General features: G+C 44.7%; 1 protein-coding gene, 2 non-coding genes and 1 pseudogene across 3 annotated transcripts; 3 read left to right on the top strand and 1 right to left on the bottom strand.

Annotated features, from left to right (window-relative positions):
• The first annotated feature begins 9,117 nt into the window (after nt 1-9,117).
• On the top strand, nt 9,118-9,234 carry LOC142443961 (U5 spliceosomal RNA). Its single transcript, XR_012783658.1, has one exon. It is a non-coding gene; the product is annotated as a U5 spliceosomal RNA (small nuclear RNA).
• A 10,764-nt stretch (nt 9,235-19,998) lies between these two features.
• Nucleotides 19,999-48,501, top strand: OCIAD2 (OCIA domain containing 2). The gene is made up of 7 exons (XM_075544972.1): nt 19,999-20,110; nt 22,659-22,778; nt 30,798-30,894; nt 33,853-33,906; nt 37,306-37,353; nt 38,499-38,616; nt 46,578-48,501. Exons 2-7 carry the CDS (start codon nt 22,713-22,715, stop codon nt 46,657-46,659), a joined length of 465 nt encoding a protein of 154 aa, XP_075401087.1. The 5' UTR covers nt 19,999-20,110; nt 22,659-22,712; the 3' UTR covers nt 46,660-48,501.
• Nucleotides 22,528-22,634, bottom strand: LOC142443988 (U6 spliceosomal RNA). The gene has a single exon (XR_012783685.1). It is a non-coding gene; the product is annotated as a U6 spliceosomal RNA (small nuclear RNA).
• A 10,780-nt stretch (nt 48,502-59,281) lies between the features above and the next one.
• LOC142442463 (large ribosomal subunit protein eL19-like) lies at nt 59,282-61,879 on the top strand (annotated as a pseudogene).
• Nucleotides 61,880-72,089: the final 10,210 nt, after the last annotated feature.

The following is a 72,089-nucleotide window of genomic DNA, read 5'->3' on the forward strand; positions in this document are numbered from 1 at the left end:
TAGCATCATGATAAATGGAGAAAAGATGAAAGTTGTCAAGGATGTTGTCTTGCTTGGATCTACATTCAATGCTCATGGAAAAAGCAGTCAAGAGATCAAAAAATGAGTTGCATTAGGTAAATCTGATGCACAAGACCTATTCTAACTAAAGCTAATGATAAAGAAATAGAAGACTCTGTCAATGACTTTTATCTGACATTATTCAAACATGCAATCAAGATACACTGATAGTTACTGGTGACTGGAATGCAAAAGTTAGAAACAAAGAGGAAGCAACGGTTGTTGGAAAATATGGCCTTGGTGACAGGCTCAAAGCTGGAGATCGCATAGTAGAATTTTGTAATACTAATGATTTCATTGCAGATACCATTTTACAACAGCGGAAAAGGCTACCATACTTGTAGACTTTGTCAGAGAGAATACACAGCAATCCAATTGACTACATCTGTGGGAAGAGACAGTGGAGAAGCTCAATGTCATCGGCCAGCATGAGGTTAGGGGCTTACTGGAACAATCAATTGCTCATCTGTACGTTCAGGCTGAAGTTGAAGAAAATGAAAAGTCCATGAGTGTCAAAATATGATCATAAATGTATCCGACTTAAATTTTGAAACCATCTCAAGAATAGATTTGACTGAGCACAATTGTCAGGAGACCTGACAAGCTGTGGGATGACATCAAGAACACGAGACATGAAGAAAGCAAAAGTACATTAAAAGGACAAGAAAGAAAGGAAAGATCAAAGTGAATTTCAGAAGAGATTCTGGGATTTACTCTTGATCATAGAGTAACTTAAGCAAATGGAAGAAATGATGAGGTGAAAGCTGATAAGAAAATTTCAAAATCAGCTAAAGAAGATGAAGTACGATAAAGAAAATTTTTATAGTATTATAAAGAAATGAAAAAATACCTAGAGTTAGAAAGACAAAAAAAGAACAAAACACTTAGCATATGAGAAGCTGAAATAATTGAAGAAGAATTTTGAGTTACAATATAGAACCATGTGCTCAAAGAAGACAACTGTGAGCATGGTGCAGGACCAGGTAGTGCTTTGTTCTGTTGTATGAAGGGCTATGATTCTGAATGAATTCAGCAGCACCGACCAAGAACAATAACAACATTGATGTGTTCCAGAGAGTCCTAGTGGCTCAGTGGTTAAGTGTCTTCTAACTAGAAGGTTGGTGGGTTAAGTCTCCCCTGTGGCTCTCAGGGGAAATACCTGACTATCTGCTCCTGTGAAAATTTCAGCCTAGGAAACCCCATGGGTGAGTTCTCCTCTGTCATGTGGGGTCGCTATGTGTAGCAGCCAGTGAGATTTGAAGAGTAAGGAAGCGCTTGCCAGGCCTAGGACATAGGTGGGTAGCATGTGAGAGGGCCTGAGAGACCCCTCAATGGGCCCGCTATGGAGCGGGATGGTGGGTTGAACTTCCTAAGGGAACTAAAGCTCAGGCCCTAAGGATCTATCACTGGTAGCCACACAAATGCTGCCCCTTGTTGTTCGGAGGCCGAGTTATTCAAGCGAGGAGGGCCTACTAAGGTAACAAAGGTATATAAAATATAAAAAATATCCTCCAACTGTCTCTATCTGTTGGATTTCTATGACTATGCCTCTTTTTCAAAGTAAATGTGTTGGGTAAGGTGCCAAGTCAGCGGGTGCAGGGTATGTTTTTGTTGGCAGCTTGACACATGGCAACCCCAGGCAGAACGAACAAAAGGCTACCTAGTCTGCTACCATCCCCATAATCCGGTGGGGACAAGACCACTGTCTTCAGAGGATTTTCAATGGATGATTGTCCTTGCCTGTCTAGGCCAGAAGCTCCACTGACACCTATTCAGCTTCATAACTACACCCAGTTCGCTCATGGAGGAGTGGTGGCGGCCTGTGCCATACACTCGCCAGAAATCAAAGCAGGAAGGCGAGGATTGTACCGCTCAACCTGGAATGCTCTTCAGCCAGTTGCTCTTAACCCAGCTAACTGCAGTCCCTGGCTGCCCCAAGGGTGTCAGAGTAGAACTGCGCCCCATCCACAGAGTGTTTCAGGGCTACTTGGAGAGAAGTAGATCACCAGGCCTTTCTTCCAAGGCACTTCTAAGTGGACTCAAACTCCCACCGTCTCCATTAGCAACCCTGAGCTTTCACCATTTGCCCCCACCCACTTACTCCTATGTCATTTTAACCAGAAAATCAAATTTCATTTCTTCTACCCTCACCCTCACCCAGGTGGGGAAACTGCTTCAGCGAGTGGTTCCGGACAGACCCCAAGACTCACAAAGGCACAGCACACTGGGCGTGATGCTAAGAAACCTGCTGTAACACATTGCTACCCTGTCTCTCCACATGTTCTCTCAGCTGCAGCAAGAGCAGCCTGGTGTTTTCGTGTGTGTGTGTGTGTGTGTGTGTGTGTGTGTGTGTGTGTGTTTAAAATGTATATATCTCATTGCCATGTAATTCACATGTTATACAATTTAATCATTCAATCATAAGAAGAGTTATGCTATCATCGCCACACTCACGTTCAGAACATACTCACTGAAGTTAGCTCCCTGTTTCCCACCACCCTCCCTAACATGTCCCTAGGGATTATCAATACAGTTACTGTCTGTATAGATTTACCTATCCTGGATTTCACATACAGAAGATCATGCCAAACCCAAACAGGATGGCAACATATGTACAAATGTGCTTGACACGATGGATAGATGGATGGATTGGGATAAGAGTTGTACATTTTTTTTATAAAATGATTTTAAAAAACCAAACAGGGAAGGGCGATGCTGGGAGGGTAGAGGGTGAGTGGGTTGGAAAGAGGGAACCGATTACAGGGATCCACATGTGACCTGCTCCCTGGGGGACGGACAACAGAAAAGGGGGTGAAGGGAGATGTCGGACAGGGCAAGATATGACAAAATAATAATTTATAAATTATCAAGGGCTCTTGAGGGAGGGGGGAGCGGGAAGAGAGGGGGGAAAAAGAGGACCTGAACCAAAGGGCTTACGTGTAGAGCAAATGCTTTGAAACTGATGAGGGCAAAGAATGTACAGATGTGCTTTACACAATAGATGTATGTATGGATTGTGATAAGAGTTGTATGAGTCCCTAATAAAATGCTTTTTAAAAAAAACAAACAGGAAGAGAATAAAAAGAAAACAAACAATGACTAGAAAAAATAGAGAAATACTTCAAGTGAAAAAGAAGCAGAAAATTTTAAATACTTAAACAACGTTTAAAGGGTCAAAAGGGAGATAAGATGACATAGTGTCGCCTAACACATCTGCCATAATTGACTTTACATTGCTCTCACAAGCCTATTCACAGCCCTGCACTATGGTCAGAGGGGTCATGGGTGGGCCCTGGAAATGGATTTTGGGCTTCCACTGTCGTCCACCGCCTTCTGCAAACCAGGTGTTTGACCTTTAAACTCTGATACATTCCCCTTCAGATTTGGCTTTTTTTATTTTCAGTCCTTGGCTCACAAAGGTTGGTGTGTTACATACAAGTGGACTTAGTTGACACCTCCTTGAATGGCTGTGTTTGAAGTGAAGCCTTTATGATTTCAAATGTTATTCTTTCTGATAGCTGGGCACCGTTTGCTTTCTTCACCACGCTTTGCTCTGGCACCCAGTGGTCTCTTCTTGAGGTGAGTATAGAATAGGGCCATGTCACAAGCCTAAAAGCGTTCATACAAGCAGTGGTCTGGTTTTGTGTTTTGCAATGAAAGGACTTGGTGCGTCTGAAGTCATGGAAAGAAGTATTGAAATGTTACCATAGGAAATTTACTTTGGGGATGATTCCCAACAGCATTTGTGAATGAAATAAAGCAAAGGCCTGCTTCAGAGAAATTAGAGACAAAATCAAATTCCATGTCCACTTATGTTCCCAATTCAGACTTCCCACGAGGGCCTCATTCCTGCTCCTTGGGGCCTGCAGCCAGGACTGGTTTGTCTCACTGAACCCCCGCAGCCAGGACTGGGGGTGGACAGCCTGAAAGCTCACACTGGGCACCTGGCCGCATGCCCTGTGTGCCGGCTTTGCCAGTTCATAAACGGAAGCAGCACCACATTTGCTATCAACCCCAGTGCTCTGCTTTGGGGAGACTGTTCTTTCTTTCTCTGAGAGGGGTGAGTGAGTCACGAGATGCTGGGATTCTGAGTCTCTGGCAGCCTAGGCAGACGGCCAGGAGTGCAGTGGGGGGAGGCAAAGGGGCTTGGGGGAGCTCTTACTAGACGACCCTGTGGGTTGCCAAGACCCTCCCCGCCCAGGCACTCTCGCACACCAGGAAACCCCTCCCCAACAGGAAAGGAGAGCCCCTCAGCACATGGGGGAGGAGGTGGTTATTCTTGTGTCCCCAGCTCCCTGTGGCAAGGACCTAGGTTCCCACCTGCATTTTGCTCTCCATCCAGCCCCACCCTCTTCTGCAAGACCCTCCCTCCTGCCTCCCCCACAGCTCCTAGTTGGTTTCCCTCTCCCTTCCTTGCTCAGGAGCCCTGTCCTTATCTCTCTTTTGTTTCCCTGTTGATGTGGCTCATCTGACCAGTGACTCCCTATTGTGGAGGCACGGAGCCTTAGCCCTGGAGGCAGGCCACCTCAAGGAGTCCCAGCTATGTTACCTCCCAGCTGTGACCAGGACAGTGTTGCTCCCCTGTACCTCATTGTGCATTCCAGTTGGAATGATATTGACGTGGTTAAGTACTGTTGAGTCCGTTCCGACTCTCAGTGACCCAATGGATAACAGAAAGAAGCACTACCCGGTCCTTCGCCATGCTCACAGCATGTCCGAGCCCATTGTGACAGTCACTGTAGCGATCCATCTCATTAGGGATCTTCCTTTTTTTCTCATTGACCCTCTCCGTCAGCACACACGAAGTCCTTCTCCAGGGACTGCTCCCTCTTGATCCCACATCCATAGAAGATGAGATGACGTCTCACCACCCTCTCTTCTAAGGACTATTCTGGCTGTACTTCTTCCGACATAGATTTCCTTTTTGATTCTTCTGGAAGCCCGTGGTATCTATTCGGTCTTCTTTAAGGACACCATCTTCCAAATGTATCAGTTCTTCCACCTTTCTTTCTCCTGCTCCATCTTTCCCGTGCAGATGAGGTGCTTGGAAAGACCGTGGTTTGAGAACAGATGCATCTTAGTCTAAGCGACACCTTGCTCTCTGCCACGTTCAAGAGGTCTGTTAGAATCCACACAGTGAGAAGCTTTTCCCAGCCTTGCAATTTTTCTCACGAACCTTCACCTTAAACAAGGGTTTCTCAGCCCAAGCGCTTCTGAGACAAACCACCCCATCTCAGGGGATGGGGAGAAGATAGCAAAGAGGGTGAGAATGGCCTGTAAGACAAGAGACCGTCTCTAAAATGTATAGAAAACTTCAGCAGTCAACAAGAAAAAAAGATAAATAAGCCAACTTTTAAATGGGCAGAGGGCATAAATAAGCACTTGATCATGCCCGTAACCAACAAACATATGAAGAAATGCCCACGATTATTAGTCATTAAATGCAAATCAAAACAACAGAGATGTCATCTCACCCCAGCATTGATGCTAAAGTTTAAAAAGCAAAACCACAAGTGCTGTTCAGCGTGTGGGGAGACTGAGACGCTCACACATCGCTGGAGAAATGGTGCGGCCACTGTAGAAAACACTGTGGCATTTCCTCCCAAAGTTAGAAATGGAAATCCCTCCACTGAGGACATGCCCTAGAGGCGTTTCACGGAGAGAGCTGGCCACTCTCGCGTTCATTCCAGCGCTCTTCACGGTGGCAGAAAGATGGAAACAACCTAATCAATGCCCGCACTGGGAGAAGGGATAAGCACATTTTGTAAACACACAGCAGAATACTAGGCAACGGCAAAGAATAACGATGACTGTGGGTGAAGCTGGAGGACATTATCTGAGCGAGCATAATATTGTAACAGACGGAGGGGTTGTCAATGAACATGGCCCTTTAGCCATAACCCCTCCGGTAATGTATTGTAAATTCTAGCCTCTCGGCCTGTGGTGAACAGAGCCCTGGAGGGGTAGTGGGTTGAGCCTTGGGCTGCTGACCTCACGGGCAGCAGTTCAAAACACCAGTCACTCCATGGGAGAGAGAAGAGACTTGCTACTCTCAGAGAGTTACAGATTCAGAAACCTACAGGGACAGTTCTGCCCAGTCCTATTGGGTTGCTACAGAGAGCCCTGGTGGCATAGTGCTTACACATTAGGCATTGATCCAAAAGGTCAGCAGTTCAAACCACCAGCCTCTCCAAGGGAGAAAGACTGGGCTTTCTTCTCCCATAAGCACTTCCAGTCTCTGAAACTCATGAGGCAGTTGTACGCTGAGTCGGCCGTGAGCTTTTGTTTGGTGATAGTGTGGCTCTGCATGGGAATTGACTGGACGACAGTGCATTGTGCTCTATGCCTGTGGTAGTAATCTCATTTCGGAGGGACTTCTCTGGTATGCTAATGGACGAGATCAAAGTGGGTTGTTTTCTTAGTTCCCGTCTTACTAGAAGGGACCCCTGATAGGGCAGAGGTTATACCCTGGGCTGCTTGCACAACGAGGTCATAGTTTGAAACCACCAGCCGCTCCACTAGGGAAAGACTGGGCTTTCTACTCCCATAATGAGTCACAGGCTGAGAAACCCACGGGCGCAGTTTCACCCGGCCCTATGGGGTGGCTATGAGTCAGAATTGACTCGATGGCAGTGAGTTTGGTTTATCTTATTAGAGGGTGTGAACCACGTCGCCACCCTGTTTCCTAGAGAGTAGGGTCTGCTCAAAGACAAAAACCGCACCTCCCTGTAGGAGAGCTAGTTCAGAAATAGGAACGGAGAGAAGCAAGGGACCTCCGAGGTAGAAAAGCCATCCGCAGAGCACAGTGGGAAGTCGTGCCTGAAGTGGTAAAGGCAGCAGACCCCATGCCATGCTGCGGCCACAGTCTGAGGAAGGAGAGCATGAGACAGAGCAGAGGAGCAGCATGGAGACTCTGAATGTAAGGCAGAGCAGCAGGTGGACTTCCTGGACCATAGAGGTAGGGCCAAGCCCATGGCTGAGAGACTTGGTTGCTAGGAAGAAATGTTTTTACGAACCAGTGACCTACCCTCGTGCCTTGGCTTCCCCATGGCAACTGTACAGCGATAAGACATAAAGATCTTAGTAAAGTCATGGAAGATGGGAGAGAAGGTAAAATAAAGGAGTCAGACATACTTTATGGTAGCAAACTCACCTCCAGGACAGCCATACTCTCAGCAGCCAGGTCCACACAGAGAGAGGAGGAGGACCCAGAGTCTTTATTTCTGACCAAGGCCTATATATCCTTAGGTATGTGCAAGCCCCCTGATTACAGGTAACCACATACGTCATAGGAAGGGGCTATATAATAGGCATAGGCGTCACAGGAAGGGGATGAACTAGGGGTGTTCACGCAATAGGAAGGGTACGGACTAGGGGTACACATGTGACAAGATGGGTGGATCCTAGACTCATGATGGTCCTCCTTGAGTTGACTTGACCTATTCTGAGATCTCCTCCAGGAAAGCAGTCCTCTATCCTTAGTAACAGGGAATGAGCCACACCTTGGGTGGGACAGACAATAGAGTCTGATTGCTCTAGATGGCTGAATGCCTTCAGGGAGAAAACTTCTAAGCAGCTGACCTCCCAAAGTGCTAGCAAGCAGCATGACAACCTGGGGGGGAAACCCTTTTGCATCCCACATGTGCATAGATAAAGAGATTGACATACAGGCTGAAACAGAGCAGGAGCAAATATATACATGGAACAGAGGGGATTTCTACATGGCTGTTTATCTCTGTTGCAAACATATTCATGTATGCAGTGGAGCATATAGGGAACAAAGATGTGACAACTTCTTAGACATAAGCGAACACCTCGAGGAAATGAGGTGCTGGGTCTGGAGACTCAGAGCCATAGTCTTGGGGGGACACCAAGGTTAATTAGCGTAACAGACTCCACAAAGACAATATTGTTCATCCTACTTTGACCAGTAGCAACCAGGCACTTAAAAGTTCAAGAGCAGCAATCTAAAGTGCAACAGTTGATCCCTCATTTCCAAAGGAAAGAAGATGAATGGACATTGAAGACGTGTGGAAATAATGAACCACGTGAGCGTTAATGTGATGGCTAGAGTTTATGTCATCGATGGGTTGGCATCCACTTGATGGCAGTGAGTCTAGGGTTTGGGAGTTGTGAAAGTCGGGGTGGAGTCCAACCTATCAATCAGTCTGCAGCTCGATGATGCCTCCTCAAGGTGTGGTCTTTCGACAAGGGAGACACTGAGAGCTCTCTCTTCCCCATTTTCACCTTCCTGTTTGCCTGGAATTCGCATCTGGCTCTGGCAGCCCCAGCAACCGTGGAATCGGTGGCACCTTGCCATGTTCCTGCTGACCTTGGGTCCATGATACAGACCTTGCATCCACCAAACTGTGATCTCCTAGCTTCCTGCTTCTTCCACCAGCAGCTGCCTGACTCTGAAGAAAGCCCCAGCTAGCTACTGGACCATGGACTTGAGATGGACTGGGCTGGGCTCCTTTCTTGCTATCAAATCCTTACACATAGATGCATTCACTGGTTTGTTTCTCTGGAAAACTCGGCCTACCACAATTAGTCTCCATGACCCTGAGACCAGAAGAACTAGATGGTGCCCGACTATTACCATCAACTGTTCTGAAAGGGATCCCTGGATAGGGAGGGTGAAAATTGTGGAACAAAACCTCAAGTCTTAAGACAGCAGGCAGAGTCTGGTGGAACCCCCAAGCCCTAAGTCTTTCTCGGGTCTAAGAATGAACGCACTCCTGTAATTCAATCTTCAGTCAAACCATCGGCAGGTCTATAAAGGGGAATGATAACACTTGAGAGGTTCAAATACTTTAGAATGATCATTTGAGATCAAAAGGGCAATATCTGCCCAAGGACAAAGTTTAGAAGGGTCAAGAAATAAAGGTTTAGGAGACACAGGGAAGAAGTAGAATATGTTATGTTACCTTGTAGAGATTAGAATCAATGAGATGAAACAAAATATCTATGAATTGTTGAGTGGAAAACTGCTCTGCTCTGTAAACCTTCACTCAATTCACAATAAAAAGTTAAATGAAAAAAAATGATAAAAGATTTATACTCTGGTTTCTCTTCAAATCGTGTAAATCTTTCGCCTTTTACTAAAGATTTCCGTGGAGGGAAACACATACGAGTCTTGAAACCAATTTTTTGAGGTCTTGTGTAAACAAGACTTACAATGGTTCCAAAAAACAGATTGCGAGTTTGGGTTCTCTGAAGCCATGTAGCTCTATAAGCAGTTAGGTAGAGCTGAGTTTGTTATCCTTCGTGGTTGTTTTAATGCCTGAATCATTAGGCTCAGCATTTTTCAGGTGTGTTAAATGGACTTATAAAAATTAAATACTAACTTCTAGGGGTACTGTAAAAAAGAAGATTTAAAAGAGGCCTTTTGCAAGCAGATTTGCCAGTCTTTTGATACCGTGACCGATGCTTCCACGGATGTGGATTGTGGATCCAAATAAATGAAATAATTGACAACTTCAGTGTTCTCTCTGTTTGTCACACCGTTGTTTATTGGTTCCGACGTGAAGATTTTCGTTTTCTTTGTGTTGGGGTGTAATGCGTTGGGGAAGTTGTCATTCTTTATCTTTGTCAAATGGTGCTTCAAGACCTCACTTTCAACAAACAGGATTGCATCTGCAGGTTGTTGAGCTTTCCGGCGATCTTGTGCAGATTAGAGTCGGGTTGTTTCAAAGGTTGTCCAACTGTTTCGTAAAGGAAAGAAGGAGGAAAAAAGACTATGTGGCCCTTAAAATAAAGGAGTGTGTTTATTCTTCTTTTTAGTCAAATTCATTTATTCATTCACGAGTTCATCAATGTGCCAGTTACTTAACAAGACGCCCTTAAAGAGTGCACCATCAAGAGGGAGCGGCACTGGGTGACACCAGGGACTGCACCCACTATGAGGAGGGGGGTGTGTGACAACACCGGGAAACACAGAACTCTAGAGTCTCGGTGCAAATTCTGTCATTTGCTGTCTGTGTGACATAGAATCACTGTGGGGATGGAGTTAAAATGTGGAGAGAAGCCAAGAGAGTCGCTGGCACATAGTGTTTAATACACATCAGTTATGGATAGTAATATTAATAACTTTCATGTGCATATCTGTACCTGTATTTATGCACACCAACAACAACCAAAAGAAGCCAGTGGCTCTACTCATGGAAACCCAGGTGTTGCAGAATAGGACTCAGCTCTGAACGGCTTTCAAGGCTGTGACATTTTAGAAGCAGGTCTTTCTTCCCAGAGGCCATTGGGTGATTGGAATCACCAATCCTTTGGTTCAAAACAGATTTTGTGCCACTGAGAAACTCCTCTATATGGAACAAACCCAAATCCTCTGCTGTGGACTCAGTTCCAATTCCTAGTGATCCTATATGCATAACAGATACATGCTCATTTCATTCCATTTTGCCCGTGAATTTTAGTAACTTGCTCACAATGGCAAATGTATTTGCATACGAGTTGCAGAGAGAATGTAAAACAAACTTGAGTCAGGTCAGGCTTCCAAAAGGATGTGACTCCTAGACCCAGTGAGCAAGAAGGTGGGTGAGTGTGCAGAGGGGTGGGTGCGGTGTTCAGGCAGAAGCTTCGCCGATGTGAAAGAATGAAAAGGGAGAACATCACCCATTCCATTTTGTCCTGGGAGGGCCTAAGGCCTGCGTGTTGGAAAGGTAGGTGAGAGCTGAATGATGCAGGTCTCTGCTAATGAACTTGGACTTTGCCTGAGGGCAATGCAATTACTGTAAGAGTGCAAACTGGGGCCTGGCTTGAATGGTTTGCCACTCTCTAGATCAGTCACATTTTTCACAGTATATGATCCGTTTTGTGGTCAAGCTCCTAAAGTCCTGTAGGATGCTCAAAGCCAACAACGGGCTCTGCTCAGTCTTATACTTGTAAGGCTAAGTGCATGAGGGGATTTCAGAAGTTCATGTAAAAATTCCATGATCTTCTCATTACATTTTACCGTGAACTTTTTGAAGCCCCTGGGGTAATTTGATGATTTTATATCGACTAGACAGTCCCAGCTAGGGGTGCAGTCAAACCTGTCAATCAGGTCATAGCCTAATTCTGCCCTTTGAAGGTACGGCCATCTCAGTAGGACACTAGGAGAGAGAAGGGCCCGCTTCTTTCCTTTCCCCCTTCCTCTCTGACCTCTTCCTCTCCCCCTTCACTCTGCCACTGACCCTAAAGCTGCTGGAGCCCTGCTGTATTTCCACCAATCTTGGATCCATGTGACTCTGCACCTGCTTGGCTGTGATCTTCCTGTAGTCTGTGTCCTTGCGTGTGGCTGCTTGAGTCTGAAGAGGGACTTACTAGTGTCAGACTTATGGACTTGAGTTGGACTGGGCTGTTATATATATATATATATATATATATATATATATATATATATATATATATATATATATATATATATCAAGATGCTTTCTTGATATACAATTACTCCTATCAAGCTCTTTCTTACACATAGATGAGTGTCACTGGGTCTGCTTTTCTAGTCAACATAGCCTAACACAGCCCCTTGCATTTTATTTTGTCCCAATTCTTTGAAAAGTGGTCAATCATTTGTTGGAAGGACCCATGTCTCTCTTCTCTCTGAAATTGTGTAGAACAATACCCCCCACAGCGGGGCAAACCAAGAAGAGAATATGCAAGCCAGCAGCTGGAGCAGAGCAAAGTTACAAAGTCCCTGAGGCGCCCCCAAAAGGGACTCCAGGCTGGGAGGGGCAGCTCCTGGACAGTCAGGAAGGCCAGTGAACAGACCTGGGATTTTTGTATATTTCGTCTCTTTTTGTTGTTTTTTTCTCCCTTTTCTTTTTCTTCTTGTGTCTTCTCCTTTTCTCTTTTCAATCTTTCTTCCTTTTTTAAAATCAGTTTGGGCGATGTCATAGTCTGTGGGAAACGAACACTGAGGGGGATATGACCAGGACTATATTCCCTAACTTATAACAGAAGGAATCAGGAAATCTAAATTAGAGAAAAGTCCAAGCACAATTTCCTGCTTTACGTGTCACTCCCATAGATTCTCCACTAACAGCTATGCTGCTTTTAAAGTGAGCACATGGTTGATTTGGTCTCTCTGTAGAAGCAGATATTCTTTGATTAGCTCCTCCCTCCAAGGCACCCATCCCCCTCATGCCTTCCCCCAATGCAGGTATTAATTTAGGTTTGCTCACCTGTGAGCCCAGGGACTTTACTGTGATGACCACCCACTGGGTGACGGATGTAACTCCTGAACATGCACAACTAATGGATACCATTAAAAGCCCCATATAACAACAAAGTGCTCCTCTCCTCTCCTCTCCTTCCTTCTCCTCTGTGCTCTGCGTGGACCTGGCTGCTGAGATCATGGCCGTCCAGGAGGTGAGCATGCTACCGTAAAATGCGTCTGACTTTTTCATTTTGCTCTTTCTCCTATCTCTCTTATTCTCTAGGACTGTAATCTTTATATATGATTGCCACACAGTTGTGCCTACGGACCAGTGATGTTGTCAGGGGCTGGTTTAACCTGACAATAGTCGGTGTGCCTACTTATATGATAGGCATGGGAAGCATGCCCCAGGAGAAAGCAGCAGGCAACGGTCCTGCGGAGACCTGGGGGGTGAGGGCGGTGGGAGAAGGGGACTGTGAGCAGGTAGCACCAAAGACAGGGGAACTACTAGGGTATTAGAGTCAATAACAAAGAGAAGATAGGGAGGGGGGGTGCAGTGTCGGAGCAACAGCAAACTAGCTAAGAGGAGGTACCAAGAGGCAGAAATAGGGGAAAGTGAAGGTAGGGCAAGAGGAAGGTAAAAGAAAACAGAGGAAGGACTTAGGACACAAAGCAATGGATAGAGGTATAAACAGCGGTGTACGTATGTGAATACATTAATCCACAAAAATAGAGGTATTGGCCTATGTACATATATTTATATGGCAATACACTGAGGTAGGGGATGGACTGCAGGCCTGTGCTCATACCTTTCCTCAATACAAGAACACTTTGTTGTAACAAATCAGCAGTCTGAGATGTTCACCCTCCCGACACAATCACTGAAGACAAAGCAGGTGCATAAGCAAATGTGGTGAAGAAGAAGGATGGTGCCCAGATATTAAAAGATATAGCATCTGGGGTCTTAAAGGTATGAAGTTACACAAGCTTCCATTCAGCAGAGAAGCAACAAGTTCACATGGAAGAAGCATTTTGAGATCATGAGGAGTCATAGGGACCGGGTAATAAACATCAGAAGACACCTAACAAACAAAAACATATTGTTGAGAACCGGGGTGGTTGGAGCAGAAAGATATCCAAAGCCCATCTGTAGACAGTGGAACAATCCTCCCACAGAGGGTCACAGGGAAGGGATGAGTCAACCAGGGTGCAGTAAAGCGTCAATGAAACACACTATAGTCCTCTGGTTCCTTGAGGCTTCTTCACCCCCCCCCCAAGACCCCAGAGCTGCTTCTCAATTCAGACTACATCGGAACATGTACACAGGTATAGGGAAGAGATGGGACCTCATGATACACAGAATCCAAGAACAGGAGTGGGAGTAGCAATACCAGAAGGGTAGGGGGATGAGTGGAGAGGAAGGGAGAAAGAGGGAACCGATCGCAATGATCGACATATAATCATACACCCCTCTCCAGAAACAAGAACAACAGAAAACATGGGGGAAGGGAGACAGTGGTCAGTGTGAGATATGAAATAACAACTATGTATAATCTATCAAGGGGTTATGAGGGTGGTGGATTGAGGGGGGGAGAGGAGCTGATACCAAGGGCTCAATAGAAAGTAAATGTCTAGAGAAGAATGAAGGCAACAGATGTACAAATTCACCTCATGCAAGCGATGTATGGATTGTGACAAGAGTTGTACTAAAAGATCGAAAAATGATCTTTTAATAAAAATTTTAGAGAACAAATTGGCTTGGGGGATCTAGTATGGAACACAGATCTCCCATAATAGCAATCTCTTGACCATCTTTGCGTACAGGCTTTTATTCACTCACATATTCCTTCATTCACTCAACAGTATTTATTGAGCCCATCTTATATCCATAGCATCCCTGGTGATTCTCTTAGGTAAGCATTGAACTGCTCACTGCAAGATCAGCATTTCGAATCCACCACCAGCTCCTTTGGAGAGAAATGAGACGATCTGTTCCCATAAAAATTGACAATGCCGAGGGAAGCCCCTATATGGGGTTGGTAAGAATTGGAATCAACTCAGCGGCAATGGTTTGGGTCTGGGTAGGTTTATATCCAGGCATAGTAGTGATGGACGCTACTGCATGAAGCTTACAGGGAAGCAGGGAAATGGGCTTTGAACAAATGGGCACATTAATACAAGTAAGTACACAAAAGCAAATAGTAATATGTGTGCCATGAAAGAGAAGGGAGGATGATAGTCACAAAGGGTCTTCCTAGGGATGGGTGAGATACAGATTAGTAGGAAAGCCAGGTTGCTGTCATAAGCAACGGCCTCTTTTACCATGAGGCCAGAATAATTGAACAGTGTCAGTTACCAATACTGAACACTTAGAGCAAGAATTCTATAGACGTATCTTGATTAAAAGGGGTCAAATTCTCTTATTATTCCGATTTTTAAACCCATTGAGGCCTGATGGCTCCAAAGAGGAAATCTTTACGTCTTGAACCAAAAGCATCCCCTGAAGTTGTCTTTGAACCAAACAATAGTTTTGCCTAATTAGAAAAGAAAGTCTGCACTAAGCATCATACTGTTTTCAAGGGCTATCTACATGGGTCATATTGACCAACGCAGCACAAAAGGATGCCTGAGCAGCTTCAGGGAAGGCGGTGAGTTGGTGTCAATGTTGGTGGAACAGTTTGGAAAAGGTCGTCTAGAAAGATAGCACATATGGACTGCTATAAGAGCTGTAAGGGCCCCCAATAAAATGCTTGTTTAAACTCCCCATGGATTATTGAAATAAATAAGGTTTCATGGAAGAAAACAAGAAAGATGGCACAGCTTGAAAAATGTAACTGAAAAAAAGAAGACCTGATGTCAATGGATGGTTCATGAAGAGGTTGTTGCTGTGGCATATGTTTGTTGTGCATCTTGTCACCAAATTTGTTGTTTAAAAAGGAAGAAGAGGATGAGTATGAAAAAGCTAGAATAGACTAGTGGGGAGAACAGTCCAGTAAGAGGAAGGAGACTCCAGGTGAGCCTCAGGTGGGAGAGATCTTGTATGTACATGAGAAACAGAAAGGAGCCAGTGTGGAGGGGGAGAGGGACTACTGGGAGGAGTGGGCAGTGGGGAGGGCTGAGGCTAGCGGCCTAAAACCATTAGGACTTGCTATAGTAGAAACCAATGCAAAATGATGACGTACTTCAACCATGACGTATAACCTCTCTTCCATCTGGATACTCAATGAATCCTACCAAGTTCTTCCCAGGCTGTGAATGATACAGGTACTAAAGGTCCCCAGAAGCTTACACCACCCTTAGGCTGGTTTCCTTCGAGAAGCAAAACCAGTCAAGTGTGTGTATTTGGGGTGGGGGGGTGCGCATGTGCGTGCGCGTGCAGAAGCTGGCCAGTTTCTAGTCCAGGCAAGTTCCAAATCCATAGGTCAGATGTTAGGCTGGAGATTTCTACTTCTCCTGGTTTTTGTAACTGCTGGGGGCTGATGAACACATGATTTGTAGAAAGATGACAGGTGTGCGGCTGCAAAGGCAAATGAACCTAAAGTTGGCAGATGAGATGACAAGCTTTCGGTGACTCCCACAATTGATAGGCAATATAGCAATCCACAGAGGCCAACTCAAGTCCAAGAAACCAAAGGCTGGAGGACAAATCAGACGCAGGATCCAGACCCAGCAAAAAGCAAGCAAGCGTCACCACAGAATGCACTTATATTGGAAGCAAGTCACACCTCTGACTGGATCAGAACTTTGATCTGAATATGGATTGTATCCCATTGTAATCTTTTTACAACTGATTGGCTGATTCCCATAGATCCCGAAATAAACGTGATTTCATTGTGTTCCATCACATCATGAGGAAATGTTGTTGTTGTTGCAAGGTGCCATTGAGTCTATTCGTATTTCAACCTCTAGTGACCCAATGCACAACAGATAGAAACATTACCCTGTCCTGTGTCATCCTCACAACTGTTCCTATGTCTGAGCCAATTGTTGCAGCAACTGTGTCAATCCATCTTGTTACCGGCCTTCCTCTTTTTCACTGCTCCTCTACTTTACCAAGCATAATGTCCTTCTCAAGGGACTGGTCTTTGTTACAGCCAAACTACGTGAGACAAGCCATTCTTACCTGTAAGGAGCACGTTGGCCATAGTTCTTGCAAGACATGGGGATTACTAGGTGATCATTGGCAAACCACTGAGAATCCTGGCCCATCTGAAGTTACACCAAAGCTCACCAGAGGTTGAGGATGCGGGGCTGGAGTGAGAACAATAGAAAGGCTTGGAAGTCAAGCTGGTTTGTGGACTCCAACTCATGTGATGTGAGTCACTCCGTTAACATCTCTGTAAATGACGATAATAGTACTTGCCCTAAAACCTTGTTAAAAGGGACACATAAGTGAGTGTCAACACTAGGTCCAGGAAGTATGTTCAATAGATGCTGCTGCTGTGTTATTTTGAGTCGGGGACTTGGGTGGAGCACATTACGGCAGTAAAATCTGCACGGTGTCAGGTCCAAGCTGGGTAAGAAGTTTCTAGCATGAGCCGGATTTCAGCTTCTGTTGCTGGTGAGACCAGCAACAGAAAAAAGGGGACTACAAGGCAGAAATGGGGGCAGAGAGAAGGTACACTGGTTGGGGGGGGGCGGTGACATCAAAATTACAGTCTACAAAATTTTTATTCTTTCTTATTAAAGCAAACCTGCAGTTATTTATTGGCAACAAAATAGTTTGGGAAGCCTAGTTTACCTGTAACAATGTATGTACAAGGCTACACTTTCTTCTAATTTGCTCTTTGAACCTTCTATTACACTTTGCCAGAGCTGCTGTTATTACCCAATTCCAATGTCGCTTCAAGTGAAAGTTTCCTCTGCAGCACAAGCACACGCTACATGCACGCACGCCCTGTGCTCGCAGGGGCGGCGGTTTCCTAGTTGCTGACATGTCCAATGCCCCGCTGTTTAGCTAATATCGTGGTGATTCGTGTTTGTGAGGCAGAGCCCTGATGGCTATGAATTGAGCTACTAACAGAAACATCAGCAGTTCAAATCCACCATCCACTCAGAGGCAGGAGAGAGAAGAGACTTTCTACTTTGTAAACAGGTAGTCGCGGGAAACCCACAAGGCGGCAGTTCTACCCTGTCCTATAGGGTCACTCTGAGTTGGCATCCACTGGATGGGAGTGTTTGAGAATATTTGTGAACTCATATCAATGACAAGAATGATGTGGCCAAGGTGCAGTACAGGACTGATGAAACATACAACTTTCCTCTAGTTCCTAAATGCTTCTTTCTTGCCCCCCGCCCATTATCATGACCCGAATTCTACCTTACAAATCCGGCTATACCAGAGCATGTACATGGGTACAGATAAGAGCTCGTAACACAGGGAATCCATGGCAGATAGACCCCTCAGGATCAATAATGAGAGCAGCCATAACCAGGAGAAAAAGTAGTGATAGCAGGAGGGGAAGGGGAAGGTGTGGGGAGAAAGGAGGGTAACCGGTCACAATGATCCACATATAACCCCCTCCCAGGGGAACAGACAACAGAAAAGTGGGTGAAGGGAGACATTGGTCAGTGAAAGACATGAAAAAAATTATAAATATCAAGGGTTCATGAAGGAGGGAGAAAAATGAACTGATACCAAGGGCTCAAGTAGAAAGAAAATGTTTTGAAAATGATGATGGCAACATATGCACAAATGTGCTTGACACAATGGATGGATGGCTGGATGAACTCCCAATAAAATGACTTTTTTAAAAGCATGATGTGACAATTAAGGGGAAAAGAAAGCAAATGCAATGACTTCCAAATCTATTTCTGATCATAATAATAATGTTATCATTACTACTGATAATGCCAGTTACTAATAATGTTACAATTCAATCCAGAAAACCTCTCTTTTTTAAAAAAAATCATTTTATTAGGGGCACATGCAACTCTTATCACAACACATACATACATCAATTGTGTAAAGCACATCTGTACATTCATTGCCCTCATCATTCTCAAAACGTTTGCTCTCCACTTAAGCGCCTGGCATCAGATTCTCATTTTTCCCCTCCCTCCCCACTCCCCTTCCCTCTTGACAATTTATAAATTATTATTTGTCATATCTAGCCCTGTCCAACATCTCCCTTCACCCACTTTTCTGTTGTCCGTCCCCCAGGGAGGAGGTCACATGTAAATCCTTGTAATCAGTTCCCTCTTTCCAACCCACCCTCCCTCTACCCTCCCAGTATCACCACTCACACCACTGGTCCTGAAGGGATCATCCACACTGGATTCCCTGTTTCCAGTTCTTATCTGTACCAGTGTACATCCTCTGGTCTAGCCACATTTGTAAGGTAGAACTGGGATCATGATAGGACGGGGAGGAGGAAGCATGTAGGAACTAGAGGAAAGGTGTATATTTTATCATTGCTCCTGATCATCATTGTTAAATCGCATCCTGATTGGCTCATCTCCTCCCTGAACCCCCTCTGCAAGGGGATCTCCAGTGGTCCACAAATTGGCTTTGGGTCTCCACTCTGCACTTCCCCCTCTCCCCCGCCCCCCCCGCCCCTCATTCACTGTGGTAAGATTTTTTTTTGTTCTGATGATGCCTTATACCTGATCCCTTCGACACCGCGTGATCGCACAGGCTGGTGTGCTTCTTTATTTTGTCATATCTTACAGTCCAATGTCTCCCTTCACCTACTTTTCTGTTGTCCGTCCCCCCAGGGAGGAGGTTATATATAGATCCTTGTAATTGGTTCCCCTTTTCCACCCCACCCTCCCTCCACCCTCCTGGCATCGCCACCCTCACCACTTGTCCTGAAAAGATCATCCTCCCTGGATTCTTGTGTTTCCAGTTCCTATCTGTACCAGTATACATCTCCTGGTCTAGCCAGATTTATAAGGTAGAATTGGGAACATGATAGTTGGGGGGTGGGGGAAGCATTTAGGAACTAGAGGGAAGTTGCATATTTCATTGTTGCTACATGGCACCCTGATTGGCTCGTCTCCTCCCCTAAGGACATGTCCAATTGCCTACAGATGGGCTGTGGGTCTCCACTCCACATTCCCCCTCATTCACCATGATATGATTTTTTGTTCTGATGATGGCTGATACCTGATCCCTCAACACCTCGTGATCACTCAGGTGTGCTTCTTCCATGTGGGCTTTGTTGCTTCTAAGCTAGATGGCTGCTTGTTTAACTTCAAGCCTTTAAGACCCCAGATGCTATATCTTTTGATAACTGGGCACCATCAGCTTTCTTCACATTTGCTTATGCACCCACTTTGTCTTCAGCCATTGTGTCGGGACTGTGAGCATCATGGAATGCCAGTTTAATAAAACAAAGTATTCTTGCATTGAGAGAGTATTTGAGTGGAGGCCCAATGTCCATCTACCACCTTAATACTAAACCTATAAATATATGCACATAGATCTATTTCCACATCCTCATAAATATATTTACATATGCACATTGCCTGTATTTAGACTTCTATATATACCCTTTGCCTCCTAGCTCTTCCAGAAAGCTTTTCCAACACAATTTTGTTGTTGGCATTCTTATAATTAAGAAATGTTACAGTTAAGACACGTACAACTAGATGAGTATCACTGTTCAATGATGGAAACGGATTGATAACATTACCAAGGATTTTGTGTGGTCTGGCGGGGGCGGGGAAGTCCCTGGAGGGAGTGACACCATGAGTTACAGCACTGGGTGACACCAACCCTCAGAGGAGGCTGGGGAAGCCAGTGGGGCCGACTGGGACTCAGGGGCGCAGGGGCGGGAGGAGGCCTCCCAGGGAGGCGGGGAGAAAGCCCGGCAGCAGCGCAGCCGCGGGAGGAGGGGAGCTCGGCTCGGCGTCCATCTCCGGAGACGCCTGCAAGAGAACCAGCCCAGGCAGGTGAGCCCCGCGGGGCCGCACGCGGGTTGGGAGTGGGGGGGCAACAGGGGGTCCGGCGAAAAGGGGGGGGTGTTCCTCTGCCTGCTTCACTTCCGGGGAGGGGAACAGCAGCGGCACAGCCCTTTGGAAATTGGAAAGACCCCGGGTCCCCCGTGGCCGCCTCCGGTCCTCCTTTCCAGCTCCCCGCAGTCCGACCCTCCCCCGCGGCCTCCGCGTGGAGGTGAGGGTCTCGGGGGTCCTGCGGAGCTACCCCGGACTGAGGACAGTGGAAGGTTTCCGCAGGTTCCACCGGACTTTCCCCGAGGTTCAGAGGGTGCCGTCACCCCCCACCCCCACTCCGCACCCGCACCCGCACTTCCACCCCGCGCCGCTCCCCCAGGTACCGGGTTCTGCACCTTGCAGCCCACGGTCTGAGACCCGAGACGCACAGGGACCCCAGACGCAGCGGGGGGTGGGGGTGTACTCAGAGAACAAACCGACCTCAGAGGCGGGTGAGGGGACCTGCCTGACCCCACCGCGGAGCTTTTGTGCCCTGTTCGCCCTTGCGCCCAAAGACCTTAAGTCTGATGATCTAACTGCGCCTTGGGTCGGCACCCCCAGGTCAGCCAGGGGTCCCTAGGGGTCCTCGGGACATAAAACGCCCAGAGTCGCTCGCTGGGAGCCTGACGCCGATCTGGGACTTTGGGGAGCTCCTCTTTCGTCCTCCTAAAAGCCTCTCATGATTGCTTAAAAAAAAAAGTTTGCATTATTTTTAAGGTCATGAACTACACAAATACTGACCAAGGAGGTATAAAGAAGAGTAAGACAAAAAGCACGGCCTTCATTAAAGGACCTCACGGTCTAAGGAGGATGGCAAATGAGAGGACAGTTACCCGGCCTGTGAAGGGCTCCCCTGGAGGGGGCTCCAGGGGTGCCTGCAGTCAACACTGGGGCTCGGGAATCTGTCCTCCCCAATCCCCAGATCTCCGGGCTCACCAGTTGCACAGGCAGTGATTCAATGTCGAGTCTTAGACCGCAGGGCAGCATGTCGTGTCCATGCAAAACATTACCCACCGCCGTGCCTCGCTGCGGGCTTCCGAGAGCCTCATCCTTCCGCCCAGGCTGGTGGGTTTAAATGCCCACCTCGTGGTTAGCTCATTTCACAGAGCCCACAGTAAAGACTGGATCCTCTACCTAGCGGGATGGATAACGGATCCTGCCTGCGGTCCCTCCCCTCTCTACAGAACCTTTTGAAAACTCAGGACTGCCCTTGATGCCGTCAGACCTGATGAGACAGAATAGTCATTGGTCACCTGTCCCTCCTCAGCACCTTGCACTGCGTTCCCTGTCGACCCCGTTCATTCATGGTGGCCTCGTGTGTGGTGGGGAAAAACTGTGCTCTGTGGAGTTTTCACAGCCTTGGCAAGGGTGACGGCTGCCTGGTGGGCTGCCAACTGCAAGGTCAGCAGCTGGAAACAACCGCTGACAACCGGCTGCTCCCGGTGTGAAAGAGGGGGCTTTCTGCTCCTGGAAAGAGTGACAGGCTCCTAAGCCCTGGTGCCTCGAATGTCCCTGTGAGTTGGACTTGACTCTGTAGCAGTGATTGAGTGTGTGTGTGTGTAGTTTTCAATGACTGGTTTTCCTGAAGCAAATCACCAAGCGTTTCTTCCAAGGAGCCTCTCAATGGACTCCAATCTCTAATCCTGCAATTAGCAACCCAGCCCTAACCATTACCCTACCTCTCCCCCTCCCCCTTTCCAAGAGTAAAACTGACCCCCTGGGCTTTGGGAGACGTTAAATCTCGATGGAAGTAGACAGCCTCCTCTTTCTGCCACAGGGCAGCTGGTGGATTCCAACCAGGGGCCTTTCCATTAGCAGCTCAGCTGGTGGCCCACAGCCCCACCAGGCCTCCTGCTTGTCCTCCTCTCTTCTCAAAGGCAAACTCACTGCCACCACATTGATTCCAACCATCGTGACCCATGTATAGGACCGGATAGCACTGCCCAGGGGCGTCTGAGGCCGGACCTCTGTAAGGAGAAGCATCGTGGTTTCAAAGGGCTAATGCTGCAGTTAGTAGCCCCTCCTCGGAGGATCTTGCCATGCTCTCCACCGGTTGACGGACCTCGCTTCCTCTTTTAGATTGTGAGCTCCCTTGAGGCAATGATTTTAATATTAGAAAGTTGATGACTTTTCAATGTATTGGAACCTGTTTGGGAGTATGGTGGACAGGTAGTAACACATTCCGGCACTCACAGTGACATCTCCCCCCTCTTACAATGTGACTGTTGCCAGGATGGGGTTAAAGTGGGGCGGAGCATTAGAAATGGGGTTTGCTGGTGATTGCGTACGAAGACCTATAACAAAACGAAAGAAGGTTCCCCAATCGGTGCTTTCAGGGTTGCTATGCATTTAATCACAGTGTGAATTTTCTGTATTTTTTTAATATGGAACCCTTCACGAATTTGCGTGTCATCCTTGCGCAGGGGCCACGCTAATCTTCTCTGTATCGTTCCAATTTTAGTATATGTGCTGCCAAAGCAAACACGTGAATTTTCTTTACTCCCCTTAGCCCTTGGGGGAAGGAGGAAGTGGACTGCATTCTGCTGGAAGCACAGCAAGGCCGATGGCTTCAGTGTCGACTCATGGAAACCAAGAGAAAGGGCCCCATTTGCCACCGCCCAGCAAGCAGGTATGTTGTTCGCCTGGGGCTGCGCCATCTGCAGGGCCCTCACGTGCAGGACTTCTGTTCAAACACAAGCTGGCCCAGACACGTCCCTGTTGTGCTGTTGCTTTTGTAGTCTGGCACCTGGTGGACGGGTTCAGAGCAAACGGAATGCGGAAGGAAGGTTTTCGGTGGCCTCACAAAGGAGCTGGAAGGATGTACTCACAAAGTCCTTTCTTTGTTCATCCCTGTTTCGAAGCTAGCTTAACTAGTTCTGAGGCAGGCAGTCTGGGACTGAAGGGCCTTTCTCCAGCAGACTGCAACACCTGGCCGAGGGCTGCACTCTAGCAGCATGACATATTCTGCTTTTTTCGACATTTCCTGGGAACCAGGGGTATTCGCATTAAGCATAAGCCAGGTGTTCCCAATCAGGATAACTCACTGCCATCAAGTCAATGTTGACTCTCAGCACCTGTATAGGGCCCGGTACAACTACCCCTGTGCGTTTCTGAGACTGTAGCTCTTTGAAGGAGTAGAAAGCCCCATCTTTCTCACGAGGAGCTGCTGGTGGTTTCGAACTGCTGACCATGCGGATCGCAGCCCAACTCGTAACCACTACACCACCAGGGCTCCCATCCAATCAGGTTAGCAGGGTTCTTGATTACTAACCCAGCCATCAGGTGGAGCAGCCGAGGATGAACAGGGACACAGCTTTTCAACGTGTTCAAGATGAATGGTCCGTGTTTCAGAGGGGTGTGGAGGAAGGAAAAGGAGTGTGTGCCATATGGTGAGAGAGAGAGGACAGGCGTTCGTGTCCTCTGGGGGCAACTTTTCAAGATAAAAAGGGGTTTATGGAGGAGGCGAGGTTGGGGAGGCAAAGTTTAGGAACAGCACACAGACAGATGATACCAAGTCACAAGGAGGAATGTCTGGACACCTGAGCTGCCCTGAGAAATGGAGCGCCATCAATCATTGATGTTGGTGACAGAAAAAGATCATCAGTGCCCTGCCAGCAGGCAGACTCTGCGGGAACATTTCATCTCGATTGCAAGACTCGCAGTCATTTTGATGGCGTGTGTGTGTGTGTGTGTGTGTGTGTGTGTTGGAGGGGCTGGGGTGTGAGGAGGAAGGTAGGTGTGAGTTGCTCATGGCTGCTGTAGCCACAGCCAGGAACAAGAATCAATGGCTTGCATTGGGCATAAGTTGGGGATCCTTGCTGTGGGGTGGGGGTGGTGAGGAGGAATGAGAACAGTGCCTTCCCCCATTGCCAAGACACCCTCTCTGCCCCCTCACATGCTAAGCCGTGGGGAGCTGTAGAAAAAGAGGAGGGCGGTGGTCACATTGGGTTGCTGGTCGACCTCCAAAGGCACTGTGTCACAAGATCAGTTCATCTTGTTAGCATGGCAGGATGACAGGATGCATGAGGCCGAGCTTGGGACCCTAGTTGGCCCATGGAAACGTTCTCTCCAGGAATGCCCTCACATGGACAGCTACTATAAGCGATGCAAGGAACGCTGGTGGCACAGAGGTTAAGTGCTCCATTGCTAACAGACAAGTGGGTGATTCAAAGCCATCCAGCAGCACCTGCGAGAAAGGTCGAGCAAGGCCCTTCCATAGGGATTGCAGCCAAGCGGACCCTCGCGGGCGGTACGACTGCATCACGTGAGGTCACTATGCATTGGGAATTGACTGGCACCCGGCAACAATTAGGCAAGGATGGCAGGACTTGGTCTTACCTACTTAAGACAGGTTGTCAGGAGGCCATTCCCTGGAGCAGGGTATCATGCTCAGCGGAGGGGCAGCGTACACGAGGAAGGCCCTCACGGGGAGGGGTGGACTCTGTGCTACCACAATGGATGGGCTCAAGCACAGGAACCAGTGTGAGGACAGCACAGGACGGGGCAGTGTTTGGTTCTGTGGTGTGTAGGGTCCCAGTGAGTGGGGACCAACTCAGCGGCATGTCAGGACAACAACAGAGACAACCCCAACAATTGAAGAGTCTAAAAAAAGTACAATGGCAAAACCAGCCAGTTCAACGTCAAGCACCTCACAACAAAACACAGTAAACCTCAGGAAAGAAGCGGCAGAGGACACGCACAAAGAATCTACACACGACAGAAACAAAGAAAGATCATTCATTTTCAGAAAATAATTAAGCCCGAAGAAAACGCATAAGCCAAAGTCATTCTGCCCCAGTTCAACTGTAGGGATTGTCTCCGTACTCAGGGAGGTGGGCGGTCTGGCTGAAGAAAAGAGCCACCACAGCAGAAGCTCCGATTCTTGGGAGAGTCTCTCACATCCACAGCGTTACTCAATAGCAGAAAGGATTAGGTGACAAACAGGGTTACTTTAGATAGTGAATGAGTGGCACCAGATCAAAAGATAGCCCTGCCATGCTAGCAAGACTATGGAGAGATGCCCAACTACACCAAATGATCAAAAACATGCAAATCAAACGATGCAATATGATTTTAGACCGATTGTTGTTCGTTAGGGAGCCCTGGTGATGGAAGGGACCACACATTGGGCTGCCGTGGAAACCCCCAGCTGCTCCAGGGGAGAAAGATAGGTTTTCTATTTCTGTAAAGAGCTACCTTCCCAGAAACCCATGGGGACAGTTCTCCTTTGCCCTGTAGGGTTGCTATGCGTTGCCATCGATTCAATGGCAGTGAGTTTGTGTCTTTGATATAGGTCACTGGGTAGCACAAGTAGTTTGCAGTCAACTGCTAAGCAAAAGTAAAAGGATGGTGGTAACACCCCCCCACATACACACACACGCACACGCACACCCATTGGCCCTGCGGGAAACAGACCTGGTGATCTGCTTCCATAAAGAGTACAGACACAAACACCCTATGCTGCCTCCACATCTAAGCAAAGAACAAACTGCCTACAGCTTGGCTTGTCCTAGTGAGGGATGAAAGGGTAATGGGCTGGAATCGCAGGTGAAGTTATTGTGGGGACTTGAACGTTTGGAGCACTTGTAAGATCATGGTAGAAATAGATCATCTCGCCCCCAATAGAATGATCTTTTAATAGAAGAAAAAAGATAATCTCACGAACATGATCTATTGAGCCAGTGTGACTATGGAATACTCCATCGCAATGTGTGCACTTTGGACAGCTGCGGACGCACTCTCACGTGCGCCCCGGTGTATTCTGGAGAAGAGAAGAAATGCGTCACTATCGGGTTTTGTAAGGTTACCTGCTCTCTGCTCGCATTAATTTTTCTACACTCGTTTTATTTGTCTTTAAACATGTAAGGCAACAGAGGGACAAAGGCATGGGGAAAAAGATGCAGTACAATGAATTATCACTTCATGTATCTGGAGCACAGCTGAAAATTTTCAAAAAATATGCATTTAATCTCTTATATTTTTTCTTTGGTGATTTAAAAAATAGTTGCCTAATCTGCATATTCTGTATCTATTTTAAAAAAAACAGAAAAGAAAATCCATTCACAGGGAAATAACTTGAAATGATGGCTGGCTTTGTTTAATACCTTATGAAAATTTCATGACTAATTCAAAGATAGTTGCTAAGAACTTACATGAAGTTGATATAAGTGGGATAAAAATTGTATGAATACACTTCTCAATGACTTTACCTGCAGCTTTTCACGCACATTAGTTTTGGGTTCTGATACGTCTCTAGAGGGAATTGTACATGTTTTGGAAATTTAGTCTTTTTTTTTCCTTTGGAAATTTCGTCCTTAATCTCTCTTGGTAGCCAGTGAGCTTTAGCCAAGTTTACGTCCATTGTGTATCTTACGGATGAAAACACTTCTGTAACTACTACAATTTCCCACTGTGCCTCATTTTCCCTTATCAAACAAAGGAACACAATTTGCTCATTTCCAAGAGATTGTATGGAAAGAGCGTCCTGCTCCACGTGGGTTTCCGGTACCTGGCGTTTGCTAACGTAGGAAGTCCCAGTGCTGTGGGCTCCTTGCGGCACTGGGTAGCATTCACAATGCATTTTGTGCCTTCACGCCCTTGATGTCTAATGCTTCTTCATGTTTTCTGTTTATGAGGTTCAGGGGATTGCCGTCCTTCTTTAGCGTTATTGTGTCTTCTCACCAGCCGTCTCTACCTGGTAGCCATGGACTTGGAGGGGGGCCCCATGGTCGTGCTGGCTCTACTTGGTGTCGTCCAACAGGCCCTGCTTCCTTTGGTTGTGTCCCACAAATGGTTTCCCTCAGCTTGTTTTTGGCAGCAAACCTCCTTAGTTGATGAGAGTGTGTATTTCTCCCTGTTGTTCCTGGTAGGTGCCATTGAGTTGGTTAAGACTCACAGTGACCCAATGGACAACACAATGAAACACTCCCTGGTCCTGTGCCAGCCTCCCCATTGTCTTATGTTTCACGCCATGCTGTAGCCTCTGTGCGAATCCACCTTGTCAAGCATCTTCCTCTGGTTCCCTGCCCTTCTACTTTCTCCCACTTGTCAGTTGTCGTACTGTGGTGGCTTGTGTGATGCTGTGATGCTGGAAGGGACGACACTGGTATTTCAAAGACCCGCAAGGCCACCTAGAGTGAACAGGTTGCAGCAGAGCTTCAAGGAGCTGGCGTTCCACTTCTACTTGATCAAGCATGATGTCCTTGGGCAGGGACCACTCTTGCCTGACAACATATCTGACATACGCGAGATGAAGTCTCCCCGTCCTCTCTTCTAAGGCGCGTTCTAAGACAGATTGTTTGTTCTTCCGACAGTTAGCGGTACTTTCATTAGGGCTTCACCAACCCCGTAATTCAGATGCATCAGTTCCTCTTTGGTCTTCCGTATTCAGTGTCGACCCTTCACACACGCATAAGGTGATTTAAAATGCCATAGCTTGGCTCAGGCACACCTTGTCTTCAAAATGCCGTCCGCATTGACTGTGGATTCAAACAAAATGAAATCTTTGCTAACTTTCATCTTCGCCCTGCTTAGCGTGCTGTTGTCTATTGGTCCATTGTGAGGACTTGGGATTTCTCTGCATTGAGTTGCAATCCAGCCTGAAGACTGCAGTCTTTGATCTTCATCAGCAAGTGCTTCAAGTCCTCACTATCAGCAAATAGAGCTGTGTTCTCTGCATATCGTAGATTGCTAATTAACCTTCCTCCAATCTTGATGCCCCATTTTTCTTCATAGAATTCAGTGTCTTGGATTATTTTCTCAGCATCCAGATTGAATAAGTATGGGGGGGGGGAGAATGCACCCTGATATGCTCATATCTTGATTTTAAACTATGCAGTATTCCCTTGTTCTGTTTGAACAATGGCCTCTTGGTCCACACACAGGTTCCTGTGAGCCAATGAAAGGCTCTGGAGTTCCCATTCTTCTCAGTGTTATTCCTTGTCAGCTCTGACTCTTCTGAATGGTCTGCCATTGTCTGCCTTTAAATCCTTTCTTTTCCTCTAGCCTCTGTATAAGGATGGGGCAAATGCACTCTACGGAATATTTCTTTAGTACCTTGCAGAAAACACCAAAGAAAAATACCACTTTAAAGGGCAGGAATTATATTTTCAACTTGTTCCCAGTCCAGTACCGATGCTCAATAAATGTTGATGGTGGGGAAAAGAAAAGCCTATGCAGCTCAGATGTACTCTGGAGCATGAGGCTGACATGAGTGGGAAGTGACTTGAGGACATGGGTGCTCTCAGTGGGGTGTGTTGATAGTTGTACTAGAAGTTACGTACAGACCTCCTGCAAGCATGTGCAGTACTGCCAAGATCTAAACCAACTATGTATAATGATAAATGTGGCTTGTTGATGAGTACACCATCTAACAATGCACACGGAAGTAGAAACAGATGAACGGTGGTGCGATGCTCTGAATGCTATCCCACCAAGTTGGTGGGGAAAGTCCAATTCCCTCAAATTCCGTTTGTCCGTGAATTTTGTGGAGCCCCTCTTATAAATTGTGTGGTGAAGAGGCAATAACGCCCCTCTCTCCACTCAGAAAGCAACATTCGAGCTAGGTCTTAAGGAAACCAAGTTGGCAAAGGGCACGCAAGGTGTACCTACGGAAAAGAGCCCCTAGGGCAAGCATTGAAATGATGCCCATCTACACATCTGATGCCCATCTCTTCAATAACCTTACCAATGCTGTTAAGTGCTGCTGAAAGAGTTTCAACTCATAGCGAGCCACCCTGGGAACAACCCAATGGAGCACTAACTCATCCTGTGCTGTTCTCATTGCCGTCACTGTCCTTGAGCCCATGATCGCAGCCACTGTGTCACACCTTCTCACTGATGACTTTCTTCTTTTTCTCAGACCCTCTCCCCTAACACGCATGATGTCCTGCTCTAGGATCTGGCCCCACTTGATAACATGTCCAAAGTACATGACATAAAATCTCACCATCCTCCCTACTAAGGAACATTCTGGCTTTTCTTCTTCCAAGACAAGTGTGTTTGTTCTTCTGGCAGCCTATGGGATATTGAATATTCTCTGTCAACACCAAATTTCAATGGCATCAGCTCTTTCTTGGCTTTCCTTAACTACTGTCTGGTTTGTGCGTGCGTATGAGATGGTTGAAAATGTAAAGCCTAGGTCAAGCGTCCTTCAGTCTCAAGGGGATATCTTTGCTTTATAACTCTGTACAGAGGTCTTCTGCAGATTTGCCCAATAAAATATGTTGTTTTATTTCTTGAGTGATGATCGGTTCCCTCCTAAGGATTTTTGTTTTCTCAGCATTGAGGTGGGATCCATACTGCAGATCTTCATCAGCAAACACTTTCCATGGTTCACTTTCAGTGGGCAAGCCTGTGTCATCTGCATATAGCAGGCTGTGTGCTAGTCTGGGTACTTTAGAGAAACACATCCACAGAAACTCATGTACAAGAGAGAGTGTTATATAAAGGTTAAGTGCACATCAAGAAAACATCCCAACCCAGTGCTGCCCAAGCCCACAAGTCCAACGTGTCCAACACCAATCCACAAAGTCCTCTTCCTTCTCACAAAACACATGCAATGATGCCGACTACAGGAGGAAAACCGAGTCAGTGATCTTGTAAACATCTCAGTGGTGGCAGGGGTCTCCACACAGCTGCTCCAGCACCCAGGGCTGTATCAGGGTAGGTCCATGCGGCTTCTCCTCAGGGATGTCTTGCAGGAAGTAAGCCTTGCCAGCAGAAGCAGGGAACTGGCTGAGAAAGCCGCACCCTGGTCTGACCATCAGAGAGCAAGAGACCTGAGAACTAGAAAGGCGAGGCTCACTCAGTCATTTATCTCTCCGCCCTTCAATTAACCCCACATGTGTTTATCGGCCAGGTTGGCACAATAAACTAACTACCTCAGTGAGTCTTCATCCAACCCTATTGCCACGTGCTTCTTCCTATAAACCCGCTTCTTGGATGATTGGCTCAGCATCCAGATTGAATAAGATTGGTGAAAGGCTACAACCCAGATACGCTATGCTATAGTACCATAAGTCCAACAACCAAGGCAAGCTCGTTAATCTTGTACTTAACACATTCTGATGCCGCATGGGAATTGCACCTGTACCTTCTTTGCTTCTACTACTGAAAACTGTGTGCTCAAAGTCATATTTCTCATCCGTTTTTATGCCATCTACACTCAGCAGCACTGGTTCACACAGCCTGTCTTGGCCCCTGCAGTCTCTCCAGTCCCAGAGCAGTCATTTTAACCTGCTGAATGGCGTCTTCAGGGTAGCTAAGAAAGGGGCATGGCTAGGAGAAACCGCCCAGCACCGCCATGTGGAGCATGCACCTCAGCGAGTGACACGCCAGGTACAGTGGCTGCGTGGTCAGAGGGACGGTGGTCAGAAAGAAAATGTGTTCTCAGCCATCATTCAGCCGGAAGAGCTGTCTGCTCCATGCCCAACCTGGTTCTCCAACTGGGGCTCTCTCCTGATCTAAGTGCCTCCAGCACTCCCAGATGGGAAGCTCTCTCAGAAACTCGTGATTGCTTGGTGCTGGGGACCGGCACAAGCCATGCTGTGTAATGGGGGGCGGGGGGTTCTCTGTCCTCCTCCAGAGGAAGCAAAGCAGATGGTTTCGTGATGGTTTCGCTTAACTCACCGCTTAGCTTTCCTTGCAGAGCCTGATATTTTGTCCAAAATCCAAACTGCACATGCACAGAGGAGAGATCGCAAAGATTATTAAAGAGTGCCAAGAAGAAAGCTTCTGGAAGAGAGGTAATTGCGTCCCTCTTAGTCTTTGGACATGTTGGATTTGCCCCAGGGCCCTGCGGTGACACAAAGGGTTAAGCACTTGACTACTAGCCAGAAGGTGCGACCCCACCCAAAGGTGCCTCCTCAAGGTCACAGAAATTGATGACCCCGTGGCACACAGTCCTCCTCTGACACGTGTGGGGCCGCACATGTGGTTGGCATGTGTAGCAAACCACTCGTTGGCAATGAATTTGCCATTCGCAATGTATTGGCTGTCATAAATGTCATAAGTAATGACTTATGTTTGAGCAGGGACTTTGAATAAATCCCTCATTGGTATTGGGCGCTAAATGTTTAAATCCATTTAAATGTTTAATCTCCACGCTTAAATCCATCTTGAGACCCTTTTCTTAGGGTAGAGATCGTAATCAATTTAGGGGCACTCCATCTCGCTTTCCCAAAAGTGATGCCTGGTGAATGTTTTATTTTGTTTTCCTTAATGTGACCAAGAAAGTGGACCAAGAGTGATATTAAGAATAGCTTGTCTGCTGAAGAGCAGGCCTTCTTGAATGCCACTCAGCTCTAAGCTTCAGAGAATTCAGGAGCAGTGGATGCCAAGTTCCCTGCTTTATCGCGGAGCTTAGCACGGAGCCTCCCACATGGAAGAGATGCAGTAAATGGTTGCTGAGGGAATGATCAGTGGCGCTAGCGCCCTCAGACTTCTCGTAACATTGTTTGGCCATAGCCTGGCAAGCTGAGTTGCTTTCTGCCCCGGGGCCTGCCTTACATAAGACCAGGGTGCACCCAGGTGACTTCCAATTTTAAAAATTCATGATTCATCACTTGAAAATGTCGTGGGAGAGTCCATGGAGACGCCTCCAATAATTGACACCATTGTCGACTCAGGGCTAATTTGTCCTGGGACATGTTCATTCTGGTTTTAAAATCATTCTCTTTCCACGATTTGGAGCCATCCCACTCCCTGGAAGCTGCTGGTCATTGGGCATTGCTACGATGACTGCTTGTGTTTTGAGACATCAGGTGTTTTCTGACAGTCTAAGCCAGTCATTTCATTGCACCCCAGTAGATGAACCTCAGTCTGACCGGTGTGTCTGCCCTCAGGTAGCAGACTGCAGACTCGGTGGGTGTTGTTGGATTTGTTTGGGCGGGTAGCAAAAGCTAGATGTTTATCACCGCTCCCTGCTTTTGAAAGAAGACAGCTGACAGATTTTGAACAGAACGAGAGTCTTTTCTTTCGTTTCCTTTTCCAGGCTAAAATACTTACTTTAAAAAGTATAACTAAATATCACTTGTGTTTAACATGAATGTAATCATCTTGCAATCTTTAGAAAAGAGGCTAACCCAAAATGTGGGACAAAGTATTGTGAAAGATTAAAAATAGATACTCAAGAGAACAATAAAATAAATAAAAATAATTTTTAAAGGGAGCTCTTCTAGATTCAAGCGAATTCTAAAGACATGATAGTGAAGTGTAATGTAAGGGGTGCTTCAAAAAGTTGATGGAATAAAAAAAAGGGGGGGAAAAGTTCATAGAATAATTTTTTTTCATGCTATTTTTCTATGAACATTTTGAAGCCCCCTCATACCTGATCCTTACTTTCCTAGGTAGAAGGGAAAAAAACATTAAAGGATCCCTGGTGGCATAGTGGATTACACATTGAACTGTGAACCATGAGGTCTGTAGTTCAAAACCAGCGACTGATCCATGGGAGAAAAATGAGGCTTTCTATTCCCATAATGAGTTACAGTCTCAGAAACCCCCAGGGCACTGCTCTCCTGTCCTTTACAGTTTCTAGGAAACAAAATCAACTTGATGGAAATGAGTTCAATTCGGTTCAGTTATGAAGAACATATTGAACCAATTGGGGAACTGTTAATGTAGATTATGTGTTAGTATCAGTCAACCAATATCCTTCTTCTTGAACATGCTAGTGAAGTTGTGGTTATAGGGGAATGGTCTTGCTCTTAGACGACACCTGCTGAATAGTGATGAAGAGCCACGATGTTCCCAAATTACAGCTGGCTCAGGAAACAAAAGGAAAGCAGGGAGAGATGAAGTGAATTTGGCAAACTCTTCACAATTGTTGAAGCTAAGCGACAAAGAATATACAGGAGTTGATTGTGCTGCTCTTTAATTCTTGTGTAGAACTAAAAATTTCAAAATATATAGCTAAGGGAAATTTCCAAGTTCAGAGAGAAAAGACGAGAACTAAGAGTGCATATACATGGGGATGCCCACATTGCCTGCAGCTACCTATGTCTGGTGCATGCTGGGTAGTCAGTGACTGGTGGGCAAAGACGGAGTGGAATCCCTGAGCAATGCAAACGGTTACCATGTTCAACTGCCAAGCACACGTTTGGCGGTTCCAGTCTGTGCCAAAATTGCCTCTGGAAAAAAAGGCATGCCAATCTACATTCCCCCAAAATCCACCACTGAAAACTGTGTGGGGGCCCGTTCTGCCCTGGCACTGGGCCAGGGGGGTGGGGGGGAAGGGGGTTGGAGCTGACGCCACAGGAACCGGTACGGATGGAGTAGCATGGAGTTGAGGTTTTGTTAGATCAATAACTGTCATGCTGAGTGCCCTGGATATGTCCCAAGACATTTCCCATATTTAGGACAGTGCTAAATAATTAAAATGGCAAATTAATAAACTCTCATTACTGAGGGAGGAAAGAGGAAAGCCCAGACCTACTGGGATGGAGTCACTTCCAACTCATAGCAAGCCGACAGGGCAGGGTGGAGCCGCCCCACAGGGTGTCCAAGAGTAGAAGACTTTGCAGGTGCAGACAGCCTCCTCTCTCCCCAGGGGTCGGACCCTGGGGTCAGCAGCCAAGTGCTTAACCAACTGCCCCACCAAGGATCCTTGGGAAAGAGGGAAAGTCCAGGATCATTGTCTGTGAATTCTAAGTGAGAGGCTCGCTTTTAAAAGATCACGATTGAAGGGCATTTTTGTTTTACAGCTCTGCCTTCTTCTCTTGTGAGCATGCTTGTCACTCAAGGACTGGTCCACAAAGGTAAGACTCTCTACTCTTTGAGTCTTTTGATTTATCATAGGCCAGCTGTCTGTGGAACCTCCTGGCAATTTTTTTTTTTTTTTTTGGTGCTGGGCATTTCTTTCTCTCTTTTATGGTGAAGGATTTATTTAACGTTGCCTGTTTTCACCCTAAGTGCCTTGTCATAAGTAGCAAAGTGGCCCCCCGAAATATGCTCGTCTCAGATCTGTGAAAATATTAGATTACAAGACAAAAGGGAGTTAAGATTGCTAATCAGCTGACTGTAAAAGGAGGAGATCATCCTACATTATTCCAGATCCTTAAAAGTGGAAGACATGGTAGGGGGACAAGGACTAAGCCCAACATTGTTGGCTTGGAAGACAAAAGAATGAGGCCCAAAGCCAAGGACTGTGGGTGGCCTCTCCACTTCCAACCTACTGCCATTCAGTTGAATCTGACTCATTGAGGCCCTATATCGTTCCAAGACTATGGATCTTTACAGGACCAGACAGCCTCATCTTTCTCCCTTGGAGTGGCTGCTGGCTTTGAATCACCGACTTTGAGCTTAACAGCCCAACACTTAGCCTACAATGTCACCAGTGGTTTGTATGTGCCTCTAATGACTGGAAAGAGCAGGGAGAATTCTCCCTTAGATTCTGCAGAAAGGAATGCACCTCAGCCGACACCTTGGTTTTAGCCCAGTGAGACCCATTTTCACTTCTGACCTCCATGCCTGTAAGATAACCAATGGGTGTTCTTGTAAGCCACCGTCTAGTGGTGTGTGTGTGAAATGGTGGGCTGCTACCAACTGCAAGGTCACTGGGACACACTAACCAACCACTCCATAGCTGTCTGCTTCTGGACAGACTGCCTCTGAAACCTGATGGAGAGGTTCGACACTGTCCTACAGGATCACTGTGAATCAGAATGGACTTGACCTCAGTGGGTGAAATGGTGGAAGTTTGTGATAATTTGTTACAGCAACTATCAGAATCTTATACAGTACCTTTCTCTGCAGAGATCTGTGTCTTCCAGGCCCTCTCATTATGGTTGGGCAGATTGTCCACTGTGACAGGGAGCTCTGAGGAGTAGGCAAGTGGGTGTAAAATGCTGCCCATGGCCTGTCCAGGCCAAGAGGCAGCCTCTACCTGAGGAAGGGCAGCTCTCTAGTCCACGTTGTTACATCTGTGTCTATGACTACCGCAGCCACTTTGTATCCCTCCACACAGAACTCTCTCCGCCTCACAATGTTTTCTTCACCCCATACCTGTATCCATCCTTCTCCCGGCTACTCCCTGGCCTACAAGCATTACTTAGTCCCCAGGTAATAATAATGCACCTGACTTGGTTTAAGCCAGTGCTACTGATTTCCAGGACTTAAAAAACACAACAGGAAAACATACCCGGTAAACATGAGGGAAGGTTTTCTCCATCAGTCTCAAAGACTGAGTGCCTCATGTGTCTTGGATCAACGTTACACTTGTTTGTAAAAAATCATTTCCTTCTCTGAGTGAGGGGGAGCGCAGAATGGAAACCCAAAGCCCATCTGTAGACAACTGAACTTCCCTTACAAAAGGGTCACAAGGAAGAGACGAGCCAATCAGGGTGCAATATAGCACCAATGAAACATGCAACTTCCCTCTAGTTCTTTAATACTTCCTACCCACCACTATCATGACCCCAATTCTACCTTACGAATCCAGCTAGACTAGAGCATGTACACAGGTACAGATAAGAGCTGGAAACACAGGGAATCCAGGACAGATAAACTCCTTAGGACCAATATTGAGAGTAGCGATACCAGGATGGAAATGGGAAAGGGGGTGGGGGGAGAAAGAGAGAACTGATCACAATGATCAGTGTATAATCACCTCCCCCAGGGGGACAAACCACAGAAATGTAGGTGAAGGGAGAGAGCGGTCAGTGTAAGACATGAAAACAAAAATAATTTATAAATTATCAAGCGGTCATGAAGGAGGGAGGGGAAAAATAAGCTGATAACAAGGGCTCAAGTAAAAAGAAAATGATTTGAAAATGATGTTGGCAACATGTGTACATATGTGCTTGACATAAAGATGGATGTATGGATTGTGATAAGAGCTGTAAGAGCCCCAACAAAATGATTTTTAAAAATTATTTCCTTTTCCTAACGTTAAGCTATTTTATAGAAATATATGTATCCATCAATAACAAGCCTTTATCAGACTAATTCAATACAGAAATAAAATGGCAAGGAGATCCATAGGGATTAGGTTTTCTAATGGTGGCCTGCTGAGGATCCACTATTGCATCTTGCCTCTGTGAGCATGTTTGTCCAGGGGCTGTGTTTTAGACGTCTGAGACTGCGGTAACAAATGAGCTCAAATGCAGTGGCTTAAAACAACGTGTATTTATTGTGTAGAGCATCTGGAGGTTGAACGTCAGAAACGGGTCTCACTGGAATAAAGTCCATGTGTCAGCAGGGCTACACTCCTTTCTGGAAGCGCTAACGAAGAAGGATCCCTTGCACTGGCCTTTCGACCTTCTATCGGCTGCTGGCACTGCTTGATTGCTGGCCCCCTTTCATGCTCAAAGCCGGTGATGATGATTGGGTTCTGCCGTGGCATGACTCTGACCTCCTCCGCTATCTTCTTTCACGGTTAAGGACACTTGGGGTGACATTGAGTCTCAGGGATGCGAATGTTCTTGTGCTCCATGGCTAACTGAAAAGTTGGATATCTGAACCTGCCAGAACCATTCTGCATGAAAGACCTGGAGGATCAGCCATTGAGAACCCTGCGGAGCCCAGTGTGACTCTGACACACGCGGGGTGCCCTAAGTCTAAGTGGGCTGACTAGGGAGGAAGTTGGCCCCACCAGGGACAGAGACTATTCTTCCTATTTTAAGTCCGCTGATGACCAACCTTTATTCCACCTGTTCATTTAATCCCCATTGCGCCAGCTTCTGAGAATTAGGTCATCGACATCTTTGGGGAGTGAGGCATTGTTCTGACTACCACAAATGACGATGGATGGTGTCATTGAGAATTTTCAAATTTCATTTACAATTGTGATATATATATAGCAACTTGTATATACACACACAAAGGGGCTCCAAAAGGTCCGTGGGGAAATGGGAAGAGATTAGCAAGGACTGGGTGCTTTGAGCTCAGTTGTTGGCACCACCTTGGTTATCTTTAAATCGGCCTGGAATTGTCTTTTGTAGCTCTCTCTCTACAGATTAAAGTTCATATGTACGTACTATTTGCCTGTAATAGTTGTGTGAGCCAAGAATGGAATCCATAAATTTTTAAAAATCATCTCATTGGATCAAGAGTCTATGTACACATTAAAATTTTTATCTTAAATTTTTGGAGGTTTCTTTATAAATGTAAACGTATTAGAAAATGAAATAATTGTGTATTTATACCTTACTCTCTAGGTTATTTAGCATCTAATCCAAGATTTGGATCATTGCCTAAACTTGCACGTAAGTCATAGACATGAAAGAAAAATAAAGATATTGGAAGAAGGAGATGATCATAGAAATTGGAGACATGACCGCCCCAACTAACTGGACTGCCTGTGTGGACGCTGAAAATTCTGTGTCCATTGATTTCCTCACCTTGTACTTCTTATGTGATTAACGTTTTCTGATACCAAATTCAAAGCAGTGACTTGGCCATAGACTATTCTAAGTAGGAGCTAGCAGGGCAGATAATTAGCTTGTGGATGATATATCCATTAGTGATTTTAATTTTCTTCTTTTGGCCTGTCTGTTAGAAAGATGTTGTACAGTAGACATAGAGCATGGGTCATTGTGAAAATCAGCAACTTTCTATACATTTCCTATAAACTTGGGGTTTTCCTCTTTTTCCAATTGGGCCACGTGGTCCTTTATGTACAAAGAGAATGCAATCTAATTTCTTCCCAGTGGGAGCCACAGGGTAGAGATTTCCTCCATGTTATATGCTAAGAGGAGACTCTGAGTAATATAAACAGTTAACAGACGTGGCTCGAAACCAAAAGGTTAGAGCTTCAGGGTCACCTAGAGACCCCCTGAGAGCAAGTCCTGGCAGTCTGCTTCCCCAGAAGGCACCCCTGTCCCCTGTGGAGTGCAGGGGTCCCTGTGCAGCCCAGGGCTGGTCAGACACACAAGGGCACCAAGAGTTGGAATCAATTGGGTGGAAAATCGGCAGGTACTCTAAGTAAGGGACCTCTCTCCCATGTGCCCTCTCTTCTTTGCAGTGCTCTGCTCCAAGTCCTTAGAGGAGATGACGGGGACCTCCAACCCACTGTCCAGGAGGCTGCTCAGAGCCATGACCCTGACCCCATCTCCCACCCCTCTCCTGATAGCCACAGTCTTTTGCCTGCCTGCTGGGCCACCATGGGCAGCACTTTTGCTGGTTACAGCCTGACCTCATCATTCTCAGTTCCAATCTGAGGAGATTGGAAATTCCTCGCTTGCCAGGCCTGCTTTATAATAGGGTGCCACGTCCTCGGTTTGTGTTCATTGATTCATCCTAATACTTTAAAATACCAGTTACTACTGTTAATTAAGAAACTTCTAGAAAAGGATTAATAGAGAAGATTCAGACCTTTAATTGACCTGTTTTTCCCAACCTACTTTGACAGTTGCTGGTATCTTGGGATTCGGGCTTGGAAAGGCCTCCTATATAGGAATATGCCAGAGTAAATTCCATTCTTTTGAAGATCAACTCCGTGGGGCTGGATTTGGTCCACAGCATAATAGGTTTGTAATCTTTTTTTTAATTTGGAGATTATAATTGAAGATAGTTATAAGAGTTTAAATGAAAGACTAGCCAGCATGAATGTATGAATTGTGAAAAGATCTATTAGGACCCCCAATAAAATTATTTAAAAGGAAGACTATCCACCATTATGTTCTTAACATTTTAAAAAATCTTCATGCTAAAGGAAACTCTACAATCCTCAAATATTGAGTTGTTGCCACCCAACTTCAATCGTTGTTATTTAATATTTGCCTTAATTATCTAACAACTTCATTTGCACATTAACTATTTTTTGTATTGCATACACTTTGTTTATTAACTTTATATGATGGTTTCTTTTTTAATCATTTAATTGGGAGCTCATACAACTCTTATCATAATCCATAGATACATCAATGTGTAAAGCACTTTTGTACATTCATTGCCTTCATCATTCTCAAAACATTTGCTCTTCATTTAAGCCCCTGGTATCAGCTCCTCTTTTCCCCTCTGCCTCCCCCCTCCCTCATGAACCCTTGATAATTGATAAATTACTGTTTTGTCATATCTTACACTGTCCGATGTCTCCCTTCACCCACTTTTCTGTTGTCCATCCTGAAAGGAGGAGGTTATATGTAGATCCCTGTAATTGGTTCCCCATTTCCACTCCACCCTTCCTCCACCCTCCTGGTATCATCACTCTCAGCACTGGTCCTGAAGGTATCATCTGTCCTGGATTCCCTGTGTTTCCAGTTCCTATCTGTACCAGTGTACATCCTCTGGTCTAGACACATTTGTAAGGTAGAATTGGGATCATGATAGTGGGGGAGCGGGAGAAGCATTTAGGAACTAGAGGAAAGTTGTATGTTTCATCATTGCTACACTGCACTCTGGCTGGCTCATCTCCTTCCTGTGACCCTTCTGTAAGGGGATGTCCAGTTACCTACAGATGGGCTTTGGGCCCCCACTCTGCACTCTCCTTCAATCAAAATGATATGATTTTTTTGTTCTTTGATGCCTGACAACTGATCCCTTCGGCATCTTGTGCTCACACAGGCTGATGTGGTTCTTCCATGTGGGCTTTGTTGCTTCTGAGCTAGATGGTCGCTTGTTTACCTTCAAGTCTTTAAGACCCTAGATGCTATATCTTTTGGTAGCCGGGCCCCATCAATTTCTTCACTACATTTGCGTATGCACTCATTTGTCTTCAGAGATCATGTCTGGAAGGTGAGCATCATGGAATGTCAGTTTGATAGAACAAAGTATTCTTGCATTGAGAGAGTACTTGAGTGGAGGCCCAATGTCCATCTGCTACTTTAATACTAAACCTATAAGTATATGCACATAAATGTATTTCCCCATCCTCATATATAAATATATTTACATATGTGCATGCCTTTATTTAGACCTCTATAAGTGCCCTTTGCCTCCTAGCTCTTTCCTCTATTTCCTTTGACTTTCCTCTTGTCTCACTATCATGCTCAGCCTTCATTTGGGTTTCAGTAATTCCTCTCAGTTACATTACCCTTGATCACAACCTACCAGACCTCCTACACCCTCCTTACCACCGATTTGGATCACTTTCTGTTCCGTTGTCCCTGGGTTTGTTAACACCACTTCCTTTCCCCCCACCTCCCTTTCTCCCATGTCTCACCCCCCCCCCAACTGTCGGTCCCATTGTTTTCGCCTACAGATTGTTCATCCAGCCTATCTTATTTAGACAGACCTGTGGAGATAATAACATGCACAAAAACAAGACAGAGCAAAACCAAGCAACAAAAGAAAACAAAGCAACAACAACAAAAAGCCAATGACAAAACACAACAACAAAAGAAAAGCTTGCAGTTAGTTCAAGGACTATTTGTTGGCCTTTAGGAGTGCTTTCCAGTTGAGTCTGTTGGGGAGCCAAGCCCTGGCCCCAAAGTCTATTTTTGGTATTCCCTGGGGACTTCGTTGCTGTGTTCCCCTTGCTGTTCTGTTGCACATCCTTAATATTTTGCCTCAGCGTGGTGGGATCAGATTGGGCGGAATTCTCACACTGTGTCTCCAATGTTATCCACCATAGAGCTATGGACACTAACTATTTAATGAATAGCATGTCTGGGTATTTTGAAAGTCGTTAAACAGACTTTTATGGACAGACATGACTTCAACCATCATGAGGCGATGTGAAATTCAAACATGGTTGTTGTGGGTTTTTTTCTTTTTAACAGTTTTATTGGAACTCTGTCTACATATCAGATAATGCAATAGTTCAGCCATATAAGAAGAATTGTACAACCTTTACCAAAATCAAATAAGCATGGTTCTTTACTGGTTGGGTTCTCCCTGGTGAACAGCTGCAGGGCATTAGCGGCATGCCCTCTGCTGGCAAAATGCAAATGTCTGGGTCAAAAACCTGCTAAAAAGTTAGCTAACTTGGATGGCCTTGGGACAGGGGTCTTTTTTTTTAAGCTTCTCTCTCTCTCTTTTTTTTTTTTTAAGTTTCTAATGTGTGCTCAGTGGTAATCAGAATAGTCTCCATGGGCTATTGATAAACAGCAAAAATAAAAGTGGTGTTAGCAAGCTCAAGGACAAGGGAACAACAAGTGATCCAAAATCAGTGATGAGGACGGTGTAAGAGGCCTGATAGGGCTTGAGCAAGGGTAATGTAACCGAGAGGAAATACTGAAACCCAAATGAAGGCTGAGCATGAGAGTGGGACAAGAGGAACGTAAAAGGAAATAGAGGAAAGAACTGGGAGGTAAAGGGCATTTGTAGATGGCTAAATAAAGTTATGTACATATGTAAATATACTTATTTATGATGATGGGGAAATAGATCTAAGTGCATATATTTATGGGTTTAGTATTAAGATAGCAGATGGACATCAAGTACTCCCTCAATGCAAGAACATTTTGTTCTATTAAACTGGCATTCCATGATGCTCACCTTCCAGACGTGATCGCTGAAGACAAAAGGGTTCACACGCAAATGTGCTCAAGAAAGCGGATGGTGCCCAGTTATCAAAAGATATAGCATCTGAGGTCTTAAAGACTTGAAGGTAAACAAGCGGCCATCTAGCTCAGAAGCAACAAAGTCCACATGGAAGAAACACACCAGCCTGTGTGATCACGCGGTGTTGAAGGGATCAGGTTTTAGGCATCAAAGATGAAATAATCATATCATTGTGTGCTCACCTTCTCGATACGATCGCAGAAGACAAATGGGTACATAAGCAATTGTGGTGGAGAAAGCTGATGGTGCCCGGCTATCAAAAGATATAGCATCTGGGGTCTTAAAGACTTGAAAGTAAACAAGTGGCCATCTAGCTCAGAAGCAACAAAGTCACATGGAGGAAACACACCAGCCTGTGTGATCATGACGTGTTGAAGAGCTCAGGTATTGGGCATCAAGGGGGAAAAAAATCAGATCATTGGGAATGAGGGGGAGTGCAGATTGGGGACCCAAAGCCCATCTGTAGACAACTGGACATCCCCTTACAGAAGGGTCTCAGGGAGGAGACGAGCTAGTCAGGGTGCAGTGTGGCAACGATAAAATATACAATTTTCCTCTAGTTCCTAAATGCTTCCTACCCGCCCTGCGCCCCCCCCCCCCACAGTCATGATCCCAATTCTACCTTACAAATCAGGCTAGACCACAGGATGTACACTGGTACAGATATGAACTAGAAACACAGGGAATCCAGGACAGATGATCCCTTCAGGACCAGGGGTAATAGTGGCAACACTGGAGGGAGGAAGGAAGGTGAGGTAGAAAGGGAGAACTGATGACAAGGATCTACATATAGCCTCCTCTCTGGGCGATGGACAACAGAAAATTGGGCAAATGGGAGACGTTGGGCAGTGGAAGATATGAAAAAATAATAATAATTTATAAATTATCAAGAGTTCATAAGGGAGAGGGGAGCGGGGAGGGAGGGGAAAATGAGGAGCTGATACCAAGGGCTCAAATGGAAAGCAAATGTTTTGAGAATGATGATGACAGCAAATGTGCTTGACACAATGGATGGATGGATGGATTGTGAGAAGTGTTGTATGAGCCCCCAATAAAATTATTTTTTTAATGGAACATAAATTCCAAGACCAGAGGAGGGATTTGTATTAGTTTCAATGCTTGCAGATGACTATGATGACAGTGGACAGTGAACAACCAAAATCCGTTTGCTGAGTCCCCATAAGGATGAGACCTCCACTGAACTCCCTCAGACCATTGGCTAGAGATGTAAACAGACTTGCCCTCAGGGTGTGTTGGAAAGTAGATTACGGCAAATATACTTATGCTAAATTTGACACTATCATTTGCTTCCTCTGAGACCCATATTTAATTTGTTCTAGTTTCTGTTATCTTCTGTTTTCTTTTGGGTTGTGTGTGTGTGTGTGTGTGTTTTGTTGTTGGGCTCTTTTCAATGATTTGTTTTATATAAAATCCAGGATAGGTCATCTATAGACAAAGTAACTAGATTAATTGTTCCTTAGGGTTAGTAGCTCCTTAGGGAGGTTGTGGGATAATATGAAGCTAATAAGAATAGGTACAAGAACAAAGAAATTGTTATAAAATTTATTGTAGTGATGATTGCATAACCTTTTAATATATTTAAACCATTGGATTGTGTGGTACATGAATTATATGCCAATAAAACTGTTTGTTATTGCATGGAAAAAACACCACTGACTTGCTCATCTAAGGTAGAAGAAAAAGAGCATGACATTAATTGTGTGTTAGTTGGCAAAAGCAAACAGATTGACTTTATTAAAATGTTAATTTTAAAAATCTCTAGATCACATGTATTTGAAAGCTGTTTAATAAGTTATTGTAGAATACTCAAAAGAGAGCAAACACAACTATTCATGATATTCTGGAAGTGCTCAGTCCACATTAGCTGTAGTACTACAGCACAGCAGCCCTGGAAGCCCAGGGGTTCCGAGTTGACCTGCTAACCACTGGTAAGCAGTTCAAAGCCACTAGCTTCAGCTCAGGAGACGGAGGAAGCTTTCTACCCCTGTAAAAAAAAATTCGTCTTCGGATCCACAGCAGCAGGCCTGCCCTGTCCTATTGGGTCACTGTGAGCACAAACGAGTACAATTAGAGCTCAGGTGCTACTACCCGCTTTTCTAAAATTCTTCTCACACCACTTCACTTTGATGAAAGACCTGAATTCTCGCCTGATTTTCTAACCAAAAGAAATCCGAGTTGGATTTCCTCTTTGCTGGAGAAAAGGTGGAAAGCAGTGGTCCCTTAACGGGGCAGTGCACGTTCCGGGCATCAGTAAGAGTGGCTCCTGCCGTGGACTGTGCTCAGCATCTCAGGATCTGGCGGCCACGGCTGCAAGATCTAAACCTATCACAGTCAGCATTTACTTCTGCTAGATCTCGGAAGATCCTTTTGACGATGAATGCAAAGCCACTCTTCTCGACTGTGTCACTCCAGACAGAGTAAATCTAGGGTTTCCTGATTCAAAATGGCCATGCCAGTTCATGCCGGCTCACTCAGGCCTAGGACATAAAATTGTATGTGCTCCATCTCATTTTTGATGACTTCCAGCTTTCCTAGACTCATACTTCGTCGTAGAGCCCAAGTTCCGATGATTAGCAGATTTTTGCAGCTGTTTATTCTCATTCTGAGTTCTGCCCCATCAGCACCTGAAGGTCCCGAAGGCTTTCCTTACACAGCTTTACGGCGTTTCAGGTCACTTTTCTTTGAGAACGCCGTTCCTCCTCAGTCACGTTTTGAATGCCTTCCGATGTGAACGGCTCATCCTCTGGCCTGTCTCCGACAGTGTTCTGACAGCGTCCTTCTGCTGTGCATTAGGCCTTCACGGTGCGGTTTTGATTCCCTCCATAAGGTTTTCACCGGCCACTTCCTCCAAAATGGGTGGCCGATTTCTTCTCTGCAGTCTGTTCTTAGTCTGGAAGCTTTACTGACACCTGTTGACGTTAGGTGACCCTGCTGGCATTTCAGATACCAGTCACATAGCTTCCAGTGTCACACAAGCGACCACAGTATGACAAACTGACAGATCAGTAGTGGAGGAAACCTGTACAGACCAAGGGCAGTTGTTCAAACAGAACAAGGGGATGCCACATGGTTTAAAAGCAGGACAGGCGGGCACCAGGGTTGGATCTTCTCACCATACTTAGTCAATTTGCATGCTGGGCATGTCATCCAAGAAGCTGCGCCATGTTTAAAAAGAACAGGGCAGCAGGATTTAGGAAAGCTCCTTAACAACCGGTCTGTGCAAATGACACAAATTTGCTCGCTGAAAGTCAAGAGAACTTGAGCACTTACTGATGACGATCCAAGACTTTAGTATAGATTACAACTCAGTGTAAAGAACATGAAACTCTTCACAAATGGACCGAGAGACATGATGCTGTGCAGAAAAAACCTGCATTCGTCAAGGATTTCTTTTTACCTGGAGACACGGTCAACACCCTGGCAGCAGTAGTCCAGATTTCAAACAGCTCATTGGGCGAAAGTGCTGCACATGACCTTTTATAAAATGTTTAACTGACAGGATGTCACTTAGAGCAGAGGCCTAGGGTGCTCGTGGCCCAAGCCAGGGTATCTTCATCCCCCTTGAGAGCATATGAAAGCTGATGTTGGTGAAGACTATTCAAAGTACCATGGACTGCCAGGAGAGAAACAAATCGGCCGTAAAGATAGCGAGACTGTCTCCTGTACTTTGGACATGTTGTGGAGAAAGATCGGTTTCAGGAAAAGGGAAGGCCCTTCGGGAGATGGATTGACACGGAGGCTGCAACAATGAACTCAAACATAACAGCAATTGTGAAGATGGTGCAGAATTGAGCAGTCCATATAGATGTTGCACATAGAATCACTAAGGACTCGGTGGCACCTGACACCACCGTACTAAGAACTGAAGCTTTGTTCTCAAAGTAATTGGGCGAAGTACATGATAAAGGAAGGAGAAAGGAGTTCATTCATCCCTGCAGGGATTTGCTAACAGCTTTGGTGCTCTCTCTTCCTTTAATTGATGAGATGATTGACAGTTCTACACTGGCGCGGTCATCCCATCACCGGCTCACTTATTTACAAGCCTTTAGTTATAAGCTCTTCATTGTAGTGGACAGTCATTCCGTGTGTTTTGTACTTGATGCTTCAATAGTCTAAAATGTCAGTGTTCAGAAAGGCCCTGGGGACATTTATTCCATGTTTATTGAGGATATTCAACAACGAAGGCATGCATTTGCCTTGGGTACTGTATTAGATCCTGGAGAGATTGATAGAAAGTTAGATAAACTGTGATCCAGGAATTCTTCAACTGTCATAAGCACTTCTTTTTTACTACAAAGGCGTGTATGCTGTGTGCATTCAGGGGGGTGGATAGCTAATCCTAAACCCATAGTTTCTCCTGTTGCTAGTTGCCGTTGCATTCATTCCAGCCCGCGGAGGCCACACGTGGGCAGAGAGGCCACCTGTGGGCAGTGTAGACCTGTTCTCTGGGACTTTGAAGGCTCTGATCTTTCAGGAGCAGGCTGTCGGGCCTGCCGTCCATGGTGCCGCAAGCAGTTGACCCACCAGGCTTCCTTCCATGTGGTCATTGAGTGTGCAGCCATCCACACCGCTAGGGCCTCTCCTTTACGTCCACAGGCAGGCGTACCATGAAACCCTGGAGAAAGAGACTCTGGCTTTTGCGACTTTGTGTGCTACGAGTAGAAATGATTCATGTTTGTAAAGGGTCACATTGTTCAGCCCCTGTGTTACTCAGATCACAACTGCAACTATGGCGATCATTGGTCATTGCTTATTTTTAGATCATTGCTTATTTTTTATGAAAGCCTGGGGGTTCTAAATGTAGAAACAGTTCCAACGATCCTTGTGAAAATTAGCCTTAAAAACACTCACACAGACAATGTTTCTAAAACAAGAAAGAAAATGTGTCTAGGTATGACTGTGTTAAGACCAGGACTTGTACGGTCAGCCTATAAAACATGGTCTGTTTTTGCTTCTCTTCTAGGCACTGCCTGCTTACCTGTGAGGAATGCAAAATTAAGCGTGGATTAAGTGAGCAAGGAAGTTCACAGCCTTCGGCTACTTAATCTCCACGTGTGGATTTTGAAGTTCCTTAAAACTCGGAATTTGTACACATTTAAAATATCCAATGTACTTCAAAGTAACAAACTTTCAGTGACCCCCAAACCAGGATGATTCCCGGACTCTTGCGGATGTGCTTTCCAATGAACAGCTCCTAATGAAATCTCAGAGCTTCCAGCAGGGGCTCAATTCATGCTTTTTCTGTTATTTGCAAATACATCGGGAGACCCTACACACCAAAAATAAATGATGCTACAGACCCACTTAATTACATAAAAGTAAAAGAATGTAGTCTTCTCTGACTAGCCACTATCCATCTTTTTTTTTTTAAACAAAATACTTCTTTTGTGCTTTAGGTGAAAATTTACATAGCAAATGTTCTTGTCTTTCAATCGTTCATATGCCAAGGGTTCTGTGCCATGGTTGTAATCCATACAATGGGTCATGAGCTCTCCTCATTCCCACCATGTTCTTGATGCCATTCATCCAGTTCCCCTGCCTTCCGGGCCTTCTCATCTGCCTGGGGAGAAATCTTGCCCTTGGCTTGTGATAGTTGACTGGCCTAAGGCGCGCAGGCCTTCCAGATGTTGTTTATTTGATAGACTGGTTCCGTTCTTTGGCTGAAGGATGATCTCTGGGAGTAGCTTCTTTTTCACGTCAGACAGCTGACAGGAAAATAGACTGAATTCCACCACTTGCTGTCAGATGAATCAGCCTAGTCTATTTTATACATTTTAATTTTGTTCTATTTTTTTTTCACCCATTCTAACTGGGACCTTCTATTGTGTTCCTGGTTGGCTGGCCAGTAAAGCTCCCTCTAAGCGCTTCAGGTCTCAGGTCAGAGGAGGCTGTGCTCTATGAGAGTCATTAGTCCTTTGCACTAACTGCTCCTTTGGTTTTCATCATCTCCTTTGCTTCAGGTGGGAAGAGGTGAGCTGCTAACTCTTAGATGGCTGTTATCAAGCATCTAAGGACCTAGACTCTATCCGCCAAAGTAGGATGCAAACATATCCTTGAATTGCATTATACCAATTGGCCTAACTGCCCCTTGAACATGGTCCTTAGCCTTCAAGCCCTGCTGCTCAGTCCCACAAGGTGTTTGGTTATGTCCCCTATCTGCTCTACGCAGGCACACGCAGCCCGGCCCCTTTCCTTACACTTGCCTTTATTATACATCCCAGAGACTGCATTTCTCACAAACTGAAGATTTCTGGCTACGCTGCCACTAGCAGGTCTATGGGCACCATTTCTCCAACAGCATGTGCTCAGTCACAGCTCGGTACCATAGTTTTGTAATCCTCGTGTCATTTCAAACATTTTCATAATGCTATTGCATACTTAATAAATGTTACACTTTAGTGTAAACATAACATATACGCACTGGGAAACCAAGAAGGTTGCATGCATTACTCACTTTCTTGTGATACTCACTTTATTGCGGTCATCTGGAACCGAACCTGCCCTTTCTCCAAGGTCGGCTGTATATGTAGCACTTACAGACATGTGTGTGAACTGTCCACAATCATACCTAGGTATGCATGCATGTGTACTCCTGTATGGCCTCCCACACCTCTAAGCATACATCTCTACCTTTGTATCCATTAAAAAATTGTTATTGCTGTTAGTACAGGATCGTATGTTATGGAATTTCCTATAATTGCCTTTTATTCTTGCATACCTCTCTGTTTCTTCCTTGACCTGGGTCACATTGACCCGCACTGTGTATTACCTTTACCTGAGTTAATACCTGTCTGCTACAAAACTCTTGAGTCTCCCTGCCCTTCCCTCCTATCTCCTGTAGCTATCAACGAATATTTATCTCTGTATAGATTGATTCTTGATTTTTTATAATAGTGGTCTTAATATTTTTTTCTTTTTAAATCCGATTACTTCACTCAGCATAATATCCTCAGGTTCATCCAAGCTGTGAGATGTTTTGCAAATTCATCATTGTGTCATATTCCACGGAATGTATTAGGGGGCTTCAAAACTTCCTTGGCAATATGGAATTTAAATGTAGCTGGATTTACCACAATCTACTCACAGTAGGTGAAGTGAAATTTTGACATACCTGAGTGTTAAAATTGTGAAGTGAAGTGAAACAATTGTTAGAAGAGGAAAAAATTAATGAATCAAAGTCCTAGAATGAGACCCTCAGGAGAGACATTGAGAGAGCCCTCCCAATGACCTGACGCAAGAGACTGGACGGTGGGCAGGGCTGTGCCCAACAAGGCACTCTCAGGGGCCAACGTCAGGTACCGTCTGTGAGGGGCCACTGATGTTTCTGGGTTTGCTGGCCAAGAAATGTGGTTGCTGTCCTTGTCTTCTTAAAAGAATGAGATTAAGTTTCTAGCAGGGCATGGGACTGCCATTCTTCTCATTCCAGGTCACTCATCTTTTCACATGTTGGGTCCGTTCCAGCTTCACTTCATCAGCCAGGAGCAAACTGGGAAGGACCAGTGCAAAGTCCTGATTCTGACTCAGGATGACTCTCTGTAAGCCAAAGCAGTACTGTGCTCCGAAAAGTGGCAGAAAGCATTTCTGTTGAAGGTATAACAGTATGAATATATATCAACTGTCTTCCAATATTCCAAGTGACTTTATGGATTATCAGTGTGGTTGGAATTCAGAAATGGCCCATCATCTTTATGGTACAGACTTATGTAAAGGGTACATTCTTATGGCCAGCTTTCAAGAACCAGGTTCTTTTATATACTACTCGTGACCTGACGCAGTCCCCGAATGGTGTGAACAGTTCCTGTGGTCAGACGCTAACCGAAAGGCTGGACTCCACCCAGCAGTACCTCCGAAGAGAGTATGGCAATCTGCTTTCAAATCCTCAGTCGTTAAAGAAACCATAGAACTTCATTAACACAAAGCTCTACCATGACGTGTGGAGTCATCATGACTCAGTGGCAACTAGTAACATGACCTGAACGGATAAACACAACTGCCCAAACTGCCCTTCTCTCTCCCAAAGAACAGTTTGTTTATGGGAGAAGTCAATGGGTGAATCAACTCGTGGAATCAAAAGCTGTCAGGGTTTTAGGGAGTTCAGAAGCAGCTCGTCCCCTCTGAGTTAGCTCTTGACCCTTCTCCAACCAAGATTTTTTTTTACACAAACAAATACAAGATAACAGCTACAGAGCCCATTTGAGGAGCTCCTGTTTTAATGCAGATTGAACTTATCTTAAGAACTTCTCTTACATCTTTTCAGGATTCAGTTTATAAGTGTATCACTACCTTTGTGTACTGTGTGTCTGTGTGTATATTTTACTTAACACATCTTGAACCTGGGTCAGGGAACTAAAAAGGGATATTCCATCCAAAGTTACTACCAGATAATAAATACCTGTTTAGGCATTTACATATGTAAATATATTCATATGTGATGATGGGGAAATAGATCTATGTACATATATTTATAGGTTTAGTATTAAGGTAGCAGATGGACATTGGACCTCTACTCGAGTACTCCCTCAATGCAAGAACACTTTGTTCTATTAACCTGATATTCCATGATGCTCACCTTCCCCACACAATTGCTGAAGAAAAGTGAGTGCATAAGCAAAGGTGGTGAAGAAAGCTGATGGTGCCCGGCTATCAAAAGATACAGCGTCTTGGATCTTAAAGGCTTGAAGTTAAACAAGCAGCCATCTGGCTGAGAAGCAGCAAAGTCTACATGTGATCATGAGGGATTGTAAGATCAAGTATCAGGCATCAAAGACCCAGAACAAAAAATCATATCATTGTGAATGAGGGGGAGTGCGGAGTGGAGACCCAAAGCACATCTGTTGGCAGTTAGATATCCGCTTACAGAATGGTCGGGGGGAAGGGACAAGCCAGTCAAGGTGCAATATAGCACTGATGAAGCATACAACTTTCCTCTACTTCTTTAATGCTTCCTTCCCACCACTATCATGATCCCAATTCTACCTTACAAATCTGGCTACACCAGAGCATATACACAGGTACAGATAAGAGCTGGAAACACAGGCAATCCAGAACAGATAAACCCCTCCAGACCAGTATTGAGAGTAGCAATACCAGGAGCAGAAGGAGAAGGTCAGGGATTAGAAGGGAAACTGATCACAATGATCTACCTCTAACCCCTGGGATGGACAACAGAAAAGTGGGTGAAGAGAGACATCAGTCAATGTAAGACATGAAAAAAATAATAGTAATTTATAAATTACCAAGGGTTCATGAGGGAGGGAGGGAGGGAAGGAAGAAAATGAGAAGCTGATACCAAGGGCTGAAGTAGAAAGAAAATGTTTTGAAAATAATGATGGCAATAAATGTACACATGTACTTGACACATGGATGTATGGATGTATGGAATTTGATAAAAGTAGTACACGCCCCCAACAAAATGATTAAAAATAATTTAAAAATAAAAGTGGAAATAATAACATCCAAAAAAGAAAGAAATACCTGTTTCAACATTTAAAACAGTTCAGAGGCGGCATTTTTATATGCACATTAAGTGTGTGAAATGAAATTATTTTTAACAAGCCCGTTGTTTATGAATCCTAGTGTGTGTTTTTTTTAATCAATAAATTTCTATTTCTGGAAATCAGTATTTGGAGCCACTACCCTTGCTTGTTAGATGTCGTACAACTCTTGACGCGGACAACTAGTAATCAGTGACTCTCTGTACTACAGCTGTTGGCAAAAACTCAAAGTTGGGCACATTTCTTTCCTGGATCTCAGAAAACAATTTCCCAGGATCCCAAACAGTTGCATTGCTAAGCACAGTGAGTCGATGATGTAATCAGCATCGAGGCACTGGGAAACCCTGACTCTATTACTGTTGAAAGAGAACATTCTTTTTACCGCTGACATCTCGACAGTGCTTCTCAATCAAACAGTGTATTGTTTGGGCTCTGTGCTCTTCTAAGTGATTAAGTTATTCATTAAAGCAGTTTATCATTGTGATCTATCTTTGTGTGAAAGGAAATCGATAAGGAAGTAGCTGGAAAGCCTTCCAAGAAGTCTTCATTCTTCTGCTGCATAAATATCGTGTATATTAAGAAGCAAGTCTCTGGGGACGAATGCCTGTTTTCTTGTGGCAAGAGATGCTAAAGCATAGCAATTGTCTTAGAGCCTTTAGAAACTACCAACCCTCATCACCACACTGGCCACAAATCATAAGAGGAAATATTTTCATAATGGAGAGAGATGAAAGTGCAGCGGGATGGGGAGTGGGTGTACACTTGACAAAGAACAGTGCCTTTGACAGGGTTCTCTAGAGAAACATAACCAGGACACTTATGGATGGATGGATGGATGGATGGATGGATGGATGGATGGATGGATAGATACATACATGCATGCATACATGCATACATAAATACATACATACATACATACATCATGAAGGAATAGAATAGCTAATTAGTCCACACAGCAGTACAGAGGGCTCAGTTCAACTCACTTCTGTGAAACTGTTAATATACTGGAAGTCCTTCAACTCACGAGGGCTGCTCGGTCCATGGTCAAGGAAGCAGACAGCTGAGTCTTCCATAGAGCAATGCAGGCAGTCTGGCCAGAGGCAGCAAACAGCAGAGCGGGTCACCAACAGTCAGCCAGATGACAGGACCCAACAGTCCCAAGCTCAAGCGATGTATACACCAGCAGCGTGGGGAAGCAGGTCTCTAAGGAACCTCAAACTCTAGCAACACAATCCTTGGGCTGGGTGTCCCACAGACAGTGTAGTTCCCAAGTTGAGTCAGAGAACTAGCTAAGGCAGCTGCACACTGGTCAAATAAATCACCAGAAAGAGAGAGAGAGAGAGGGAAAGTCCTCACTGAGACATTCATCTCTTTGCCCTTCAATCAAACTGTGACCTTATTAATCCCATATGTTCTTATTGGCCAGGTTGGCACAATAAACCTACCCAGCACAAAGAGCAAAATAATATTGCAAATAGACTTGCATAAGTGAAAAATTTAATTAGACCGTGACAAAGGTTGATATCTAATCAACTTGGTTAACAAACTTTTCCTATCACGGCATATGCTGATATTCAAGTCGCCCTGGTGGCAAAACAGTCAGGTGCTTACCTGCTTGCCAAAAGGTTGGCAGTTCAAAACCACCCAGTGGTTCCTGGCAGGGTACTTCCTTAAATATGAAAAGTCAAGAAAACCCAATAAGGCAGATCTACTCTGTGACATAAGGTCATTACAAGTCAGAATTACCCTGATGGCACCCACACCAACAACTTATATGCTAGAATAAAGAAAAACATGAAACTACTCCAGTGTGTTGAATCTGGTCAGTGCGATTAACACACATCTGCAGCAGATCATATTTGATGGGTGGAATATAACATGAAACCACGATACACTGAGCTATCTATAAGAAGAGACAAACGATATCGGGAATCAACAAACCCTACCTAACACATCTATAGGTAATCTGGACAGCAGAGGAACAGCTGGGCAAAGAGCACTCATGAGAATAAAGAAAAGCTTCCTCCAACCAGGGCAACTCTGTCGGCATGACAGGATCCTCATTCCAGGGATGCCTCAAAGTGGGGACCAGAAAGGACTGCATCACATTTTTGTTTCACTTGTTACACATTGATCAAACTTCCCCCCAATGTTCACTAAGGCAAACATTTATTTCGAAATTTTCCCTTTATCTCAGATTTCAATAGCTATCGCCAGAGTTAAACCTGCATTGCTGGAGGACCACTGTAAGCTGCATGAAATGTGTTTCCGAATTGAGAATTTTTAAATAACCGTGAGAAGAATGGGAATTCCAAAACACGTGATTGTGCTCCTGAGGAACTTGTACATGGATCAAGAGGGAGTTGTGCAAACAGAACAAGAGGACGCTGCATGACTTAAAATCAGGAAAGGTGTGCATCAGGGTTGTATCCTCTTACCACACTTGTTCAATCTGTGTGCTGAGCAAATCATCAGAGAAGCTGACTTATATGTAAAAGAATGCAAATTGGAAGAAGACTTATTAACAACTTGTGATATGTAGATGACACAACCTTGCTTTCTGAAAGTGAGGAAGAATTGAAGCACTTGCTGGTGAAGATCAAGAACTGCAACCTTCAGAATGGCTTCTGCGAAGAAGACCAAAATCCTCACAACTTGACCAATAGAGAAAAGGTTGAAATTGTCAAGGATTCTGTGCTTGGATTCACAGTAAATGTTCATGGAAGCAGCTGTCAGGAGATCCCAAGATGTTTTTGCATTAGGTGAATCTGCTGCCGGATTCACTCTTTGGAGTATTGAAAAGCAAGGATGATACTTTGAGCACTAAGGTGCTCCGGACCCAAGCCATGGTATTCTCCTTTGCATCATACGGACATTAAATAAGGAAGACCATAGAAGAATAGATGCATTTGAATTGTGCTGGAGAAGAATGTTGAAGTACCATGGACTGCTAAAAGGACAGATTGACCTGTCTTGGAAGAAGTATGACCAGAGTGTTCCTTAGAGGCCAGGAGAGTGAGACTTCATCTTACATACCTGAGACACACTGTGAGGAGGGACTACTCACTGGAGAATGGCATCATGCTTGGTAAAGTGGAGGGGGAGTGAAAAAGACGAAGGACTTCAACGAGCTGGATTGATACAGTGGCTGCAACAATGGAACAATTGTGAGGATGGTGCAGGACCTTGTAGTATTTTATCCTATTGTGCATAGTGTGGTTGTGGGTTCGAACTGACTCAAGGGCACTTAGCATCTTTTAAAATAGGAAGATTTATAATGGTTTTGTTGCTAGGTACCATTGAGTCCATTCAGCCTCATATATCCATGTTCAACAGAACAAAACACCATCAGGTCCTGCCCCAGCCTTGCAATCGATCTTAAGATTGATCCCATTGAGCCCATCCATAGAAGGCCTTCTTTTTCATTGCCCCTCTACCAAACATGAAGTCCTTTTCCACGGATTGACTTCTCCTAATATCAAGAGCAATTGAAGTGGTTGGTGGGGGAACATATTCATGGGATTATAGGATTAAGGTGTAGGTGTTACCTAACTGCAACTGTTAGACATAGAATATTGTTGTGTTGTTCACTTATAGAATATATGCTGAAATGAGGCTTTGGTACATATTGAATTGTTTGCATTTTAGGTTTTTTAAATCATTTTATTAGGGGCTCATACAACTCTTATCACAATCCATACATTCATCAATTATGTAAAGCACATTTGTACATTCGTTGCCCTCATCATTCTCAAAACATCTGCTATGTGATTTTACAACTGTTTTGTTTGAAAAATTATATATGGCTAAAGAGTTGTGCAAAAGTGTCAAGTTGATAAGGGGTGGTCTGTGGTAGTTACATAATCTCCTATCAACTTGCAAAGGGGTGGAGTTTAGCCAGGTTGCTGTTGGGTGACCTCATTTGGAGGTGCTAAGATGATAAATAGCTCACTGGAGGCAAAACACATGCTTACTCCCTGGGAGACATTCCTGTTGTCAAGCCACATGGAACTGGGCTAGAGCACTGGAGCTGGAGGAACCACGTGGAGACCCCTGTCAGCGCTGAGATGCTTACACTGCCACTGGATCCACAAGACTTTTGACCCACAGGCCTGTGATCTTCCTGCATTTGGCGTCATTGCATGTGTTGCATGAGTTTGAAGAGGAATTTATACATCGGTATTGGACATATGGGCTAATATCAGATTTATGAACTTGACCTGGACTGGACTGGGATGTTTTCTTAATGCACAATTGCTCTTGTCTATAAGGCTCTTTCTTATACACATATGAATGTCCATGAACTTGTTTCTCTTGTCTACCTGGGCTAACACAATACCTTAATAGTAAGGGGAGGAAATATTGAGTAACTAGAGGATATTTATGTGGTTCATCAGTGCCATACCACATCCTGGATTTATCATCCAATCCGTGTGGCCCTTTGGAGAGGGACTCTCCAATTACTTTGCTGTTGAACTTTGGGCCCCTATTGCATCCATGCTCCTTCACATAGATTTGGTTGAATGTTTTTGAATACCTGATACCTTTTCCCAGTGACACCTCATGATCACACAGGCTGGTGTGCTTCTTCCATGTGGACTTTGCTGCTTCCCTGCTAGGTGACCGCATGTTTAATTATAAGTCTTTAGGACCTTAAACACTATACCTTTTAATAGCAGGGCACCATCAGCTCTCTTCACCACATTTGCTTATGTACTCATATTGTCTTCAGCAATTGTGTCAGGAAGGTGCATATCATACAATGCTACATTGCATCCCAATTTTTTTTTTCAATCTGTCACCTCATTGTCTTTCAGCAATGAAATGCATGTTCCTCTCAGAATTCTAGCTGGCAGGTCTTACTTTTATCAAGCCTTAGAGTGAGTCCTAGCTGTGTCATATCCTGATCTGGAGATGCCCCAGCTCTATGACGTCATCACTCATTAAGACTCGGGAAATGGGCTGACTCCTGGGAGAAGAGCTGAAGACTGAAGAATGCGCTGGAGGAAGAGCGAGACCTGTCTCAAGGGAAACGACACTTCACCTTCAGATGAAGTCACTGTGCATCAGTGTGGACCCAGTGGTGACTCATCTTCAGATTTGTTTCAAGAAAGCTGGATTTTCAGGCAACATCTGTTTTTAATGATTGGTAGCCTCTTGGAAAATATTTCGTGTGCCAAACAAAATATCTGAGCTGGTTTTGGCCTACAGAGAGTCAGTTTGTGACTTGTGCAGAAACAATTGATCTATTTAAAGACAGAAAATAGTTTTAAAATTTGCTATTTATGTAAATAGTCATAAATAACCTTAGAAACATGCATTGGTTTTGTGTGTGTGCTTTGTTTTTAAATTGTTTTAATCTATTGAAATCTTTTTTGTGATGCCTTTAACAGGTCATCGTTTTTGTTTATTTTAATAAATCATTTTATTGGGGGCTCTTACAGCTCTTAGAACAATCCATACATTTATTGTAGCAAGCACGTTTGTACATTTGTTGCCATGATCATTTCCAAAACATTTTCTTTCTACTTGAGCCCTTGGGATCAGCTCTTTTTTTTACCCCTCCCTCCCCCACCCTCCCACCTTCATGAATCTTTGATATTTTATAAATTATTTTTATTTTCATATTTCACAACATACCATCTGCTGTCTCTTTTCACCCACATTTAGAAACATGTATTGTATGATTTTCACAATCTCATTCATTTCCCCTTGGATAACAGAATTGCAAAGCCTACTTTAAAGAAATCAGTCTGCTTCATATCTTCTCCCCTTTTGCTGTGGAAAAACCCCAGAAGGTGGGGGGAGTGAGCATCCTTATTCTAAAAACCTGATGGAGAAGTTGCACACGTCACGTCTATTTATCTTCCACATCTAGGTGCAATTCAAGTTGTTTTATCCAAAAAAAGGAAGGGAGAGGGACTCTGAGGGCAATGTAGGAACCTCTGCAACAAGGCCATTGTGGTCGAGGTGTGCAGCTCAGAGATACTGTTCGGATCATGGCACTGAAGTCCACAGGCTCTTCCTTTGTTCTCCCAGCCAAATTTCAAACGTCTTATAACCTTGTTTTCCTGAATGTTAGCAGCTCTCACTGTTTACAACAAACACATATGAGTGCACACAAAGTGAAAATTTTGGAAAGTAAACATTTGCTCTTTTCGAATTCCATTTATAGAAACAGACAGCAAGAACAGGGCCTTGTTTAAATTCCCAACCACTGGGCACATGCACCCATCCAAGATGAATTATGTTTGTATTTGTCCAATGATTTACTTGTTCACTATGCACCTGGACATTTATGTAAATTAATAAATAGCAACCTCTTGAAGACACTGTTCTACAACTATGGCAACCAAACATGATGGATAATATGGAATTGACACATTTAATAAAATGTGGTTCTTTTTCATAAAAGCCCCTCTAAGAGTGAGAATGGCTTCCCCAGAGACCAACAGCTAACAGTTGCCATTTCCACTCTGCTGTTTGCTGCCATCAAGTTGATTCTAAGTCACAGGACTATGAACAGCAGGAAACGCTGCCCAGTCCTGTCCCATCCTCACACTTGTTACGTTTCAACCATTGTGGCAGGCACTGTGTCACACCATCTCAAGGAGGAGCCTCCTCTTTGGGGCTGACCTCTTTTACTAAGCATGTCTTTCTCCAGGACTTGGCCTCTCCTGGTAACACAGCCAAAGCACATTTATTCATGTCAAACTTGACCCTGACAAGTTGAGTTTGCCTGTGGAGAAAAGTATGTACTTGGGTAAGATATGAAATGATGTGATGCCTCAATTAAGATTCAAACGAGTGGGGAGGGAAATGTGAAGAGCTGACCAGAAGCACAGTGGTGCAGCAGGACCAGAGGAGAGCCAGGACCAGAGGAGAGCCAGAACCAGAGGAGAGCGAGGACCAGAGGAGAGCCAGGACCAGAGGAAAACCAGGACCAGAGGAGAGCCAGGACCAGAGAAGAGCCAGGACCAGAAGAGAGCCAGGACCAGAGGAGAGCCAGGACCAGGAAATAACCAGGACCAGGAAAGAACCAGGACCAGGGAAGAGCCAGGACCAGAGGAAAACCAGGACCAGAGGGGAGCCAGGACCAGAGGAGAGCCAGGACCAGAGGGGAGCCAGGACCAGAGGAGAGCCAGGACCAGAGGAGAGCCAGGACCAGAGGAAAACCAGGACCAGAGGAGAGCCAGGACCAGAGGAAAACCAGGACCAGAGAAGAGCCAGGACCAGAAGAGAGCCAGGACCAGAGGAGAACCAGGACCAGAGAAGAGCCAGGACCAGAGGAGAGCCAGGACCAGAGGAAAACCAGGACCAGGAAAGAACCAGGACCAGGGAAGAGCCAGGACCAGAGGAGAGCCAGGACCAGAGGAGAGCCAGGACCAGAGGAAAACCAGGACCAGGAAAGAACCAGGACCAGGGAAGAGCCAGGACCAGAGGAGAACCAGGACCAGAGGAGAGCCAGGACCAGAGGGGAGCCAGGACCAGAGGAGAGCCAGGACCAGAGAAGAACCAGCACCAGAGGAGAGCCAGACCAGAGAAGAGTTGGAAAGCAGAGCTTAGGACAAAGGGGAAGACAGTAGTAAAGAAACAGGGAGGGAAATGGTGTTGGGTTTGTAAAACTAAACAAACACAATGATGCAGTGATGAAGGCCAGCAAAAACAAACAACTAAATAAAGAAAATCATAAATCTCTCAAATATAGACAACTTCAAGAAAGGCTTTGGGATATAGAAATCATTTTTTAGTCAAAAAATGTAAACACATGGTTTCACATGTTACACTCAACCTGTAGATAAATCTCAGAAGAAATTAAGGTTACAAATAGAATGTAAACAATAACCTTGGCAACTTAGAAGATGAATGCAGGTGGCCCTGTTTGGAAGGTGCTTAGTGGAATTAAAGCTCATGGAATGAGGATTGAGTCTCACGTACTGATGGACTAGGAAATTATGATGTATCTCTTATCAGTGTGGAGGAAAACTAATTGACTGAACAAAATAAGTAGATTGCATTATTTCTGTCAGTATTATGATATTTTTAGTGCAGTATGATTTCTGTCAGAGTTAGGTAATCACACCCCTATGACCTCTGAATTTTAAACAGATGCAGAAATAACATAGAGATAAAATTACCCGTTTTATTCCTGGCAATTCAAAAGCAAGACAAAATGGTCTTCCCACCTCTTTTCCTTAAAGAAAACGTATCTACCACACTGTCAGTAGCCAAGTCAAAAACCTACAGGCTTCCTCCCAGGAAAGAAGTAGGTAAGAAGTGTTAAGATATTTACTGAGCTAAAAGCAAACAAGGTCACACCTGTATGAGTCACACTCGTTCTGGGGGGACTCAATTACTAAGAGGGAGGAAGACCAAGGGAATTCTCCGCCAGATGTTCACTGACGTCATATGATAGCAGGAGAAGGGTGGTCAGGCAATGGGGTGGGGGTCAGGTCTGACCTCCTTCAGATTCACTAGGGGAAGTAGGAAAAACACCATCAGCATCAGTCCTGGGCTGATTCCTATGAGAGGTCAGACACCATAGTGAATGAAGGGAGAAGTGCAGAGTGGAGACCCAAAGCCCATTTGTCAGCCACTGGAGATCTCCTTGCAGAGGGGTTTAGGGGAGGAGATGTGTCAGTCAGGGTGCGATGTAGCACCGATGATGAATACAGCTTTCCTCCAGTTCCTAAATGCTTCCTCCCCACCCCAACTACCATGATCCGAATTCTACCTTGCAAGTCTGGATAGAGCAGAGGATGTACACTGGTGCAGATAGGAGCTGGAGGCACAGGGAATCCAGGGTGGATGATACCTTCAGGACCAGGGGTGTGAGGAGCGATACTGGGAGGGTAGAGGGTGAGTGGGTTGGAAAGAGGGAACCGATTACAAGGATATACATGTTACCTCCTCCCTGGGGGACGGACAACAGAAAAGAGAGTAAAGGGAGACGCCAGATAGGGCAAGATAGGACAAAATAATGACTTATAAATTATCAAGGGCTCATGAGGGAGAGGCAGCGGGGAGGGAGGGGAAAAAAGAGGACTTGATGCAAAGGGCTTAAGTGGAGAGCAAATGCTTTGAAAATGATTAGGGCAGGGAATGTACAGATGTACTTTATACAATTGAAGTATGTATGGATTGTGATAATGTTTTTTAAAGAGAGAGAGAGAAGTCAGACAGGCCTCCACCCCCCAGCCTCCCTCAGCCTGTTTCAGTACCAACCATCCCTCGCCCAGCACTCTACTACTCTGTTGGGTTACGTAATGCAGTGCTCTGGCCTCACAGAACACAGGCAATATCTAAAATTACGGGGTTTATTATGGGCCTTCACAGGCTACGTTTCATTATTTATTATGGGCCTTCACAGGCTACGTTTCAGGATTAGAGACACTAAGGATACAGTTATTTTCGTTTTTGTTTTGTCTGCACAGTTTTTTCTCAGGCAGATCTGCGGACACATCTCTCTTTGGTCTCTCAACCAAGCAGCCTCCTGGACTCTGTCCTACTCCGGCAAGTGTAACCAAACCCCATTAGCACTTACAAGGCCCTAAGGGCAACCTCCTCCGCCAGCCAGCCTCATGCCCAAAGACACTCAACTTTACTGGTCCAGGGGCCAGAAAGTCCACTGCTGGGTCCCATTGTCTTTTGCTGCCACCTGTCCTTGTAGAACTCTTAACTTGCTCTGTTCACGGCTCTTCTTTCTGGGTCATCATGTAATTCTCTCATTCCTACTTCCAAGGTGGCTCTCTCTACTCAGCAGAAGGATCAGTCCCCCTGTTGGGGTCCCACAGAGAGTAGTTAGAGGGGTGTTGTGAAGACTATGGATCCTTGCCAAGTAATTTCCCTGCACCGCAAGTAGGAACTTGAAGAGTGGAAGAAACTTATTCCCCCTAAAAAAGAAGTTCAATCGATTAAAAATAATTTACTGGCTTCCGTGGTCCAGTGAATTTACTTAATAGGGCTCTTGTAGCCTTATCTTTATAACTCCCACCAAATGACTCAGTAGGACCGGGCAATCGGGTGTGTAGGAGTGTAGCTGAGACTGTTCAGTGTTGCCATTCCACGGGCTTTAAAATGAGCCATGGCAGAAGAAGGAAACCTCATTATCCTCAAGAAATAATAAACAGGATAAGAACTTGTGCTCTCTCCTTTGGGCGCTGCGGCCGCAGCCCTGAGTAGGCTCCGGCTTCAGAAGAGGCTCCCGTCCAGCATCCTCCGTTGCGGTGAGAAAAAAGTCTGGTTGGATCCCAATGAGACCAATGAAATGGCCAATGCCAACGCCCGTCGGCCAATCCGGAAACCGATCAAAGATGGTCTTGTCATCTGCAAGCCTGTGACTGTCTATTCTCGGGCCCGGTGCCGCAAACACACCCTAGCACGCCCGCAAGGGCAGGCATATGGGCATAGGTGAGCGAAAGGGCAATTACTGCCAAAGTTCGCACGCCCGAGAAGGTCACGTGGATGAGGAGGATGGGAATTCTGCGCCGGCTGCTCAGGAGATACCGGGAGTCCACGAAGATTGACCGCCATACGAGTGACAGCGTGTCCCTGAAGGGGAAGGGGGAGGTGTTTAAGAACGAGCGGGTTCTCCTGGAACACATCGAAAAGCTGAAGGCAGACAGGGCTCGCAAGAGCTCCTGGCTGAGCAGACTGAGGCTCGCAGGTCTAAGATCAAGGAGGCACGTGAGGAGCAACTCCAGCCAAGAAGGAAGAGCTCATCAAGACTCCGTCCAAGGAGGAAGAGACCAAGAAATAAACTCCCCCTCTCTTCTCTGTACATGGTGGCCTTGGCAGTTCTATTGATCAGTCACTCGATAAATGCAAGCCTTGTTGGCCTGGCCCTGAAAAAAATAAAGGACTTGTCCCCTGAACCTCTCTGATCCAGGATGGAACGAGCAAAGCTAGGTGTCTTTGGGCCAAAGGCTGGGTTGCCGGTAGGCGGCCCTTCCGGCGTGTGCACATGCTAATGGAGTGTAACACTTGTCCCATGTGGGTTGAGAGGCCGAGAGGCTGAGGACCAGAAAATGAAGTGTCGCTGCAGGCACAGCTGAGAAGAGGCAATGTAGACCAAAGAACTGTTTCCTCAACATTTCTGATCCTGAGATGTGACCTGTCAACGTCCCTATTTAGCCCCGGAATCATGAGTACTGTATGTGAGCTTTATGGGCTAATGCAATGAATTGTAGAACCCAGCAGAGAACTAGCACTTGCCTTGGGAGGGACTATTGGTGTCAGATCTGGTAAAAAGAGGACAGAGGGAGGAGACATGTCTGATATCCAGTTCATAAGGATCAGTCAAGGGCTAATACTGACGTTCCTCCTTCCAGCTAGGAAAGTGGAGGTCAGACACCTCTGACACACTCCTTTTACAACTGCCCATGGCAGCGGTTCTCCACGTGTGGACTCATGACTCCTTTCGAGGTCAAATGACCCTTTCACAGGGTCGCCTAAGACCATCAGAAAACATATTTCTGATGACCTTAGGAACTGAGACACCGGTCCTTTATCTGTCTCTAGGCGGGTCCACCCACATGCAGATGTGCCCATATACAAGTACCGGGCGTGAAGACTGTTACCCATTCTACACCACGCTTCAAGACAAAATGTCATTTATTTGTAATTAGAAATAAATATTTCACAATATATGATTACATATTGTTTTTGTGATTAATCACTATGGTTTAATTATGTTCAATTTGTAACAATGAAAATACATCCTGCATATTTGATATTTACTTTATGATTTAACACAGTAGTAAAATTTCAGTTATGAAGTAGCAACAAAAATAATTTTATGGTTGGGGGGGCTCACCATAAATGACCCCCTGGGTGATACAACATGGGGAACTGTATTAAACGGTCGCAGCATTAGGAAAGTTGAGAGCCACTGCCCTAGGGTTATCAGAAGTGATTCCCAGAATAATATAATGTGTAATGCAAACTTACTTTAGAAGTCTCAAATATATTTTTAATGACTTAGAATTTAAAAAGCATTTAAAAGTCAATGCCAAAATAAATTTAAAACTTTGCTTAAATTATCCACAAGACAATGAAAAGTACTCTGAAATTTGATGTTTACATAGAGCTGTCTTAATGTTTACTTTATAAGATTAGAGTCATCAGTGATAGAATTTGTTACCATCACAGCTGTACTAAAAGAAATACTTCGGAAGGAGTTTAAAATTCTAAGATTAATTTATGTGTTTATATTGTATCCAAGTTTAATAATATAAAAACTGTATTGCTCATCTTAAATTCTATTGTCACATGTGATACCTAAATATTATTTCCTTTGTTATAATGCCCAGGCCTCATTTCTGCGGCTTTGTCAGCAAGCAGTTTTATCTCAGACATCATTTTCATGTCTCATTTTGTATTAGGCAGGGTTCTCTAGAGAAACAAAATGAGAATATTTAAGATTATATATATTAAAGGATAGGTGTAGCGAGAAGGAATACAATAGCTAACTAGTCCACAGAGCAGACCAGAGGTCTCAGTCCAACTCACTCTCATGGGACAGTTAATAGATGGAAAGTCCTTCCAACTCACACTAACCGCTGGTCCAAGGTCAAAGAAGCAGACAGTGAAATGACTGGCAAGAGGTGTGGACTTTACCAGCAGGTAAGGCAAGCAGAGTTGGCCTGCAGGCAGCACACATGGCAAGGTGGGGCTGCAACAGCTGGAAAATGAAATGTCATGCAGAGCAGAGGTAGTAGTGCAGCAGCAAAGCAAAGCAGGTCTTGATGGAGCCTCAAGGAATAGAGATGCATGGCACCTGCGACATCATCCACCACGATCCAGATCCACTGGTTGGCTCAGCCCACAGGTAGTGCAGAGCAGTTAACTAAGGCAGCAGCAAACTGGTCTGATCACCAGGGAGAAAGAGGAAGAGGCCAGACTCAGAGAACCAATTATCTCAGTTGCCCGCCAATCAAACTGCAACCTGATTGACAAGCTAAATTCCACCCACGTCTTCCTACAGGAGTCATGTTGGCACAAAAAACCTATCACATATTTCTTGTTTCATATAGTTCATGCTTTAATGACTGCTATTTCTTGATACTCATCACATCTAGACCATTTTCTTCCTACACTTTGACCGTTTCCCTTTCCAATGATGTTAGAGAATCGTGGATTCCATGTGTAAATTCTGACCCGTTTGCATAAAAACCAGGGTAACTGGATTCTTAGTACAGCATCTTATTTTCTTATTTGAATATTGATCTTGTTTGAATATTGATGGGAGCCCCTCGTGCTGGTGGAAAAGGTTAACACACTCAATTGCTCAGTGACATGTTGGAGGTGCCTGTCCTCTTACAGGCACCTCTGAAGAAATCAGTCACTGAAAACCCTGTGCAACACAGTTCTACTTTGCTGCAATTGAGACCACCATCAGTTGGAGAGGACTCAGTGGCCACTGGTTAGGTTTTATGTTTTGTTTTGTTTTGTTTTGTTTTGTTTTCTACTGGCCCAAATAAGATTCCTTGCCTCCCCAAATCAGCGGAGGCTTTAAAAAAATGAAAAGCTCCTTCCACATTAAAAAACAAAACAAAAGGCTATATTGCTTTCTAAGAGCCTTTATCTAGCAGTGGGTAAGGCGAACCACTAATCAAAAGGTTGGGGAGTCAAACCTACACACTGCTCCATAGAAGAAAGCTGTGGCAGCTGCTTCTGTAAAGATTTGCAATCTCAGAAACCCTAGCGCAGTTCTGCTCCACCACAGAGGACCCTGCTCCGAGTGCGCGCCATCCAGTGCCACTGGGGCTTGTTTGGTTATAGTGCTTTCTTGGATGGTGAACTCAAAAACAGTGCCCCTTGTCTTTCTAGCCCTAAGATCCATCTGTCTAGTGTATTTTCAAAAATCTCTTGGCTTCAGACAAATTGAATGACAGCCTTCCTCCCCCTTCAGTGAATGAAAAGTTTCTCTATTTCTGCAATCCCAGAGATCGTTCAATTGGCAGAGTGGACTTGAACTCTTTGCCATCTTTACTCTCAAACATTAAATCAAAATGCTAATTATAAGCCACATTTATACTAAATTTATCTTTAAATAAATGAAAAAATGTAACTAAAGCCAAGTCTTTTTTAGTAATTTAATGAAAACATGTGGTGGGTGATGGAGAAGGGAAATTGGAAGCATATTAATAAAGTAGTGTGAAAGTCAGACTATTCATCTAGCCATTATATCTTGTTTAAACAAGGAAGCAGCGGCTATTCACATAGGCATGACTAATCCATCAGTCTTGGAACACGTACAGGTCAGACTGTTCTTTAGGACTGATGATGGTGAGACCTTATCTCGTGTCATTTGGGCATGTTATCAGAGGAGCCCAGTTCATGGAAAAGGACATCGCATTTGGTACAGGGTCAATGAAAAAGAGGAGGACTCTCAAACAGCTGGATTGACACAGTGGTTGTAGCAATGGCCTCAAATTTAACAATGGTGAGATGGCGTAGAACTGGGCTGTGGTGTGTTCTGTTGTTCATTGCTGTTGCTAGGTGCTATCCAGTTGGTTCCGATCCATAGCAACGTAATGCAGAACAGTCAAAAAACACTGCCCGGTCCCGCTCCATCCTCATAGTTGTTTCTATGCTTAAGCTCATTGTTGCAGCAGCTGCGTCCACCAGCTCACGGAGGGCCTCCCTCTGCTTTCACTGACCCTCTACTATTCCAAACACGATGTCCTTCTCCAGGACTGGTCTCTCTCCTGATAATGTAACATGTAAGACAGAGTCTTTCCATTCTGGTCTCTAAAGAGCACTCTCACCACACTTCTTCCAAGACAGATTGGTCTGTTCTTTTAGCAGTCCATGGTATATTCAATATTATTCTCCAACATCACAGTTCAAATGCATAGATTCTTCTTTGGTCTTCTTAATTCAATGTCCAATTTTCTTTATTTCTTAACATTTTATTAGGGACTCATACAACTCTTATCACAATCCATACACATACATACATCAATTGTATAAAGCACATCTGTACATTCCCTGCCCAAATCATTTTCAAAGCATTTGCTCTCCACTTAAGCCCTTTGCATCAAGTCCTCTCTTTTCCCCTCCCTCCCCACTCCCACCTCCCTCATGAGCCCTTGATAATTTATAAATTATTATTTTGTCATATCTTGCCCTGGCCGATGTCTCCCTTCACCCACTTTTCTGTTGTCCATCCCCCAGGGAGGAGGTCACATGTAGATCCTTGTAAAAGGTTCCCTCTTTCCAACCCACTCTCCCTCTACCCTCCCAGTCTCACCCCTCACACCCCTGGTCCTGAAGGTATCATCCGCCCTAGATTCCCTGTGCCTCCAGTTCCTATCTACACCAGTGTACAACCTCTGCTCTATCCAGACTTGCAAGGTAGGATTCGGATCATGGTAGTTGGGGGGGAGGAAGCATTTAGGAACTGGAGGAAAGCTGTATTCTTCATCGGTGCTACATCGCACCCTGACTGACTCATCTCCTCCTCTAGACCCCTCTGTGAGGGGATCTTCAGTGGCTGACACTTGGCCCTTGGGTCTCCACTCTGCACTTCCCCCTTCATTCACTGTGGTAAGATTTTTTTTTTTGATACTGCCTTATACCTGATTCCTTCGACACCTCGTGATCTCACAGGCTGGTGTGCTTCTACCATGTGGGCTTTTTTGCTTCTGAGCTAGATGGCCACTTGTTCACTTTCAAGTCTTTAAGACCCCAGACACTATCTCTTTTGATAGCCAGGCACCATCAGCTTTCTTTGCCACATTTGCTTATGCACCCATTTGTCCTTGGCGATCGTACCATGGAGTTGTGCACCCAATGATATGATTTTTTGTTCTTTGATGCCTGATAACTGATCCCTTTGAAACCACGTGATCACACAGACTGGTGTGTTCTTCCAAGTGGGCTTTGTTGCTTCTGAGCTAGATGGCCGCTTGTTTATCTTCAAGTCTTTAAGACCCCAGACACTATCTCTTTTGATAGCCAGGCACCATCAGCTTTCTTCACCACATTTGCTTGTTCACCCGCTTTGGCTTCAGCGATTATTTCGGGAGGGTGAGCATCATAGAATGCATAGAATTTAATAGAAGAAAGTATTCATGCATTGAGGGAGTGCTTGAGTAGAGGCCCAATGTCCTTCTGCCACCTTAATATTAAACCTATAAATATAGGCACATAGATCTATTTCCCCATCCTCATATATATATTTGAATGTACATGTCTTTGTCTAGACCTCTATAAATGCCCTTTGCCTCCTAGCTCTTTCCTCTATTTCCCTTGAGTTCCCTCCTGCCCCACTATCATGCTCCGTCCCCACCTGGGTTACAGCTATACTTCTTCGTTAAGTTACCTTACCCTTGATCATTCCCTACCAGGCCTGCCACTCCCACCTCACCACCGATTTGGATCCCATGTTGTTTCCTTGTCCCTGGGTTTGTTAACACCACTTCCTTACCCACCCAAGTCCCCCCCGGAACTGTCGATCCTGTTGTTTTTCCCCCAGATAGTTCATCCAGCCTATCTTATTTAGACAGACCTGTGGAGATAATAAAATGCACAAAAACAAGACAGAGGAAAACAAAGCAACAGTATACAACAAAACAACAACAAACCACTGCAATGTCCAATCTGCACATGCATATGAGACAAGTGAAATAAGATGTTTTGGGTAAGGCACATTTAGTCCTTGGTTTTCAAGACTCTTAAGAAGATTTGAGCAATAGATTTACCCACTGGGATGTGTCTTTTGATCTACTGGCTGGTGCTTTCATTGGCATTGATTGGGGCTCTAAGCAAGACAAAATAATTCACAACGTCTGTCCTTTCTGCATTTATCATGATGTTATCTATTGGTCCGGTTGTAAGAATCTTGGTCTTTACCTTGAGTTGTAATCCATACTGAAGGTTGCAATTCTTGATCTTCATCAGCAAGTGCTTCAAGCCCTTCTTACTTTCAGCAAACAAGATTGTGCCATCTGTGTATCACAAGTTGTTAATAAGCCTTCATCCAATACTGAGCCTCATCCTTCATATAAGCCAGTTTCTTTATTTGCTCAACATATAGATTGAATAAGTACAGTGAGAGGATACAACCTTGACACACACCTTTCTGATTTTAGACCATGCAGTATGCCCTTGTTGGGTTTGCACAACTGCTTCTTGATCCATCTGTTAGTTCTGCATGAGCACAATGGACTGCACCGGAACTCCCATTTTCCTCAGGGCTATCCATAGTTTGTTATGATCCACACTGCTGACTGCCTCGGCACAGTCAAAGAAACAAAGGTAAATATCTTTCTGGTGTTCTCTGCTTTGAGTCAAGATCCAACTGACATCCACAAAGACGGTTAATGCACAAAGGATCATTATGAGTCAGAACTGATTCAATGCCACCTAGCAACCACAAAAACGCTGAATTTAAGCCTAAGTCTACTTGTCTTAAAGATAATGTTATGTTTCTGTACAAATCTGTTTTCTCAATCTGTTTCCTATAATAAGAAGTAGAACACTTCCAAATACTTGTAACTGTTTGCCTATAAATCTGAACAGCTGAGCCAGTAGACAACATCACAATAAGCAGAGAAAAGATCAAAGTTGTCATGGATTTCAATTTGCTTGTACCCACAATCAATACTCATAGAAGCAGCAGTCCAAAAAAAATCAAATGCTTTGGGAACATCTTCCCACAAGGTTTCATTAAAGTGGTGAAGAGGTGTAAGGTGCACTTGACCCCAGCCATGGCATTCTCCATTGTTCACATGCACGTTGGACAACAAATAAGAAAGACTGAGGAACACTTGATGGGCTTGAATTACAGTGTGGGCAAAGACTGTTGGACTTAGCACAGACTGCCAAAAGAACAACTCTGTCTCGGGAAAATGCTTCTTAGAATTATGGATGGCAAGACCTCACCTCACATACTTTAGACATATTATCCAGAGAAAACGGTCCCTGGTAAAGGACATCACGCTTGGTGAAAGAGAAGGGCATTAAAAAATAGTAAGTTGATTAAACAGATGGACTGGTCCAGGGACTGCAACAATGCCTCAAATACATAATGATTGTGAGGATGCGGCAAGACCGAGCTGGGTTTCATCTGTTGTGCGTAGGGCCACGATGAATTGGAACCAACTCAAAAACACTCAACAACAACACAACAGTCCAGCAAACAGAGAAGACAATCACTGCAGAAAGGTTCTGACAAACTTTCTGGGCTTTTAATTATGACCCATATGATACACAAAAATTAATATTTTCTATAAAAACAGAGCCTCATCCAGAATTCTACTATTTTTTTTCATATCCAATGTCTAACAGTCAATCAAAAGTTACCACACAAGTCAAGGAATAGGAGCAAATGATCAAAATCCAAGGGTAAAAATAAGTAAAAAGAACCCATATTAGCCCAGGTATAAAGATGGGGTTTTCTGTCCTGTAAAGAGTTACAGTCTCAGAAACTCACAGGGGCAGTTCTGCCCTGTCCTATAGGGTCACTATGAGTCAGCATAGACTTGATGCAGTCAGTTGGGTTGGGTTTGGGTATATTTACCCTAAACAATAAAGTTAAAAGGAGCCCTGGTGGTGCTATTGGGTGAGCATTGATCTACTAACTGAAAGATTGTTGATTCAAACCCACCAGCTACTCTGCAGGAGAAACACGAAGCTGTCTGCACCTGTAAACATTTACAACCTTGGAAACCCTCTAAAGGGTTGCTATGAGTTAGAATCAACTTGATAGCAAGGAAGGGAGGAGGGTGTTGCTCTTATTTGTTTGAAAGTAGTTAGACAAAGACATTAATTAATCATGAATCACATGTGTGAGATGAAGAAAAAAATTAAGAACTTCATCAAATAATTTAATCTAATAAAGAGTGGAACATCAAGACTGGGAAATACAGTTCCAAACTTAAGAAAGATAAATTTAGTAGTTGAGGACACATAGCAGATAAAAAATCCATAAAGCCTTTTTTTCCCTGACGTTGAGTTGATTTCAACTCACAGCGACACTATAGGACAGAGTAGAACTGCCCTGTGTGCTTCCAACTCGTTAACTTTTGAGGGGTAGAAGACCTCACCTTTCTCCAAAGAGATGCTGGTTCCCACTTACTGACCTGTGATTAGCAGCTCAATGCATACGACGATGCCACCAAGGCAAATATAGGAACGTTAACATGTATTCAGTCAGAAGCACATATGGAAAAAGGGGTAAAGTATAGAAAAATAATGGGGGAAATGTAGTCTAGTAAATTAATCCTAGGATGTGAGAGCAGAAGCAGTATTTGAAGATATACCAACTAAGGTTTTCAAAAAGCAATAAAATCCAATTCCTGGAAACCTTAAGATAAAAAAAAAATTCAAAGAAAACTGCATCTTTGTACTCTATAATAAAACACTGAAAAACCAAAAACAATGAAAAAGATCTTTAAAATCTACTGGAAAAAATAGAAAGACATTATTTTCAAAGGAACAACAATCAAATTGACAGGTTTTTTTTAGTAAAAATTCCGGATGCCAGAGCAATAAAATGGCACACATAAAGTGCTGACAGACAATAGGAATCAAGCTAGAATTTTAAAGTTAGTTAGCATTTTTAATGATGATAACATTTCTTAGAATGAAACAAATTAATTAGCAGTAGACACTAAAACAAAGGAACAAAGCTAAAAAAATTACAGTGGAACTATACTGGTAATATTTATTTATTCAACTCATAAAACTTGTTACACTTTTAGTGAAATGCTGCATTTTTATTCCCTTGCCTTTGTCACTTCAATAAACAAACATAGAGCGTACAGAGGAACAGTGCCAAGCCACAGAGGGTGAGACACGGTCATTCATTTCAGTTTCGTGCTGTGCCCCGAGTTCCCACAAGATATTACAAACGAAGGATGCAATTCCTGACAGTGTTCCAAGAGCAAAGGATATTGTCAGAAAAATTACTGTAAATTCTGCAGAAGTGAAATAGGGTTTATTCTAAGATGAACATACTATGTTCAGAGAAACCGCCTGTTTCTAACATATCAAGCACAATGCCTAATGTCTAATTGGCCTACCTCTAAGAGAATGGGATCCTATTCCTACAGTGAAAGCCAGATAAGGATAAATCACATAGCCAATGATGTTCAGATAAAAGCAAAAAGCAAGTGAGGACACCAATCAAGAAACCATATAGAGGTTTGCTTTCAAACAAGCAGCCAGCTAAGGGAGGCATCAACTAAGTCAACATGGAAGAAGCTCTCGTGTGGTAGTTATATAATTGTCAATTTGAGGATTCAAAGTTAAGGGGTGGAGGCTAGGCTATCAATTATTGCATAGCCAATGAGGCCTCTGTGTGGGCATGGCCTTCCCCTAAAGATTCTGGGAGTTCCTGGATTTCCTCCTTGGAGGCGGGACTCTCTCTCGGCTCAATGCCTGAGAGACACTCTACTGACAAGACACATGGCACTATGCTGATAAGACCCCGTGTCCTGGGAACTGGAGGAGCCCGTGTCCTGGGAACTGGAGGAGCCATGTGGAGACCCCTGCCAGCACTGAGATGTTTCTACAGCCACTGGATCCACAAGACTTTGCACCCACTGGCCTGTGGTCTTCCCGCATTAGACATCATTGAATGTGTTTTGTGAGTCTAAAGAGGACCTTATAGATTGGTATCGAACATATGAGCTAATATCAGATTTAAGGACTTCATCTGGACTGGGCTGGGATGTGTTTTCTCAATATTCAAATGCTCTTATATATAAAGCTCTTTCTCTTTTTTTAAAATCATTTTATTGGGGGCTCTTACAACTCTTATCACAATCCATAGACACATCCATTGTGCCAAGCACATTTGTACATTTGTTGCCCTCAGCATTCTCAAAACATTTGCTTTCTATTTGAGCCCTTGGTAGCAGCTCCTCATTTTCCCCCCTCCCTTCCCATTCCCACCTCCCTCATGAACCCTTGATAATTTACAAAATATTATTATTTTGTCATATCTTGTACTTTCTGACGTCACCCTT

The sequence above is a fragment of the Tenrec ecaudatus genome, chromosome 3, assembly GCF_050624435.1.
Source record: "Tenrec ecaudatus isolate mTenEca1 chromosome 3, mTenEca1.hap1, whole genome shotgun sequence".
NCBI classification, from domain to species: domain Eukaryota; kingdom Metazoa; phylum Chordata; class Mammalia; order Afrosoricida; family Tenrecidae; genus Tenrec; species Tenrec ecaudatus.

Bases quoted from the DNA above. Each gene is read 5' to 3' on its own strand.
- OCIAD2 (XM_075544972.1), top strand. From the start codon at position 22,713: ATGGCTTCAGTGTCGACTCATGGAAACCAAGAGAAAGGGCCCCATTTG. The intron at 33,907-37,305 runs GTAAGACTCTCT...CTTACTCTCTAG, and splicing joins TCAAGGACTGGTCCACAAAG to GTTATTTAGCATCTAATCCA. The intron at 37,354-38,498 runs GTAAGTCATAGA...CTACTTTGACAG, and splicing joins ATCATTGCCTAAACTTGCAC to TTGCTGGTATCTTGGGATTC.